We start from the raw sequence: 72,089 nt of genomic DNA on the forward strand, positions 1-72,089 counted from the left end.
TTAAAACTTTTACTGAAAATACCAATAAATCATTTTTGCGATTTGGACTACAGCTTAGAAATGGAAAAATGACCAGCAACTAGAGGGGATTCAGATGATTATGCTGAGAAATATTTTTAATCTCAGAAAGGTAACTGCAGTCCGCAATAAGATTGGAGCTTAAACATGCATCTATCCCTAGACATTTCACATTTACTCTAATATATTGACACTGAGGCATCACCATTATTCGCAAACATTACAATAGTCTTTGTTTTGGGATGACTGTCTAAGTCTTCTGGCAAGATTTTCAATATAGGATTAAGAAAACTCTTACTGGATATCATAGTTGAAAGGTGCTTAAAAAATCAATTTCGAGAAATATGTATTTTTAAAATTGTTTGTGATAATATTACTTTTACAAACAATTTGTTGGATCTCCCTAAATTACTATGATATATATGGATGAAAATGTTAGCTATTTGAACTACAAACTGTTACTTACATGAATTTATTCAACCAATGAGAATAACATGGTTGTGGTTTAGATTTCTTTTTGGGCCCTATAAAGTATTTAATTGAAGGTGGGATTGCCCAAAAGAATCTATAACATGTATATTATGCGATCTGGAGAATGATAATTTGAATCATATAGTATGAACCTATCTTGTGTTAGTTGGTTGGCATAAGATCTACGTAAGAAAGACTTTTAATGATAATAAATTGGGGTGCATAAAAGAACCAAATAAATTATGCCTGTGTGGTGATTTCAATATTATATTTCTATCCCTTGTCAAAATAATTAGATCTGGCTTATCAAATATTGGGAAACACAAACAGGTTGAAGTAAATGAATAGTTTTTATTGAAACAATGCATTTAGGCCTAGATGTACGAACAATTTGCGACTCGCAAATCGGTCGCAAATAGGTTAGTGACCTAAGAAGTAGTGTTTTGTCATGTTTGAGTGTCATTCTTTAACCAAAAATAGCAATGCGACTGATTTGTGAATCAGTATTTTTTGTGACCAATATTTGCGATTCGCAATGCCGAATCGACATTTGTAACTCGCAAACCTTATGTTCGCGATGGTCGCAATTAGCGACTAGTCGCAAAAATGTCCATTTGCACATGCAGTTTTGCACAAATTTGTTTTAGGTGGTAACTGTGCAAACTATAATAGTTGGTCTAGAATGCACTAGGGATTTCCACAATGCTGCTCTCTATGTGATAACGAGGAGGGTGCACCTACTGGCTGCTCAGCAGAGGAGGAGAAAGGGCATCTAGAACCAGGTGTACCATTTTCCAACAGACAGAGAAGGAAATCTTTGAAAAATACAGACTTAGTAGTGCAGTGATATTACATTTAATTGAATTGCTGAAACCACATCTTGAAAACAGTATGCTGCACAGCAGTTCCATCCCCACCTATGCGCAGGTGTTGTGCTCACTACACCTTTTGGCCTTGGGCAGCAACCAGGGCGTGATTGCTGTTGCTGGTGGGGTGTCACAAAATGTACTGTCATGTTTCTTGCAGAGATTTCTAGATGATGCTATGCTCTTAAACATCAACATGTACTCATCGCTACTCAGGAATGCAGAGGAAATCCAAAGCCCAAAATGTAACTTTTACAGGATGGCCAAATTCTCCCATGTCATATGGTATGTAGATGGAAGAAATGTTTCTATTTGTCCTCCAGTCTATATAGAATACCTGTTTCACATTACCTCGATTTATACATTGTATATGATGCACATAATGTAATTACTGATAGAGTGGCTAAATACCCAGGGAGCACCCATTATTCATACACCTTGAGGCACACTGGAATACACCAACGCTTGGAAAGAGGGGAGTTTGAGGATGGCTATTGATTAGGTAATGTGATGATGCATATTGACACATATGAATGTGACCAGCGAATCTCAGGTTTTGCCAATGCTAACACTTATGTGTTGTGTTCCAGGTGACAGTGCGTATGCTTTAAGTGCTTGAATACTGACCTCATACCTAGCCTCAGCAAACCAAAGCAAAAGGTGTACAAAATTGATCATCGATGCACCAGAGCGGTAATCAAATCAACATTGGCATGCTGAAATCAAATTTCAGTGTCTTCACAAGAGTGGAGATGCACAACAGTAAGCTCCTGAGACAACCTGCAAAATTGTGGCAACCTGTGCTATGTTGCACAACATTGCAACCTGGAGGGGATACCAATCACTTTGGAGGTCACTGATTCTGAAGATGAGGGTTCTGAACCACTTCTTCCACAGTCTCAAGACTAGAGTCCAGCAGTGAATGGGAGATGCTGATTGGATAACATTGAAACAAATTACTTCTCAAGGTATGTTCTATGTGACACTATACTCACTGAGATGATGAAAGCAGAGTTGATGCAGCAAACTAAAGCAACCATTAATGTCAGGCTACTATATCCATTGTTTAAGTTTAAAAACTGTATGATAACCAAGCGGTCAGTAAAGTTCAAACAAATGTTGGTTACATCACCAAAATAACAACAACTATGCCAACATGTGATGTGACGCACCTGCTCTAGTAGCTCTTGGACCTGAAACGCTTGTCTCTAGATGCTGATCATTTGGGCTGGATTTGTCGTCTCTGGGACGCGTATCACGGAGCCTCCAGATGTGATTCTCTGGTATTGAAATTCTTGTGCTGAGATGAACCTTTTATTCTGTTGCTCACACCCATGATATAGATTGCGATATATGACTATACTAATGTTGGGTACGAACTTTGAATATAACATGCCTAAACGCATTATGTAGATCGCTGTGTACTGCTAGTCATTCCCTGGAAACCCCCTTAAGGGGAGGCCTTTGGGGATTGTACCTATACCCCGTCACTAGACGACTCAAGGCTGATTATGACATTTGATTTATTTTGCCCTGAAGAAGTTCTTTTGTTAAGAACAAAAGGCGTTGGCTGATGTCTGACTGCATGGTGTACTGTAAGAAAAAAAGAAACATAAAGGACTTCCTTATTTGATTTTGGACTTTTTTGCTGGTGCACCTTCCATCATTTTAGAAATTTCTTAACTGGATCCCAGTGGAGCCCTTCTGTGGCGGACTCCGGAAGAGTAGTGCACAGGACTCTTATATGTATTGAACAGGATTGAAGGTGCTGAACTAAAGGTCAGCCGTAGTTGCATACTTTGGGAAGAAACTATGCCAACATGAAAATAATAATATGATGTGCCCCTCATTGCCTTCTGCATCTACGTCCGTCATAGCCAGTCTTGTTCTCCAGCAGGAGTCAGCTGTTGCTGCGTTGCTGGACATGTGCATCACTGGCAGAGATGCTGCTAACACTGGAGATGTCTTCCCTATCGTGAGGGGCATCTCCAACACCACCTGCTATCTGTGTATTTCTTAGCACTTCGATTGCATACATGATCTGCCCTCTGCATCACCACTAAAGTGTCCCATCTCCACCTGCAGGGTAACTGTTCTCCTGGATAGGGAGGAAGTGACATTAGCCAAATGACTAATGGAACAGGTCAATCTGTCCATTCTAGCTGCAGCGCTACAGTCTCAACACCTTTGACAGGCACGGTTTGCCCCTTTGTGCTGTCATAATTCCTGACCTGTTTTCAGGGTAGGCTGCTCCCTCATTGCACAGCACCACCTATGTGTCCGTATCCCAGCCGCCGCTGCTGCTGTAAGTTCGCCGCTGCTGTTGCCCTCATTGTTGTGCTTGTATTTTACTGTATTTTTGCTATTTGCCCTCAATTCCTGATTTCTCACTGTTCACTGGTTACTTCTGTGACTGTTGCCCTTAATTCTCTATTTCTCATTGTTGTGCTTGTATTTTACTGTATTTTGCTTATTTTTTCCTCTGTTGTCTGTTGCCCTTATTTCTTGATTCTCGCCTTTCCCGCCGTTTTTCCCGCCGCTGCCTACCCTGCGGTCCCATCCCCCTGAGTGCCCATTTGCCGCCCCCGCTCTTGCCTCCCAGCTGCTCCTCCCTCCCACCTCCCCATATGGTGGCCGCTACGCAGTGAGGAGAGCGACTCTTGACCCTGTTTTCAGGGTAGGCCGCTCCCCACAACGCACAACACCACCTGTGTGTCCGTGTCCCAGCCTCCGCTGCTGCTGTAAGTTTGCAGTTGCTGTTGCCCTCATTGTTGTGCTTGTATTTTATTGTATTTTTGCTATTTGCCCTTAATTCCTGATTTCTCCTGTTCACTGGTTACGTATGTGACTGTTGCTCTTAGTTCTCTATTTCTCATTGTTGTGCTTGTATTTTACTGTATTTTGCTTATTTTTCCCTCTGTTGTCTGTTGCCCATATTTCTTGATTCTCGTCTTTCCCGCCGTTTTTCCCACCGCTGTCTCCCCTGCTGCCCGCCCCCTTAGTGCCCATTCACTGCCCCGCTCCCACCTCCCAGCTGCTCCTCCCTCCCACCTCCCCTTATATGGCGGCCACTGCTCGGCCGCGCCATTGGCGTGCCAAAGGCTAGCCCGTCTGGACCTGGAACGCGCCCAGCGCCAGAACCCCTGGCCCCGTGAACGCCAAGACACCCCGTCTCCGTTACAATGCCTGCACCCTCCTCGCACTCAACACCGTACGATCGCACACCTGCTTCCGGGCAGCCCCGAAGCGCACCCAAGGACCCTTCACCTGCCGGAACCGCAGTTTCACCAGCATCCAATCCACAACTCCACCCACCGCGAAAGAACTCAACCACCTCAGCTGCATTCTCCTCAACACCCGCTCCGCCCGCAAACACGCAGTTGAACTATAGGACATACTGGACTGCACCTCCCTAGACATCGCCTTCCTGACGGAGACCTGGCTGAACCCCTCCTCACCACCCGACATCGCAATAGCCATCCCTGACGGCTAAAAGATCACCCGCTGGGATCGCACCAACGGAACAGGAGGAGGAATCGCCATCGTCCACAGGAACACTCTCAGAATCTCGACCAGCATCAACGACACACTCAGCAACACCGAACACCTGCACTTCCAGATCCACACCGACCCCAGCACCACCCCCAGAGGAACCCTCATCTACAGACCCCCCGGACCCTGGCCACAGTTCAGTGACTCCATTGCCGACCTCGTCAGTACACACACCCTCGCCTTCAGACTACATCCTCCTCGGGGACCTGAACTTCCACCTCGAGAACAACAAAAACACCAACTCCACCACCTTGATCGACAACCTCGCCAACCTCGGACTCAGACAGCTTGTCACAACACTCACCTACTCTGCAGGCCACACGCTTGACGCAATCTTCTCCGCAAACTCCCACGTCGCCTTCAGCCACACCACTGTACTCCACTGGAGCAACCATCGCTGCATCCACTTCACCTTTCGGAAACCCACCATGCACCACTGCACCCAACAGATCCCTCGCCGCTGCTGGAGCAAAGTCACCGAAGACCAGCTTACCACCACTCTCGTCCAGAGCCCACCCACCGATCCCAACCACCCCGAAACCACTGCCCACAACCTCAGACAGTGGATCGAAGACTGCGCCAACACTCTCGCCCCGATCAAGAAACCTTCCAACAGACACACAAGCAAGAAAGCCAGCAGGTTCACCGAGGACCTACAGGCCTCCAAGCCGCCTGCCGAAAACTTGAGAAGAAATGGCACCACGAACAGACACCGGACAGCCACGCAGCCCACAAGAACGCCACCCATAGACACCATCAGCTCATTAGATCCGCCAAAAAGACCTTCTTCAAAGACCTACTAGACAACAATGCACACAACAGCAAAGAGCTCTTCAACATCGTGAAGGAACTCTCCAACCCCAGCTCCAACTCCAACGACATCCCACCTTCACAAGACCTGTGTGACTCCCTTGCCACCTTCTAACATCGCAAGATCACAGACATCCACAACAGTTTCATTGTCTTCGACCACCCTGACAGTCACTGAGACCTTCGGCCCCACGACCACCATCAGCACCGACCCCCTGCTCTCCTGGACCAACATAAACTACGACGACACAATCAAAATCATGAACACCATTCACTCCGGCTCTCCATCAGACCCATGCCCACACCACATCTTCAACAAAGCCAGCACCACCATCGCACCCCATCTCCGAAAAGCCATCAACATCTCCTTCCTGGAGAGCTGGAAGCACGCCGAGATCAACGCCTTACCCAAGACACCCAAGGCCGACCCTAAGGACCCTCAAGAACTTCCGACCCATCTCCCTTCTCCCGTTCCCGGCAAAAGTCTTCGAGAAGACCGTCAACAAACAACTGACCTGCTACCTTGAGGAGAACTGCATCCTGGACCCATCCCAGTCCGGGTTCCGCAGCAACCACAGCAGCGAAACTGTCCTCATCACCGCCACCGACGACATCAAGGCCCTGCTGGACAATGGCGTGCCAGCAGCCCTCATCCTCCCGGACCTATCAGCCACCTTCAACACAGTCTGCCACCGCACCCTACGTGCACGCCTCCACTACGCTGGGATCCGGGACAAGGCTCTGGACTGGACCACCTCCTTCCTCTCCGGCAGAACCCAGAGCATCCGCTTATCCCTTTCCGCTCCAAAACAACCGAGATCACCTGCGGCGTACCCCAAGGCTCGTCCCTCAGCCCGACACTGTTCAACATCTATATGGCACCGCTCGCCCACGTTGCCCGACTGCACGACCTCAACATTATCTCCTACGCCGATGTCACCCAACTGATCCTCTCCCTCACCAAAGACCCTCTCACCGCCAAAACCAACCTCCACGAAGGAATGAAAGCCGTCGCCGAGTGGATGAAGAACAGCCGCCTGAAGCTAAACTCGGACAAGACAGAAGTCCTCATCCTCGGCTCCACCCCCTCAGCCTGGGATGACTCCTGGTGGCCGACCGCACTGGGAACAGCACCGACACACACCCACCGACCACGCATGCAACCTGGGGTTCATCCTCAACGCCACCCTTTCCATGACAAAGCAGATCAACGCCGTCTCGTCCTCCTGCTTCAACACCCTCCGCATGCTCTGCAAGATCTACAGGTGGAACCCCACCGAAACAAGAAGAACGGTCACCCAGGCCCTCGTCAGCAGCAGGCTGGACTACAGAAACACCCTCTACGCAGGAACCCCGGCCAAACTCCTGAAACGACTACAACGCATTCAGAACGCCTCAGCACGCCTGATCCTCGACATCCCTCGCCGCAGCTACATCACACCCCACCTGAGAGACCTGCACTGGCTTCCCATCAAAAAGAGGATCACTTTCAAGCTCCTCACCCATGCACACAAGGCACTCCACAACACCGGAACAGCATACCTCAACAGACGTCTCACCTTCTACATCCCCAACCGCCAACTCCGATCCACAGACCTCGCCCTCGCCACCGTCCCCCGCTTCCGAAGAGCAACCTCCGGCGGCAGATTGTTCTCCCACCTCGCCGTCAAGACCTGGAACACTCTCCCCACCCTCGTACGGCAGACCCAGGACCTATTAACCTTCAGAAGACTACTCTAGACCTGGCATTTCTAGCAGTAGCAGCACCCCCGCCACCCTAGCGCCTAGAGACCCTAACGGGTGAGTAGTGCGCTTTACAAATGTTCTGATTGATTGATTGATTGTATGGCGATGGTGAGGCTGACCATATTGGTGTTCATGGTTGCCAATTGTTTCCCAGTTTTGTCAAATCCTAATAAAATGCATTGCTGCATGTTCCGCATCTTCCTGTTCATGAGTTTCATCTGTGTGTGTTGCAGACACTGAATTTGGATCATGGATGCCTCAAGGCCTTCAAACAACTATGCAGTGGCTTCAGGATCTACTGCATGATATGCCTCATGGTGCCGACTGTGCCTATGCCCTGGAACACGCTCAAGTTGTTACCTCACACATAGGTGCTGGATGGGACTGGTAGGCAGAGTGACTTTGTTGTCCTCTATTAAAGGTGCCTGTGGTGACAATAAGGCGGTGCTACATTAGGCTGGAGTTGTGCTTGAGTGACTGGTAATGGGAATGAGTTCCTTAGCTGCCATAACAAACAAAGGATGGTTGGGAAGAATTGCACTGAGTTACGTACAGTAACAGTGACTAAATCAGAATGCTCAAGGATATAAGTAATGGCCATCCACCATCACCATGTGTGCAGACAAAAGCCCACACATATAGTAAAAAACAAAGAATTAATATCCTGAGCAATAGTTGTCCAAATTATTAAGAAAAGTCCACGTGAGTATTTGCCACAAGGTTCTTCTTATCTTCGTTATTATTTCATGGCAAAGTTCAACAAAACTTCTAGCCAAAACGTGTTTCCTCTTTATGTGGTGTAAATCACATTCTTCTTCAGGGCTAGAACATTTAACACAAGAAAAAAGCCCAAATTACAACTCCAACAAAATCTTCGTAATACAAGTATCCCCCAGGAACAGACCAAAACCGAATATTATGTGCAGGAAGCAGTGAGCAGAGACCCATAACCAAGGGTGTCATCACCGTGTTCTGAAGAGAAAGTAAGCTAACATAAAATGGTATATGTGAAAACTACTCCAAACCATCACCTCATAGTGTACAGAATAGAGAGAAAAAGAAATGTATTAAACACATGAAGATCCTAAAAAAACAGGTGAATAGTGAATACAAGACAAAAGATTGCGGATATAGTAAGGTGAAAAAAATAGAAAAGGAGAAATGAGAGCCTATTTAAAAATTCCCCATCAGGGAATAATAGCAAGCCACTCACCAATTGCAAATTAGCTCGGTCTAAATATTAATTAAGTATAGTTGGCCAAATAATGTACTCCAGCAGCGTCAGAGCCCGCAATGGTTCATGGTCTACTCTAAACCATAAAACTAGAATCAGAAAAAAGGGGGCAAATGTTAATATTAGGTGATCACTCTTAGGTATACATATGCAACTTTTGTCTTGTATTCACTATTCACCTATTTTTTTAATATCTTCTCGTGTTTAATACATTTCTCTTTCTCCCTATTCTGTACACTATGTGGTAATAGTTTGGAGTCGTTTTCACATATACCATTTTATGTTAGCATCGGTTTACTTACTTTCTCTTCAGAACACGGTGAAGACACCCTTAGCTGCCATGTTTGAGTCCTCCACTCCCTCCACATTGGTGTCATCACTATGTTCCTCATGGAGATCTGTGAGAAAGAATGACATTTTGTTTACTCACTGATACAATGAGACATCAATGTGTATGTTTTGATAACAGTACCCCCATAAATGTATTCGTGTGACTCCTGGGCTTAGTGTTTGACTACATGTCCCATAATACACTACAACAGTACTTTTTTTGTCTAACTTGATGAACTACTGTCAGATGTATGCTTCAGTCCCATGTGGACTTGGTCATAGATGTAAGGTCCGAGTTGTGACAATAGTAAAAACTTCACGCGTACTTTGTGAGGTTCCAGGTGCTGAAGTGTCTATCTTCCTGATTCCCACAACAGCTTCAGGCTCCAGGGTTTCCAGTGCAGTTGGTGGGGGTACAGTTGGGGTCCACCTCCTGCTGCCCGGGACTTCGAGAGTGGTGTTGCCACCTTTACTTTCATACACGACCTGAGGTCATACCACCTCTTACGGATCTCGTCAAAGGAATGGTGAGTGACCCCAACACATTCTTTTTTTTGTTGCATTTCCTCCCAGATCTTTTTCTTTTGAGAGTGCAGGAATGACATGGATGTCCTTCCGAACAGTACCTCCTGTTTGCCACATCACTTTTCAGTAAGAATCTCCAACTTTTTCTCTGAGAACTTCATTTTTCTTTTTGTGTCTGCTGCATCCTTTTCCCCCACTTTGGATGGATATTGGTGCTGAAGGACCTTCTTTATGGGTTTTGATAGCTGTGCTGAAAATGGCAGCTGCACTCCACCTCCACTCCAAATCCACACAGGCTTGTATCCAGGCAGGTACTGTGAGGCACTTCCTGGCTCAGAGGTGATTACCATGACTAGGAAGTGTTTTTTATCTGTTTGTGGTTGCGTTTGCAGTTTGCGACTGCAGTCGCAATTTTGGAAGTCGCTAATAGCAATTTCCAAATTTGTGACACGACTGAGTAGCGAATCGCAATTTGTAGCCTCAAATTGTACATACATAAAGAATTGAGATTTCCAAATTGCGATTCGCAGCGATTTGCAATTATGAAATTGCAATTCTTTACGTTTGTACATCTAGCCTTAGTATCATACTTTCCTTGTATTTAAGATGGAAAGTTTTTTTTATCTGTGATGTCCGTGTAGTGATTAATATTGTTTTGACCATATATACAAAGGACAATGATGAGTCCATTTTTTTTACTTATTGTAGCTTTGGACATAAGTGCTGCTACAATAACTTGAACTTAACCTCCTCAGTCATCAATTTGCCTCCTTAGCTTTCTCATGCCCTTTACAGAGCGCCGATTAAGGAAAACAACAGCAAACACAGATCTTCAAGTTCAAGCATTGTAACATATGAAACCGAGATGTGAACATACCCTGCCATCAGTGAATACCCAAAAACTGTGGCACAGCTGAAGAATTTTTTTAGAAAGACTATATCTAATAAAAACAACTTAGTAAGCGATTAAATCATGAGATTTACAAGGATTTTACTACCAGATACTTACCATTACCCATCTCAATAGCCCTAATGTTACCAATGTATGTCCTGTATACCTGCCTGCTGAAACATGGGCGTTAACTCACTGAGTTATCACAATAAGTGATTCCTTTCATGACATGGGTGGCCGACGTGGTGAGTGGCTCAATGATGCCCATCCCTACCACTGTTTACTCACGAGAAAGGCATTTATGGACTGGAGTGCATGAGTGACAGTTATTTGTGAAAGGGATTTTTTTAAATGCAACAAACGCCATTCAAAGATGCCAGCTGCATATGATGGTGCATAGGCAGGCTGCCATCTTGAAATGGTGAAAAACATTTTAAAATGGCTGCCAACCAACGTGGCGAAAAATTAGCAATGGGGACAGGGCAAAAGGCCTGGGGGAGAGTGGGAATGTGGGGTAAAATGAAGGTTAAAAGGGGATGAGGGCAGGGATGGAGCAAGGGAGGGAACCTACCCCCTCCCATGTACTCTCAAGAAGCAATGTCTGGTGGTTAAGATGGAAGGATACACCAACTTCAAAACACAGTGAAACCAAAATACTCCTGGGTGGGACAAACAGAAGAATAAGGAGCAAAACCATCAAATCAGGAGCAGGGAAGTGAGATAGAAAACACAGCCATCCAACCATAGGCAAGGGGCTGACCAAAAGCCTTAACTAAGTATATAAAATGTATTGGAAAAAATAGGTGTCCAAAAAGCAGCTAAAGAAGTCGTGACCTAAAAAACCCCAACTCAATAAAGAAAGTGCAAAAAGGATTGTTTTTTCATTTAAAATACACATATATTAGATAAAGAACTGAATGTATTGTATTGAATTGTAATTGTATTTATTTAACGCTTACTACTCCAGACAAATCGTTGACGCGCTTAATGGCAGGTAGCATGTTACTCTGTAGTCCAAAGTTAGTGGCTAATCCAATGGTTTTTAATTATTGTTATTGTAGATTTTTTAGTTATTGGGTTAATCTTGAGCTCTAAGGAAACTAAAAAATTGCCGCCATTTTCAAGTTTCTGACGGGGTGGCTCTCCCTGATATTAGGGGTTTTTAGTAAAGGAGTTCTTCTGATTTAGCACTTCCTTCATCTTACAGGTTCCTGGAGGGTATATGTCTACAGGAAAAAAATAGAACATTGCTATTTTGATGAGGGTTCAGTTCATTTGGCCAGCGAGATTTCAGGTCAGTATTTCAGCTTTTGAAGCATTCAGCATGAGGTGATTCCATGCCATCCATTTATCTATGGCTATGAGGCAGGTGTTACATTTTGATCTTCCTCTGTCCTTGGGCTTTTCCAGTTTGAGAATTATCTGTGTCATTTGCATAATTGTGGCAGGTGAGATTGAAACTGTTAAAAAGATTTTGTAGTAGTTTGATGTGTATGTTATAGAGCAGATGTGAGATGATAGATGATTGTGGAACTCCTGGGAAAGGCAGTGTGTAAATCGCATATGATTTATTGTTTAGGTTAAAGGATATGCAGTTGAGGGTGATACCAGCTATAATAACTTATTTCAGTCTAAGAGATAATGTGTCATGGTGTATTGTGTCAAAAGTTTCTGAAAGGTCCAGGATTCGTAATACAGTGAAGCCTTTTTAATGTGTTTAGGTCATCTCAAATTGCGATTAGGACAGTTTTGGTCCCTCTACCTGAGTGGAATTATGTTTGCCAGGTTGAGAGTAGATTATTTTCTTTTAGAAAATCAGACAATATTGATTAGTTCCAGATTGTAGAAAATTGCATCCAGTATATGACCCGCAATGTGTGTGGGTCCAGAGATTATCTGTTGTAAAATGTATGTATGTAGACTTGATATGATAGAATTTAGCTGGGGCATATTTGGTTTTCAAACCAGATTTTAAGTCACCAAGTTCAGATAGGGTGGACAGTGTTGTTCATAGATCTGAGACTGTGCAAGAAAGTGTCAGTAAAAGCTCTGTTGTTGGATTGAGGCCTGTAAATAAGAGAAAGGGGCATGTGAAAGTGGAGCCGGGTTGCATTCTAGCAAGAAGGGCTTCATAGCCTGGTATAGTTAGTTACCTCTTCAAACTTGGTGATTGTTATGGTGTTCCTAAATACAATGGATAGTCCACCTCTTTTTTTCCTTCATGGTTAAGTGTAATGGTTTGATAACCCCAGTAGGGTAAGCCTAATGCAGTGCTGGGGACATGTCTTCTTTTCCCAACCAGGTTCATTGATGATTAGTATGTCTGGCTCTGCATCTGCCAGTAGGTCAAATATGTTGTATTTATTTTTTCTCATTGAACAGGCATTCAAAAGCAAAACATTGGGATGTTATAGCTTTCTTTTGTGGAAGTGAGGGTATGGGTGTTGATTAATGTAGGGCCCTACGCTCTTTATGGATAAGTGGTTACTATTGGTTAAGATTTCCTCTTTGAGGATATGGAACGGTGATGAGGTAGTAAGTACTTCTGGAGTAAGGTTGCTAAGATTGTTGCATTCTTCAATTTGCTGTCCTGCTGAAATAGTTTTGTTAGAGGTTTGATATGTTTTTTATTTGATGGAGCATCTGAGTCAGATTGTGTTTGTGAGATAGTCGTGGATGTTTTTGTGATGGGTTAAAACAGAGTTGATTTCTGTTGTAATGTAGTATGGGTGACATGAAGGTTGTGATTGGTGGTGCTTGGCTTTCTTTTTTTGTGTGTTGAAAGTGGAAGGGGTATGAGTGATCGGTGGTGGGGTAGTTTGGTGGGTAGTTTTAGTGCACTAGATTAAGCGATTAATGAGAGTTGTTGATGGGTGCATATGAGTTGGTTTGTTTGGTACTGACTAGTTTTGAGTCATGCTGAGAGCTAGGGAGATTATGAAGGTGGGGTTTGCTAGAGGAAGTCTTTTCTGGTGGTTAAGTTGGTTATGTTGTTAGATGAGGGTTGTGTTTGAATGGTAGTACATGTGGAAAGTCTTTGTGAGTGGAAGATTGTGTTTAAGTGGTGAAAGGATGTTAAGAGTTGAGGTAGTATTGTATATCAGTTTTGTTATAGTAGATGTTAGTGGAAAATGGAGGGTGGGATTATATGAGTTATGATAGGGAGCTGTGAGTTGAGGTATTTTAGCATATGTAAAATGAATATGGAGTGAGTGTTGGTGTCTAGGGGTGGGGTTAGCATGATGTACTTGGGGTAAGATTGGTGTAGATAGGGATAGGAAGAGGGAGCAGATAATGGGAGTAGAATGGGGTTAATTGGGAGGATGGAGAGGTGGTAGTGATGTATTCATTTTAGAAATGTGGTGTAGATGTGTAGGGAATGAGTGATGTAGGCCAGTAGGACAGAAGATATGGAATTGAGATTTGCAGAAAGGAGTAGGTGGGAAAACAGGAAGACATTTTGGATAGGTAAGATGTGATCATAGATACATATCTGTTTGAAAAAGTGATCAGATGTTATATTGTGTTGTAAAGTTGTGTAGAGATTATGAAAGTTGTACAGGAAGTGGAGGAGTATATGATTATCTTAGGTATGTGAAGAAGTTATATCTCCTTATCTGTTGTGAATGGGTTTTCGGGCAGAGTTTCTGTCTGCAGGCCCTTTCCAGGCCCAAACAGGCAGCACCCTTCATCTGTTTCCCTTCACCAGGACACCCAGACTGGACGACCTAAACCCTAAGTTTAAATAGCCACGGTGATCAGGTGGCCTGGGCCAATGGAAACCCTAGCCCTAGGAACTAATAGGAACCAAGCCCTAAACCCTACTGATAATAAAAATCCAATCCCTGTGGACCAATGGCGGCATATACCCTAAACCCTGCAGCCAATAGAATCTCTATCCCTATAGATCAGGTGATCTCAAACTTAAGGGGCTGTTCAAGGTGGAAGCGAAGAAGTAAGGTGAGATTCAGGTAACTTGGGGCCCAGACCAATCACTTAGTCTGCAAATGGTGTATTGAGGATGCGTTTGCCGGTACTTGGAAAACGGATTGCTTCAGGATTGAAGATAGGATGTATCAGGGTCCCCACGTTTTGAGGAAGAGAAGAAAGCCTTACATAGTCGAGGATAGAAGTTGACAAACGGGAATATACTAATTACTGACATGGTCGCTACCCGGCTTATTATTCCACCTGGCTTGATTGTGATTCATTCAGGAATAATCAGAAAATATTGCATTTTGATTTGGATTTTATTTGAACGATTTAAGAAGTCACTTCTTTTATATACATGAGAAAGAGATATTGCATATAATAACTTGGATTTGGGCTTTAAGAAAGCCCAGGAGGGCGAAACATGTGTCGGCTGCTGCTGCTCCCTAATTTGCAATGAAATGGAATAAAATTAATCCAAGTGACCTGTAAGACCTGACACCATTGGCGTATGTCTCCCTTCCATTTTTCGCTGTTGTCTCCTCTGGTTTTGCTGGTATTAGACGTTCGGGGCGCTGTGCCACTGCCATCCAGTGCCACAACGCGAATACTCCCTATGGTAAATTGACTATATGAATTGGTATTCCCATAATTGGCTCATTTGGTTTACCTGTTAGTCCCTAGTAGAGTGCACCGTGCGTGCCCAGGGCTGGTGGAGCAAATGCTGCTGGTGGGCCTGCAGCGCTGATTGTGCCAACCCAGGGAAATGGCTTGTAAAGTGTGTCTCAGACCTGCCATTGCAGAGTCTGCGTGCAGTCCAGGACTGCCATGTTGACTGTGAAGTGAACCCGCTTCCCAGTCTCTAAACCTTCCCTTGGCATCATGTGAGTCACTCCTATGGCAGGGTGCATTGTATGTGAAAGGTAGGACATGTCTTGGTATGTGTAACATGTCCTAATAGTGAATTACAGCCATTTTCGTTTTTCACTATTGCAAGGCTACCTGTTCTCCATAGGCCAGAATGGGCAGTTCGATTATTACACCTTATAATCTTAACTGACTCAGGGAACATGGTAGAAAGTCGAGTTTAGTATGCCTGAACTCAGAATGATAAAATACATCTTTTAGTGAAGTTGGTTTTAAAATTCTGTGTTTGAAAATACCACTTTTAGAAAGCAGGTATTTTCTTGCCTAAGCCTTCCAGTGTGCTCTGCTGTTCTGTGTATCGGCTGTCTGATTTTGGAGGGACAAGGCAGGCTGAGATAGACCCAGATTGATTAGAGAGATCTGCATTTGGAGTAGGGGAGGGATGATCCTTTTGATCTGAGCAGGGCTGTGCCTGGCAAGGTGAATGCTGGCTCCACCTCCCACTGGGCGTCTGATGTCAGACCCCCTCTTTCTGAAAGGAAGGATGCAGCCTTGTAAACAAAGTCCTCCAGGACAGAGCAGAACCGGTTGTGGCTGGGTTCAGTGACTTGTGACTGTTTAGAACAAAGACTTTTGGGGTATAAATATCTGTGCTGAAACCCCTACAATTTATATTACTTCTGGATGTCAAGACGAACCTCTGTCCGTGCAACCAAGGAATCTGCAGGAGTTGGACTGCCTGTGTGCCAGTGTGCTGTTTCTGGGGTTGTACAAAAGGGGGTGGTGATGGACGGAGCATCTGAACCAATCAAACACTCACACCCAGTCAACAGATCTGGTTTTAATCCATCACCGTTCTTTAGCCCACTCTGCCACCCCAGTTCAGACATGGCCATATGCAAATCAGTCTGACCCTGTGCCTCATGGGAACAGTCTAGCCCGAACTGCCAAGCCATGCCTTCCCTGGACCGGAATCAAGCTTCCTTGGACCGGTTTCTGGCATTACAGCCGTCTTCAGCCAGGCTTGCTTGAATCCAGTGGCAAAGTGAGCAAGGGACTCACGTCTGAGCATATCCTACCAACTTATGGCGAACAAAGTGGTACAAAAAGGGGTGGTGATCGACGGAGCGTCTGAACCAATCAAACACTCACACCCAGTCAACAGATCTGGGTTTAATCCATAACCGTTCTTTAGCCCACTCTGCCACCCCAGTTCAGACATGGTCATATGAAAATCAGTCTGACCCTGTGCCTCATGGGAACAGTCCAGCCCGAACTGCCAAGCCATGCCTTCCCTGGACCGGAATTAAGCTTCCTAGGACCGGTTTCTGGCATTACAGCCGTCTTCAGGCAGGCATGCTTGAATCCAGTGGCAAAGTGAGCAAGGGACTCACGTCTGAGCATACCCTGCCAACTTATGGCGAAAAAGCGGTACAAAAGGGGGTGGTGATGGACGGAGCATCTGAACCAATCAAACACTCACACCCAGTCAACAGATCTGTGTTTAATCTATCACCGTTCTTTAGCCCACTCTGCCAACCCAGTTCAGACATGGCCATATGCAAATCAGTCTGACCCTGTGCCTTATGGGAACAGTCCAGCCCGAACTGCCAAGCCATGCCTTCCCTGGACCGGAATCAAGCTTCCTAGGACCGGTTTCTGGCATTACCGCCGTCTTCGGCCAGGCTTGCTTGAATCCAGTGGCAAAGTGTGCAAGGGACTCCCGTCTGAGCATGTTCCCATGAGGCACAGGGTCAGACTGATTTGCATATGGCCATGTCAAAACTGGGGTGGTAGAGTGGGCTAAAGAACGGTGATGGATTAAACCCAGATCTGTTGACTGGGTGTGTGTGTTTGATTGGTTCAGATGCTCCGTCCATCACCACCCCCCTTTTGTACCACTTTGTTCGCCATAAGTTGGCAGGGTATGCTCAGACGTGAGTCCCTTGCTCACTTTGCCACTGGATTCAAGCAAGCCGGGCTGAAGACGGCAGAAATGCCAGAAACCGGTCCACGGAAGCTTGTTTCCGGTCCAGGGAAGGCATGGCTTGGCAGTTCGGGCTGGACTGTTCCCATGAGGCACAGGGTCAGACTGATTTGCATATGGCCATGTCTGAACTGGGGAGGCAGAGTGGGCTAAAGAACGGTGATGGATTAAACCCAGATCAGTTGACTGGGTGTGAGTGTTTGATTGGTTCAGATGCTCCGTCCATCACCACCACCGGTTTCTGGGGTTGGCCTGCAGTGGTTACCAGTGGACTTGGATGAAGAGGGGAAAGGCCTTGAAGAGAACTTTCACAGATCTTGCTGAAGCAATCACCCAAGGGCTTGAATTGAGCTTGCTTACTGTTCAAGTCTTAGGCACATTAAACTTCACCATCAGCCTTCTGAATCCTCCCAGCGAGGACTTTTATTTGCAGGTGATGCTCCTGTTGAGAATTCCAAGGCCTCTAGTTCTACTGCAGAGAATGCGGTCTGAAATCACCGCTAACGCACCTTTGCGAACCGCTGCAGCTGAGAGCGCCATCGAGAATCATCGCGCTGCTGCCGCTGAGTACTCGCAACATCAAGATCATTGCATCGCATCAAAAGCATTGCATCCCAGCGATCGGAGCATAACGACATCGCAGCACGGACGCATCGCGGCCGCCATTTCCATCACATCGCACCAATATCGCCGCTTCCGAGCGGAGCGTAATTTCTTCGCATCGTAACCTGCTCGCAGCACGCATCAGCAGACCTTCGCATCGTCTCCTCCCGAGCGGCAAGGATTCATCGCATCGACGGCCTCCTGTGCAGAAGTTCATCGCATCGCCTTCCCTCGCATCAGCACATCGGCGCATCGTCTCCTCCCTCGGGGCAAGGAATCTACGCATCACCGGCCTTGCGTGGAAAGAATCGACACTACGGCTTCATTGCAACATTTTACTTATTTGCATTGCCATCCGGGTACTTTGTGAGTCGAAAGGTCGCAGAGACCACTGCTTTGAACTGCACTCTTTTTGCACACTTCGAACTATTTTTGCAGCATTCTAAGAGTATTTCCATTTTACAATATTGTGGCTTTTTGTCGTTTTGGGTCTTGTGATAAGTCTATATAAAGATACTTATTTTTATAACTACTTTTGTGGTGTCCCTTTGTAGTGTTCTTCACTGTGTTACTGTGTATGGTCATAAATGCTTCAAACACTGCCTCTGAGATAAGCCTGTCTGCTCGTCCTAAGTTACCACAGGGTTGAGCAGGGGTTATCAAAGGGTGTAGCCCCCTTACTCTGACTTAGGAAGAAGGGTCCCTACTTCGACAGTGGCCAGCCATTGCCAACTAGAGACCCCCATTTCTAGCATGACCTAATTCAACAACTTTGTGAAATTGTTCTAAAAATCAATTGGACTGATTAAACCACAGATCGTTAACTGTGGATGGTAGTTACGACCAATTGGTGTGCTTCTTTGTTTTTGTTGGATATTGTTCTAGGCTGTTCGCAATCCTAGTGGCTTTATACCCTTGTGGGTGGGTATTGTGATACTATGAGAGCACCCATATATAATGCGGCTTGAAGTATATTGGTGAAACATATTGAACACTGGTGCTAATCGGTGTGCAGTTCATCTAGCATACCCACAACTTTTGGAAGCTCTCTCCTCAGAATCTACTTGGTTACAGACTAGGCCATTGCACACTTTGCAGTGTCTTTTCTACACTACAGGTAAGGCCCAAATGTACCCACCTTAATATGCTAGCATGTGCTTTAACCGCTTCCGTGCGGCGCCGTAGCCGCGCCCTGTGCTGGACATTCCAGAACAGGGCGCGGTCGTGACGGAACCGTTCTGTCATCAGCACAGCTCAGCCGTAACTGATGACGGAACGGTTCCGTCACCAGCATCGAAGGGGTTAAAAACCTTCTCTAAAACACCCCAAAAACTAGTGCTAAGCAGCACTGGCGTAAGAAAACATGAGGGGGCCTCCCTGCAAGATACGTGGAGGTGCCCCTCCGGGCTCAATCAACTCTCTGGCCAGAGTTGTGTGCTGAGGGGGCCCCGTTGGAGCTTGGGGACCCCCGACCGCGGGAGGTGCGGGGGCCTGTGTTACGCCCCTGCAAAGCATACTCCGTAACACCATTTACCACAGAAAAAAACGAGTAAGCAGATTCTAACCACTGAAGCTTTTATTTTGATTAACTTTTTTTCCATTTTTCCCCCTTTTTAACCCTTCAGTAAAGTTTTAATAAAAAAAGAAGCCCTATTCGAGCGCACTCCCACGTAACAGATTTAAATTTGAAATTGAACAGCCAAAGCTTCCTGCTCTTGCCAACTTTGCCCTGGCCTTCCTCTGGGCTGCTCAGAGCTGGCAGAAGCTGAGTGAGGGGTGGGGGGTGTCATCCAATGAAGATCAATAAGTGATGATAGCAATATGCTACAGAAATGCGAACAGTGATTGTTTGCAAACTTTGCAAAGTGCCTTCCACTGCGCCGCGATATGTACACACTTTTTAAACGGATACATTTTCAGACCACGCTAAGAAAGAGTGGAAAGCTTTTTAATGTTCTGTATTAATATTTCCTGGAAATTTGATAACTTTTTAGGTTTCGCCTGAACAAGCATTGTCAAAGCCAATAGGTTTTGCCTATGCAAATGTTTTTTACATATTGAAGAGCAGTTGAGTTGGCTTAAAATAAAAAAAAGCGCTATGACACAGACAATGCTGCCCGCCTCATAGCGCTTTTTATTTAAAAAAAATAAGCCACTTTGCAGACCAGCTCAACTGCTGTGCAACATATAAATAAAAAACATTGTCAAAGCCAATAGATTTTGCATAGGTGAAACATATGGGCCTCATTTATGAAAAGTGACGCATCGCTGCGTGAAAACAGTGATGCGTCACTTTTTACTGCGCCCTCCTTACGACACCAATGATGCGTCATATTTACAGTATGACGCATCATGGCGCAAGGAGTTACAGATACGTCAGTATTTCTAGCGTATCTGTATGGCGCAAAAGTGACGCATTGCTGGAGTGTGTCACAAAAGTGACGCAACCCCAGCAATGTGTCCTTTCACATGGGGCAAGCCCCATGTGACAGGGTCTGCGTCAGTCTTACGCCTGCTGTGAGGCAGGCATAAGAAATTGACGCATTTGTGTCCTAGAAGTGGCGCAGTGAAATCTTATAGATTTCACTGCGTCACTTCTATGACCCTTTCTTGAGTCAGAACGCCCCCCCCCCTGCATACATTATACCTGGCATAGGTATAATGTGGCGCTGGGGTTTACAAAGTGACGCATCTACCTAGATGTGTCACTTTGTAAATATGGTGCAATACGGCACATTTCTTACGCTGCTGGTGCGTCACAAAAGGTGACGCACCGGCGGCGTAAAAGTGACGCACGGCCTCATAAATGAAGCCCTATATGCTTTGCCAAGGCTTGTGTATGTTTCAGCCTGACCTCAGGAAACTTCTCAGGCAGCAGTGCGCCCAATCATTACATAGATATATGTGTAGCGCACACTACAAATTAAACGGATTCATTGCTACTCATTTCATCGACCTGGGAAGGATGAAAGACTGTGATTTGAGCCTTCGAGTTGACGTTTGCCAACAGATAGATGTATGCAAAGGCTCTTATTCCACTCTGATGTCTCTCCAGCTTCACCATGGCTGGGATCTCACGAAGAATTGTTGCGCGCCTTTTCCGCGTACTTTACTTTCTCTATACAATTATCAACGCACAGTTAGTTTCTGCAGTCTCCCAGCCCTCCCCCTCCCCACTTCAGCTCAAGTACAGAATCTCTTCTTTCAGCTGCAGCCCCTGCTCCGGTCGCAGGGAAGCCCGTTCAGCTGGCAGAGACTTTTGTGTCCAGGGCTCTTAATTGGCGCTAATCCCTTCGGGAAGCTGTTTTGGTGGCCTGACCTGGCACCCCCGAGGACACCTGGGTGTGAACAACTAAAAGGCCCATTCAGGAGCCCGCGAAAAACATTCCAACACAGTTTTTAATTTTCAGGAATGACGGGGAGGCGGGGGCAATGGGAGGGGGAGAGAAAGGGTAGATTAAAGAGGTGCTCGTCGTAGCAAACCTCACTTTCCTGCATTTCGAGGACCTAGGACAAAGGGAAAGTAGGCCTACAAATCTCAAACCAGCCTAGGACGTGGCAGAAAGAGAGGAGCCGAAGGTGTGGTGGAAAGGAGAAGGCGAGCAGAGGTGAACGGGGGTCATACAGAGATAGGAGGTGGAGTGAGCTAGAGAGAGTGGAGGCAGAGGAAAAGATGGGAAAGGTCGGGGAAACAAGACAGACACCAATGACAGTTTATACAAACAGAGAGTGCGACCAAAACACCGAACTCCAGATGCTTCAGGCACTATTGCATTTGCTCACCAGTTATAGGACTGTCTTCCGCGCGTGCATCTTGGTGGACTTACTAGGTGCATACTTTCGAACATTATTTGGCACAATCTGGCATGCAGCCATCTCTCAAAAATCTTTTGACAGTGGGTTAGGGGGAAAGTGTGCACAGCGACCAGTGGTCAAAGCGGAGGAAAAAAAATAGGGGTACTGTGGGCAGAGAATCAGAAGGCAGGAAAAACCCGAGGACTGGATCAGTGGGCTGAGTCAGAGGTGTGACCAGAATGCGCAAAAGATCCAATTTTTTTGTATTTACTTGACATTTCACTGACCAGTTACAGCTTATTATGTTATTTAATTCAACCAATGGATACACATGATTATTTAACCTCTTGCGAGCTCATGACGAGGTCAGCTCGTCATGAGCCACGGCGCTCCGGTGCTCATGACGAGCTGAGCTCGTCATGACCGCGCCCGTTACTTGGAACGCTCGCACGCTGGGCTGATTCCTCTGCTGTGCTAAACGTTCCATTGGAACGGGCGCGGTCATGACGAGCTCAGCTCGTCATGAGCACCGGAGCGCCGTGGCTCATGACGAGCTCACCTCGTCATGAGCATGGGGGCGTTGTATGCGTCCCCCACCCCCCCACCTCCCAGCACAGCGGGGGAATCCCGCCAGCGGCGAAGGGGTTAAAGCTTAATATGAGTTATTGACATTAAAATACATATACAAAGTGGGATAAGTTTTCAATCACAGAATATCCCACATACGCTTAAAGGTGAAGGCACAAGCTATTTGTCTCCCAGCCATGGTGTTTCTGTCATCAGCACTTCTCCCTTTTCCACAAGAGCATTTCAAACTTAAATGGCAAAATATCCTAGTTTGCAAATGTTTTCTATATAATTATGGCTCTGCCATATTTGGCACATAATACATCATCTGCTGCAAAATCTGACAATTGACTAATAAATTGTTTGTAGCTGAAACGGATCAAAAGTTACCAAAAAACAAAAAAAAACAAGGACAAGTCAGAGTGCAAACCTTAAAACATCCACACAACAAGCACAGTACTAGGAACGTCAGGCCTAACGTGGCAGCAGAAACCCATTAAGTATCTAGGCATCCTTTTTGAGAGAGACCTAAGAACGACATTAGAACACAATGAGCAAGCAACAATCCAGAAGATTAAGGACAAAGTGGATGGGTGGTCCCCCAAATTCACAACATGGTGGGGAAGGGTAGAAGCCATTAAAATGATGCTCACACCGATGGTGAACTATACGCTAACCATGCTCCCACTAACCAACACAGAAGACTTCCACAAAAGGGTAGACAAGATACTAAACAACTTCTTATGGAGAGGGAAGAAGCCCAGAATAAGCCTACACAAGCTCAGACTATCAAAAGAGCAGGGCGGTCTAAACATGACAAACTTCAAACGATTTCATGAGGCGTGTATAGCCAGACAGGGACTGCATTGGCTGGATCCAAGACAGGACTACACCCCAGCGTGGCTATCACTGGAACAAGGGCTACTAAAAGGCATGAAGCCCATCACCCTCCTCACCGCCACCCGACACCCAGCAATTAAAGACAACCCCGTCCTGAGGAACACAAAAATAGCTCTCCTGAAGGTAGACAAACTATTGAACACGAGCATCAGGGGGGGTCCTTTTGAATCCATCTGGCACAATCCCACCCTAAAATACAGGGGTAAGGTTCTAGACATGCACGGATGGTACAGCCAAGGCATCTCCATAGCCAAAGACCTCCAGAACCAGGGCGCGGACATAACCTTTGACACCCTAAAGGGGAAACACAACCTACACAGCATAGAACTTTACAACTTCCTGAAAATTAAAGTCGCAATAAGGAAGGCAAACCTCAACAGCCAGACACCATCGATAATACAACTCGCTGCCAGCCTGAACACACTAGGTCACCAGGTAGCACATCTATACAAGACCCTCCGCCCCAAAAACACCAAACTTAATGATAAGGTCACAAACTTCTGGGGGGGGCAGCAGGGAAGGAACTAAGTGAGGTTGAGAGAGCTGAGCTATGGAGATCCACAACTAGGAAAAAGATAACGGCAACACTAAATCAGACGAAATTTTGGCTAGTGCACAAGGCATACTGGACACCGGCCCGACTGGCCACCCTGGGTATCCGAGACAGCGATGTATGCTGGAACTGCAACAAGGAGAGGGGAGACTTAGAACACCTCCTGCTCAAGTGCCCCAAAATAAAGGACTTCTGGGGAAGAATCAGAATACTCATCCACGAGATCACAGGTATAGACATACAAATAGATTTCGCAAGCCTAGCCCTAGGCTTCACATCTCAGGCCATCACAACGACAGAGGATCGTGACCTCATTGACCTTTTGCTGACGGCCGCAGTTAAAATAGTCCTAAGTAACTGGAAGGACACATCGAAAGCGGCACCCCAGGCATGGCTCAACTGGGTCATGTTCCTAAGGGGGGCAGATAACATCACAGCGAAACACTCACCGAGAACGCACAAGCAGTCAAACATGTGGGGGCCTTTATACCTCTACCTATCATCACATAAACCGCCGTAGGTGCAGAACAAAGACATAACCGAGGGCCCACTCTGCAATCTATGCGTTAACAAAAAGCCCTGCACACCTCTCATCTCCTACTCCTATCTCTTTACTGTTCCCTTAGGGCCCGGGGCGAGGGGCAGGATACAGGCGAACATAGATAAGCGAACGGCGTGACACAACGTCAAGCAGGACTTGGAACATGTACGATGGAATCCGAACTTTTAAATACTGATCTATCGAACAACCTCAAGAATACGGACTACCGCCCCCCCCCCCCCACCTCTCCCTTTCACCTTCCCTTTTCTTCCTCTTTTTCTTCCTCCACTCATGTATAATCCTTGCTCCATGTAAATATATATTTTTTATATACAATAAAGAATTTAGGAAATTAAAAAAAAAGTTACCAAAAAAATGTGGCTTATGTTGCTGTGAACTGGGAGGCCAATTGCAAAGATTGACTAATCACCTCTCTCACTGCTGCATTTGAATGTTACACTGGTACTAATGAGGCAACATTTTTTCAGAGCATGTGTAAAAATATCAAAATATTAAAGTATCAGAAAATATATTGCATTACCCTGCAGCCTTTTTTTCCTGCATAATTTAGTCAACGCTGCGGCATAATTTTGACCTCCATTGCTACATGATTCCAATCGCCCCAAAGCAGGCAGCACATGTTAAAAGTGCTTGTGCATGAAGCAGAGAGACTGAAGTTTGCGAACTTAGGAGCATATGTACAAGTGAAGTGGCGGTGTGAAGTATTAGCCGTCATGGTTTAACGCCTCACTCCGATACTTCAGAAATGCAAGACTGCACCATATTTACAACAATATAGTGCAGCCTTCTGTTTCCCCCTGCGCGGGCGCTACACTTAGCTGTGTAGCACCAAAGCAAGCACCCTTGCACCATAGTGCAAGGGTGTCTGCATACAGGGGAGGATTGTTTATGTGTAGAAAGGTGTCCCTTCCTGCATATAAACAATCCTAAAATGCCATTTTGTCACTTTTATGTGTGCTACTTCATGCAGCACACATGAAAGTCACAAAATGGAATTTTTATTTACAAATTGTTTCTGTACAGGAAGGGGGGCATTCCTGAACGTAAACAATCCATGGCATGTTGCTTTTTCCATGTGTGCTGCACAAGGCAGCACACATGGAAAAAACAAAAACGAGGAGAAATAATGCATTCCTCCTTGTTTCTCCAAGTTAACACCAGGTTTTCCCTGGTCTTAATTTTCGCGCTGCCTCCTATGCACACTGCACTTATACATAGGGGGCAGCATCAAGAGATCAATGGGTGTTGCGGTGGAACGCCCACGCAACACCCAATGTCCACCCCTTTCACGTTAACCATTGTGAGAAAGGGGGCCTTATTTACAAGGCGGCGTTAAGCCACGTTAAGTGGCTTAACGCTGCCTTTTAAATAAGGCGATGCCCCTATCGCCATCACAACGTCGAAAAAAGTGACGTTGTGGTGGCGATAGGGGCTTGTCCATATACCCCTTAGTTAGGTGGGCATGCAAATCCTGCATTGTCTATCCGTGGTGAGTTGCAGCTACTACTGCTGTAACAAGGCCAAAGGAGGTACCAATGAGTGATGCAGTTTGCCTTTAGCTCTGGTGGTGCCTTGTTAAACAATGTTTGTTGGTGCCCCTCAAAGACCACCTCCATCATGGATTCCCTCACCACTACCCTTTAACAGTGCCCCTCAAGCCTCCATAACCACACTCTCTCTGTTTGATTTACAGCACCACTGAAACCAGTGTAGGGTGTCAGAGCTCTTTACATCACACGCATTACACAGAGACAGTCAATCATATGTGTGTAAATCACTGTATAGGAATTTTTACATAAGACAAAGGACTACAAGGTGTAGGAGTCACATGGCAACCATACTAGAAGGCTGTATAGTTTAATGGTGATTGGTCTGGAGAAGAACAAACTCAGAATTTAAAACATAATACCAAGTTTGGGGGTTCTCTTTAATAATCAGAATTGATTTATATCCAAATTAACACTTTTTGCAACATTAAGATAATCAAAGACTGGGGGGGAATATAACGCTCTAATTTATAGCTTGCAGTTTGGATGCAGCTCTTAGATGGCAGTTAATAGCTCACTGTTCTATGTTAATATTTTAACTCATAAAATGTAAGTAACAAAAGGATCTCTCAGACAAAAGCAGTAAACCACTGACCAATTTATATTATGTGCACTTTGTGATCTGCATGATACATGTCCGTTGCAGCAGGCACATTAACCCTTTGCACTACCTTTCGACGAGTCAAAACTTGCACTAGATAAAACTCTGACCTTTCTCTAGAAGAACAGTATTCACTGGAGTTATCATGGTATTTCTATTGTTGCCAAAAATTGCTGGAGGCCTGGAAGGAGGCAGCAAGTGCTTTTAAAACCATAATATACTTGCAAGCACAACTCCGCCACCCGAAGTCAGTGCCCGGGGCGATCACACCTTTCGCACCTCCCTAGAGCCAGCCCTTCTCAAGGGTCCTATGACTTCAGTGACAGAGTCACTGTTGGTCTGGGGGTGTGCTGCTTCATAGGCCTGCCCAGAAGACTGGAGGTGAACTTCAGTATGGATTGTAGTGCACAGGCCTTCAAGGTTAACCTACACTTGCCACTGCTAGGATCCACCTGCTGGTGGTAAGACACCACAGTTTCTAATGTCTTGCGGGGCTTTCTAAGGTCTAGCATGGGCATGAGCTCCCTCTGAAGAGTGGTCTAGGGGACTGGTCATGAAGGCTGAACCTTGTTCCCCAGTTCCAAATTCGGCAACTCTGGCCATAGTGCCACATCCTCTCCCCCACTGAACACCAAACTGCCTCACTGAGAGAAACTCGCAATGCCTTCAACTACAACCCAATTGTGCCCCGATATAAACACCTGGATGCGACTCAATTCAAATTGCGCACTGGACAAGAGCAATATGCTGCCTGAAGAAAAAAGCTACAACATCCTGGAAAAAGCAAACACTCATAGGGAATGCAAAATTAAGTAAAGCATGTAAAATGTAAGTAGAAACAACATGGTTACCTTAAATAATTTATATACTCATTATTCAGAAATCAAATAGTGATTTTGTCTGAAAAGTAAAGGGCATGACTACAGAGCCCGGAGGGACCCATTTTAATGTGCATTGATTCTATCCTTACAGAACATGAGCAGTATGGTTTAAAAAGACCACACCCCTGAACACGTTAACCAGGAATTGTAGTACCTCCTTGAATGGTGCACTTCCCCATCTGGGGAAAACAATGTTGTTCAAAGAAAGATGAGAAAACGAAAGTAGCTCTTCACTGGCATACTCTATAAAGTGGCCCTAATATGTTTAGGTGTGAAGAAGAAAACCAATCTGGCTATTTTGCAACAACTTTGCCTTGCTTTATTTATTTATTTATTTATTTTTCAGATTTTGAACCTTTTATTTCTCTCCATCCAGCGGCTCCACTTTGGAATAGAAAAATGTCAGAAAAAGATGACCTTTCCAGCAAAAGTGTTTTTCTTTTTTGGATCCATTTCACAGGGGAACAAATAAACGAACAGAGGAAAGAGAGGGTGAGAACTGTAGCTTGAAGTCACAGTTTTCAGTAAGTGTGGAGGAGCGAGTTAGAAAGAGAGGGAATAAGAGGGAGAAGGGGGGCATCGGACAGCAGCAAAGCAGAAGTGGACACTGTCCTTGTCTTCTCTGGGCATGAAGGAAAAGACAGAGTCCTTTTCCTTCTCTGCTCACCCGCCCCGCCTTATCTGTAGGCTATTTTTGCCGTCTTGGGACACATGATTTAACAAGCATTGGCATAGCCTATAGGTCTCGCTTTTGGGACCTTATAAATATTTAGTTATGCAGCACAATATCCTTAGTGCAACAACATCAACTGTTTCATGGTTAAACACTTATAAGGTCCCAAAGGCGAGACCTATTCGCTATGCCAATGCTTGTTTTTTCTGCCATTGAGTTTTGAAGCAACAGTCAAAGCTTAGTAGATGGTGAGAGAAGTTTTTTCCAAGAGAAGTTGACTGATAGTTGAGTAAAAACAAAGGGAAGGATAGCTAAAGTAGAAAGAAGATGAGAACCAATAAACATTGAAACGCCAGAGAAGTAACCAAAGATCACAGAATCACCAGGAAAGGAAGTCAACCGCTTAGGGAATTGACTACACAGTTAAAGAATGAACGGGAGAAGAGGGAGAACGATTGTGGGAAATGGAAAATACCCCCTTTAGATTTGGCTGCAAACGCCAACACAAGCGTTCTCATAAAGAGTACCGCAGAGTGCAATCTCTGCCTGATGAGGGACCATGATATAAAGAACTGCGGAGTGTGTGCTGAGTTCAGGCCGAATACCTTCAGGGCAAGCGAGAAGCTGCTGCTGGCTCATGCAGTGTGGTAGATGAAATGGGCGAAATAAAACCTCAACAGCATCCTCGGGAAACGTCGAAAAAACAATCTGGGGCAGAGACTTTGAATTCAAAGCAGCACAATACTACTTTGGCAACAAAACACTCAGCGACTTGTTATAAGGAAAGCTCACTAATGCAAAGTATGGTGAATCTATAATAAAATAAGCCTTACATCACATCTATGTTAAACAAGCATTGGCTGCGCAGCCGCGAAAGTGAAACTGATCGCGATCAAGTGCGGCGAGCGATGCGCTTAATAAGCATGACAAGGAAAGCCATATGGCGCCTCTACTCGTAAGCGTGCGCCTGCGTGCATAACCGCAAGCTCTAGGCCGCAGTGGTAGCATTTTCTTAAGCCCTTACTAAAAGTCTCTCCAGAGGAGCGCATGCGTTGCCTCAGGCGAGACCTAATAAAAAGAAGTAGGGGTACGGAATAAATTGAATTTAAGAAGTAGGGGCACACCGTGCCCTGCCGATCCCCCCCACTTTGATCATTGACAGCCCCAAGGATTCCATTCGTCAAGGTAAGGTTGATGATTAAGAGTGCCAGATTACAAGGAAAGGTCAGAAAATCTCCTACTAAGGGGAAGACAGGAGCTCCACTAGTAAAATATTTTTTTGTATGGAGCACTGAATGTCCTCGCACCGATCCAATCTATATTCTGTATGCAATACCAACCACACAGAACATGGGGTGAGAATAACCAAAGGCATATTTCTCCATACAAGAGTGGTACAACTATGTTGCCTCAGTCCATGAATTGGTGAGTGAAGTGGGCGGAACTGTGAAAAATCCATAACCACAGCCTCTGGTATGCCACTGGTCATCCTTTCCTCAATAGAACCATGGGCCATATTTATGAAACCTTTTTTTATTCACAAAGGGTCTGAATCACACTTTAATTTTGCAACCAATTTAGTATTTGGAAGGGGCGTATTTAAGGCTCCCTTCCGAATACCAAATTGGACAGATATGTTGTAATGTTTTGTGACCAAAATCTCGTCAGAAAACATTAGTACTTTCCAGCTACTAACAAGTAGTGGTAAGCCATTGGCAAATGGAAAGCGGTCCCCAAGGGACACCTTCCCCTTTGATAATCTTGAAAAAAAAATTAAGAGTAATTAACGTCCAATGGACCACTGCTTACACTTAAAAATTTGTTAGTTACATTTTGTTTAAATGGATCCCGTTTTCCTTTAAGGAAGACAAGCTGCATCTCAACACAATTGCTTTACTAAAATGCAATCACAGACATAGTGGCCTGCTGACCTCGGTAGGCCACCATCCCTGTGATGGCAGCAGTTCCAAGTGAGTTGCAATTTGTGATCTACCTCATTAATATTCATGATGGAGGTTGAATTGTGACCTACAAGGAATCAGTATTTTGAAAACCAACGTACTAGTACATAGATTGGTTTGCAAAATACACAATGGTCGCAAAAATTCTGGTTGCACATTGTGACCAGTATTTTCAGAGTAGTGCTTTGTATATCTGGCCCTAGTTAGAAAAAAAAAACCATAATGACTGTAAAAACTTTATAGCCTATGGCACTTCAAAATATATAAACCACACACCTCTATCACAATGTCCTAGAAAACGGTAATCTGACATAATATCGAAATTATCATATCGAACTGACATAATATCGAACATTAAATATCGTATACAAAAATATCGTAAATAGTATGTTTATCATAATATCTAAAGTAATTATATCGGAAGACAAAATATCGGAAAAAAAAATATCGGATAATAGTATATAATAGTAAAAAATATGCATATTAAGTTAATATTTTATTGAAATCAGTTAATGTTATTGAAAAAAAAATATTTTAATTTTTTTTATCTTAAAACAATTATAAATACATATATATTTTTAGGAGCGGGTTATTGGGTTTATAGGGGATTAGGGTGGGGAGTGTTTTAAAAATATATGTTTAAATAAAATAATATTTATAAAATATGATATATATTTTTAAATATTAATATAATGATTATAAAATTAAATTTTTTTTTTTAAAAAGTTAAAAAATTTTAGAATTTAGAAAATCGAATTTTTTTACATTTTATACAAATTTGGAAAAATTTTCGATTTTCGAAATGTAAATTTTTTTTTAACAATTTTGGTAACATATGTTTTTTAAGAAATTACGCAATATTGTTTATCTTATAACAATTATAAATACATATATATTTTTAGGAGCGGGTTATTGGGTTTATAGGGGATAAGGGTGGGGAGTGTTTTTAAAATATATGTTTAAATAAAATAATATTTCAAAAATATGATATATTTTTTAAAATATGAATATAATGATTATAATATTTAAATAAACATTTTTAAAAATGTTAAAAATTTTCGAATTTAGAAAATCGAAATTTAAATAAAAAAATTTCTAAATTGAAAATTTTTTCGATTTTCGAAATTCGAAATTTAAATTAAAAAATTAACAATTTTGGAAAATTATATGTATAAAAAAATAATGCAAATTTTTTATTATATAATTTAAATATATATATAATTAATATACAAAATTAAAAAAATGTATAAAATACAAATAAAAAATCCAAAATAGATTTTAGAAATGTAAATAAAATATGTAAAGATATTGAAAAATATATGTATTCATACTATTTCCAAAATATAGATTATATATTTATTAATAAATATATAATCATTAGAAATATAATACAATATATAACACATAAAAAAATCTAAACAAAAATTATACATATATTGTTATAAAAATAATATAACTATTTTACAAATATATGTATTAATAATTATAAATATTGTTACATTTTATTTTATAATTTATAAATTTCGCTTTTTGATATTTGATTTGTTAATTATTATTTTCTACATTTAATATTTAGATTTGTATAAAAATGATAAAATATATATATATATTTTATATAATATTTTAAACAAATCTTATTGTTTTATAGTCTTTTAGTTTTAATTTAAAACTGTTATAATATTAGAAGTTTTTTCATATATAACAATTAAACATTTCCTATATTTATGTCCAGCACCTATTTCATTTTATGTACACTGGAGTGGGAATAGTAAATTATATGTAATTAGTGTCCAGCACCTACTTCTATTTAATGTAGACTGGAGTGGGAATAGTAAATTATATGGTTTTGTTTTTTTAAGGGTTATTTTTTGGGTTCAGGGTCAGTTTTCATTTTTTGGGTAAAGGGGTATTTTTAGGGTTCAGGGTCAGTTTTTTGTTTTTGGGTAAAGGGTTATTTTTAGTGTTCAGGGTCAGTTTTCAGTTTTTGGGTAAATGGGTATTTTTAGTGTTCAGGGTCAGTTTTCAGTTATTGGGTAAAGGGCTATTTTTAGGGTTCAGGGTCAGTTTTCAGTTTGTGGGTAAAGGGGTATTTTTTGGGTTCAGGGTCAGTTTTCAGTTTTTGGATAAAGGGGTATTTTTAGTGTTCAGGGTCAGTTTTCAGTTTTTGGGTAAAGGGGTATTTTTAGGGTTCAGGGTCAGTTTTAAGTTTTTGGGTAAAGGGGTATTTTTTTTGTTCAGGGTCAGTTTTCTGTTTTTGGGTAAAGGGGTATTTTTAGTGCTCAGGGTCAATTTTTAGTTTTTGGGTAGAGGGGTATTTTTAGGGTTCAGGGTCAGTTTTCAGTTTTTGGGTAAAGGGTTATTTTTTGGGTTCAGGGTCAGTTTTCAGTTTTGGGATAAAGGGGTATTTTTAGTGTTCAGGGTCAGTTTTCAGTTTTTGGGTTCAGGGTCAGTTTTCAGTTTTTGGATAAAGGGGTATTTTTAGTGTTTAGGGTCAGTTTTCAGTATTTGGGTCAAGGGGTATTTTTAGGGTTCAGGGTCAGTTTTCAGTTTTTGGCTAAAGGGGTATTTTTAGGGTTCAGGGCCAGTTTTCAGTTTTTGGGTAAAGGGGTATTTTTTGTGTTCAGGGTCAGTTTTCAGTTTCTGGGTAAAGGGGTATTTTTAGGGTTCAGGGTCAGTTTTCAGTTTTTGGGTAAAGGGGTATTTTTTGTGTTCAGGGTCAGTTTTCAGTTTTTGGGTAAAGAGCTATTTTTAGGGTTCAGGGTCGGTTTTCAGTTTTTGGGTAAAGGGATATTTTTAGGATTCAGGGTCAGTTTTCTGTTTTTGGGTAAAGGGCTATTTTTAGGGTTCAGGGTCAGTTTTCAGTTTTTGGATATAGGGGTCTTTTTAGGGTTCAGGGTCAGTTTTTGGGTAAAGGGGTATTTTTAGGGTTCTGGGTCAGTTTTGAGTGGGAATAGTAAATTATATTTAATTAGTGTCCAGCACATACTTCAATTTAATGTAGACTGGAGTGGGAATAGTAAATTATATTTAATTAGTGTCCACCACCTACTTCAATTTAATGTAGACTGGAGTGGGAATAGTAAATTATATTTAATTAGTGTCCAGCACCTACTTCAATTTAATGTAGACTGGAGTGGGAATAGTAAATTATATTTATTTAGTGTCCAGTAACTAATTGATATATATGTGGATTAATTTGGGAAGAGTTGTTGATTTATGTATAATAAAATAATATATATTATATTTTGTGTATGGGGAAAAAACATTTTTATGATATTAATAGTAAAACACACACTTAATAAAATGTTTCAAACAATATAAATTTATTAGGTATTGTATCATTTGCTGAGTAAATTATTTTCAACATATATTATTGACATTTGTGAAATATTTATATTTTTGAAACAAAAACATTATATAAATGTAAAATAATATTTTACATGAGAAAAATAAAACATAGTATTGTTTAATGTCATATCACATTTTTATAGTGTTACATATGTTCTTAGTAAATGCAAATACTGTATTAATATTAATATTTTATATATTAATATTAATTATTTTAACAATGTGTTTCGATACATTTTATTTTTAACATAGGTTTCTTTATATACATTTTGAAAATTGTCATAACAAAAATTTTCAAATTTTTTAAATTAATATTAAACATTTTGTTATTATATTTTTTTTACAGTTTTACTACATATTTCACAATTATTTAATATAAGGAGAAAAAAACATTGTGTTAAATATTGTACTAATTTTGCAAATATTGAAGGTCATTTTACACAGATTAATTCATATATTTGTCATTATGGACTATTTTGTTGCTTTTGGGTCTTTTATTTTGTAACCGGGTTAGGTCGTTTTGTGTCATTTGGATGGAGAGCAGCTCGCGGTTGGGAGAAACTTAACGTCTCTTAAGGTAAGGTTTGTTTTATATGTTTTATGTGTATTTAATGTTATTTTTGAGACTAGTGTGGTGATATTTATTGTTGTTAGATTTAAGTGAGTGGTATTACAGGATTTATTATTGTTTATTTACGTGTGGTAGGTACACGTCGTTTTACCGCTTTTTAGGCTTGTTTGGAGAGTTACTATATAGATGTTTTAAGTATAAGTATTAGGAATATAATGTTAATACTAATGTTAGTAGTTGTTTATGTGTAGTTTTATGTGGGTGGGAATGTATGTTTTATATGTTTCTGTTCTAGGTGTTTGCCATTTCGGAAAGAGCGGTTTTTTTTAAGGAAGTGTTTCTTAGTTTTATTAACTACTGCATTTCTAACACTTCTTCAAACTTTTCGGTTTTCCTGGAGCGTTTATTTTATTTTTGAACAATTTTCGGGATTTTTATGGTTTTCCAATGGATCTTTGTTGGATGGATTAGCGATTTTTGGTACATTTGCAGTTTTGCTTTTTTTTTGGGGAACATTTTACACTACCTGGATTATTTTGGGGGAGAAGGATTTCCTGGATTGTCGACATGCTTGGTGAGTTATTTTTTATTTTTATTTTTTGTGGGTGGGTAATGTATTTATAAATTTGGTTCTGTGTTATAGTAATGCATTGTAAGTAATGTGTGCATATTTATGTCAAAAAATATGAAATATATTGCATACATTTAAGAGTTTTGAAAATAAAGATTTTGATGTTGTTTTAATTGCTTAGGTTCCATTTTTATGTACTTGTTTGGTGGTATTATTTATTTAGAGTAGTGTTTTGGCAATTAAGTTTAGGTATTCAATTCCTTTAGTACTAGGGTATAACTTTACTTGTTGTTCTAGGTATTTGTGCATTTGTTTGGTTTGTTTAGATGTTTTAGGGAGTAGTTCAGTAATGGATTGTTCCATTCTAAACTCCTGGTAGCTTTGTTCTTTTTGAAGGCATTTAATGAATGTTTCTAAACTTGGTTTAGTTCTGCCAGTTGATTTTATAAAGGCATTGTGCCAACCTTCCACTGCGTTATTTGTTTTAGATTCTCCGTTTAAGGTGCTTTTGTAAACGTTCCACCAGGGTATTAGGAATTTAGGATTTCTTCTGTGGCCAGATCTATGGAGTCTGCCTACCCAGGTGTCTTCAAAGTAGTCCAAAAATTGACTCAGTTTTGCTTCATTTTGTTTATAAAAGGGGCTATCTATTAGAATGTTGTAGTGTTCTGCTACGTCTGTTTCTGGGACATAAGCTAGTGCAATGAGTTTTTTTATTTGATATGCAAAAGATGAGTCTGTTGCATATTCTATACTTAAGGTTGTCTTTTGTAGATGCCTCCATATACACTGGTTTAAATGGTAGTAGCAGCCTTGAATGCAGGTATGGGGGTGTAATTTCAATATGCTTGAAAGCATTGCTTGTTCAAAATCTAGGATTATTTTTTCTGGGGAATAGTCATTAGTTTTTTGTTTGATTATATTTAATAATTCCATATATGTGGAATTAGTTTTATTTGGTAGTAGTGCATAAAGAAGAGGTATGTTGCAGTTATTATATAGGCCATGTATGGTGTATAATTGGAAAAATGGTTTGGGACAAATGTTAAAAGTCCTGTCCATCATCCAATATTGAGTTTGCTGAAGTTTTATTAAGTTAAGATTTGTTCCAAAAATTATAAGTCTTTTATCGTTGTTTTCATTGTCGTAAATGATAAATGGTTGTTTGTTTAGAGTTATGGTTTGGTTGGCATTTAAACTTATATCACTATATGTTCTTGGAGGTGTTGTGGTAGTAGGAGTACTTTTTTTTGTTCGTGCTATAGTTCTTTTTAGTGCACGAACATTTGGCATCTGTGTTGTTGCTGTTTTAGGAATTTTGGGAATTTCTTCTTTTAATATGACACTGGTTGGTTTTTGGGAACCTGTGCTTGCTTCTTTTATGTTTTCTAATGCTGTTCTAACTTCTATTTCTGTTATGTTTGGTGGGTGGGTGTGTTCCCTTGTATAAAGTACAGTTGCTTCTCTAGTTGTTGCCCTTCCATAACACTTGTTAGAATAATATTTGCAACATTTCCAATTTACTTTCAACCCATATTGTTTCTCCTGGGTATAAGTGTAACCCATGTAGCAGAGTACTAGCTTTCCTTTCTGGCTGGTCACAAATTCTGCTCCCTCAGTCATTTTGTTGATTGTAAATCTACAAGAGATATATTTATTAGTTATGTAAATGGTCATGTTTGTGTATAAAATTAATTAATTGAACAATACTTTAGTATATACTTACAGTTTGTTCAAATCTGTGAAATATTTTGATATGCTTTATTCTTCGGTTGTTGACTGTGTTTTCTGTTTGTCTCTGATCTGTAAGCTAAAAATAAGAGTAATTTTAATGATTTGCTTTTGTAGATTTTTAGAGTTTCAGGGCCAATTTTTCTATAAAATTGGCTGCTAATAACTTTAGGATATTAAAAAAAATTTGTGAATATACTTACTTTGTTACTTTTAGATAGGACGTTGGAGTAGAGTTGTCTGTTATTTCTTAGTAGAGTATTCTGTAGTAGTATCTGGGAAAAAAAATATTTATTAGAAATGTTAGCATGTCTTTAGGTTTTTAACATTGTATCTGTTACTTTCGTTATTATATATACACACTTATTTTGTAATATCTTTGTGAATTGGTAATTTATTTTATTGTTTTTGACAGTAGAGTTTTCTGTAGTTTTAGGAGGGAAAAAAAGTAGACATCTGTTATTAATTAGAACATGTGCTGTTTTGGGCGTTTTAACTCTTAGGGCCCCATTAGGATGGCGGGTGGACTTTGCCCGCCCGCCATCCTCACGGTACTAGGGACCGGCCGCCATGAGGGCGGGGGTCCCGTTGGCAGCATTAGGATGCGCCCGCCACAGTGGCGGGCGCATCCTGTATTCCCATCATTGTGGCGGGCGGTGCACTCTGCACCGCCCGCCACAATGCTGAAAATGCTTTGCAGCATTTGCATGACGAAAGCGGCAGGCACCGCGCGGTGCCTGCCGCTTTCATTATGCAAATGCAGGGGGGTACCATAGGTACCCCCCTGTGTGCACCCCCCTACTGTGCTTCACTCTGGGGGCCCGCAGGGGGCCCCCAGAGTGAAGTCCGCCTGCCTTTCCGTGGCGGCATTGCCGCCACGGAAAGGCATTGTCAGATGCCTATTCTAATATGGCTGGCGGTGTCTGATAGACACCGCCACCATGTTATCACTTATCCGCCCCGGCCGCCAGGCGACCGGGGCGGAAAACAGGCGGGCGGTGTTTCCCACCGCTGCGGTCCCCTCCGCCATCGTAATATGGCGGGGGGGGAATGCAGGGAAGGATGTCGGGCGGATTGCCTCCGCCAGGGTGGCGGTGGCCACCGCCACCCTGGCGGAGGCAATCCGCCCGACATCCTAATGGGGCCCTAAGTTTTGTATTTGGAGGTACTTACTTTGTAAGTGTTCTTTTTGATTGTATAATGTTGTTGTTTGTTCTTTTGTAGTATAGTCTTATGTAGTCGTTTCTGAAATACAAATTTTCCTATGTTTTAGAAATGTAAACCAGTGTTTCATTTTAAACATGTTACTAGTTAATGAAGATGTTGAATATACTTACTTAGCTTTGTGTATCTTTGGTTCTCTGAGTATTTTTCTCTGTTTGTTGTCTGTCGAATTGTCTGTAGTGGTAGTAAAACATAGAAAGGAGATATGTATAATTAGTTACAAAATGTCCTCATTTATTTGGATTTTAGCTTTTAATTTAGTGAGTCATTATACTTACTTTCTTAGTTGTATCTTTATGTTTGAGTTCTGTATTCTTGTATTTGTTAGGATAGTTATCTGCAGCGTTAGAAGAGAAATAAAAAAGTATAGGATTTTAATAATATGGTTTGTATTTTATTAAAACGATTTAAATGTGTTTTAAATATAGACAATATATTTACAAATTTTAGCGTTTTATTTAATTATAAATCAGTTGTGTGGTATATCTTAGGATACTAATCTGTAGTTAGTTGAGAAATGGAAAAGTGCATATTTAGTAATTAATTTACATTTTAGTAGTAAAATATATTTATATTATTTGATTTACTTACTTGAAAGTCATGAATCAATTCTTCTAATTTTGATGTTCTAGCCGTTGTAGTGCAATTCATCCATAGATGTGTCTCCTTTCGTTTTTTTTTGCATGTGGTTTGTGTTTAATGGATAATTGTTTATATAGAGTATTGTAATTAGCAATTAGTTTGCTATTGGTTAATTTAGTATTTCTGTGTGTTTATTGGTTAGTTAGTAGATTTGAATTTCGGTTAGGATTTTCATGTTGTTAGATAAGGTTAATGTAATTTAATTATGATTACAAGTAAATAAAATAAATATTTTTAAATATTTTGGAAATATAAATAAAAATTATTATATGTTGTTCAAATAAAAAAATTATTTAAAATGTATAAATAAATGAGAGGTGTTTATTTTATAGAAAATTATAATTTTGGCGATAGCAATTATGTTTATATACATATTTAATATTATCGATATATTTTAAATTACGATATTATTGTTGGCGATATTAGTGAAATCGATATTTTAGTACTTGTGTATACATTTTAATGTGATCGATATTTATGGTCTTCGATATGTATGTAGTCGATAATTTAGATATCGGTGTTTATGTATATCGATATTATGTTTCCGATATTTTGGTATATGTATAGTTAAGTATAGGATGTCGATATTAATGCTTCCGATATATTTGTGTCGATATTTTAGTATCTCGATAATATGTCTTTCGATAATATGTCAGTGATCCCTAGAAAACAGCCCAAACTGGCATTGTTGAATTATAGTTTAGGTATGTTACTCTATGTTACACCTGGCATCCTAGGCGTGGGTTCCCCTTGACTTTCTGCCTTCAGACCTTCTATTTTTGCTGACTTCATTTTTGCTGGCATTAGAACTCTGCACACTTTACCACTGCTAATCAGTGTTAATGTGCCAGTGGTCTTTCCCTAGAACATGGTAACATTGACTTATACCCAATTAGCATATTTAATTTACTTATACGTTCAAGTAAAGTGCAATACATGTGCCCCAGGCCTGTAAATTAAATGGTCCCTGTAGGCCTGCAGCACTGATTGCGTCACAGACAAAATTAGCCCTTCGGACATGTCTCAGGCCTGCCTTTGAAGAGCCTGTGTGTGCAGGTTTAACATGCCTTGTCACCCTGGCAAAAGAAACCAGACTCAAACCTTCTTTTTAATACATATAAGTCACCCCTAAGGTAGGCCATAGACAGCCCCGAGGGCAGGGTGTAGTGTACTTAAAAAAGTTGGACATGTACTTTTCAGTTTTACGTGACCTGGCAGTGAAAAACTAACATTAATTGTTCACTACTGCAAGGCCTATCTCTCCCATAGGTTAACATTGGAATTGCCTTATTGCATTTTGAAAGTGTAATTTCCAAATAGAAAGCATTACCTGCTTCACGTTTGGTGTCTTGGAATCTTACTTTAAAATCCTAACTTATGGTGAAGTCAGATTTTAAATTACAATTCTGAAAATGTCACTTTTAGAAAGTTGGCATTTTCTTGTCTTAGCCATTTGGTGCCTGCAGTCTGTCTCTGGTCACATGACTGGGTGTAGTTGGCAGTTGGGCTTTATGTACTCTTCTTAGACAGCCACACACAATGGGATCTTAGGTGTGAGTGGATAGGCCTTTATTGGTAGGATGGCAGGGAGGAGCTGGGCCCAGCCTCACTTACACCTGAACAGGCTATGTCCTGTCCCCACACAATGGGCAGCATACCCTGTGTAGTTAATCTGCAGCCAGGGCAGAGAAGGCAGGGCATGTGTGCACTTCAAAAGCATGCCTCTTCAAGGGCCCAACTATATATAAAAAATTACCTCTGACACCACCACTTCAGTACACTTCTGGACCTGTGAATACTCTTCCAGGAAGAAGGACTGCTTTGCTGCTGAAGGACCGCCACTCTGCTGGACTGCACTCTGAATTGTGCTGGGACTATGGGGCAGTGTGCTCCCAACCCCCTTTCTGTTTAAAAAGCTCCCTTGAGCCAGCAAGCTGGCGAGCTTTGGAGATGCACCTATGTGCCTGTGAGTGGTACTGTTACCTGAGAGGAACTTGGCAGCATTTCCAGCAACCCCAGATGATTTTTCTTTGCTCTCTAATGCTGCTGCTCTCTACTGATAAAGGGCTCAACCCAGAAACACGTGTCTAGAGATATACAGCAATGTCTGCACCAACGTTGGTGAAAAACAACAGATCATTTTGAAGTAAGTGTGAACTGTGTACTGCATTTACCAGGATGCAAAGGGGGGAACTGTGCCGGGACTGTGTGGCAGTGTGCTCCCAACCCCGTTTCTCTTAAATGTTTTTTCCATGTTGTGTTATAAAACTGTATTTTGAATGTTACACATGTACTTGGGAACACAGAACTCCTTGCTGTGCAATAGCTGTTATGGTATTGTGTGTGTAATAGAACACAAAGCTTGCTTGTGTGCAAGAGAGACATGTCCAATGGCTGTTATACTTTTGCGCTGTTGTGCAGTTATCCTATGTGTGTGTTGGAGCATAGGACTTGTTGGAATGTGAGCGTTTGTGGTGCAATTGCTGTTTTACTTCTGTGAATGTTTGTTGCAGAACAGAATTCTCCTGTATGTGACTACTGTGTACAATGGGTTTTATGCTGTTGTTTGTGCATTGGAGGATGGAAGTCGCTAATGTGCTAACGTGAGAGTATGTTGTGCTTTGGCTGTTGTGCTGTTGTGAGCGTTCATTACAGCATGGAACTCACTGGTGTATGAGAGTGTCATGTGCAAAGTCTTATGCTGTTGTGTTGATATCCTGTTGTGTGTGTTGGAGCATGGATCTTACTGGTGTTCATGAGTTTGTGATGGAGTGGCTATTACACTGTTGTGAATGTTTATTAGGGCCCAACATCTGCTGGTGTGAGGAGTATTGTGTGCAATGGTTGTGATGCTGGTGTAAGAATGTGTTGGGGAGACAGAACTCACTTGTGTGCAAGAGTATTGAGTGAACTGGTTGTTATACTGTACTGGGTGCAATGGAGCACAGAACTCGCTAGAGTGAAAAAGAACGTGCTTCAATTGTTGTTATGCTGTTGTGTGCGCAATGGAGCGTGGAACTGGCCAGTGGGCAAAGTATGTGGTACAATTTTCTCTTATGCTGTTTCAAAGTGCGTTGGAGCATGGATCTTGCTTGAGTGCAAGAGTATTGTCTGTAATGGTTATTATTCATGGTACTAATTGAATAGTTTTATTGGTATGATGATTGCTTGTGTTAGGGTTGAGGAAAGAGGACGGTTGACAACATTGTCAGTGTTATGAATGTTACGTAGGTTGGTGGCTGTGTCCTTTAAGAGTCACATGGATGATGATTTCTGGATTGTGACTGCAATGTGCTATTTAATGCTATTTTGATTGTTTGATGGGTACAGTATCCTGTATGTGCTTCTTATGATTGTTGTACATCATTGTTGTCCTTGTAAGAAAAAGGCATGTGCTCTATGCCTTTTTTTTCCTCATAAAAGATGTGTTATATTTATGGCCAATGTTAAAGGTGTCTGTTCCGCCTGGATGAGTGAAGATGCGTCAATAGTGAGTGTGGAGTATGGGTTTTGAGAGTCAGTTGGGTCTGGAGGCTGAATAGCAGTGGCTGCTCCTCTGCTAAGGAGGGGCGTCGCCCTACTGCTTTTAAGCAGTGTGAGAAAAGGAAAATAAAGTGATAATAGCTTGTAGTTATTATCATTTTATTGTTTCCAGCTGCATTGCGGTGGGCAGCTGGATGGGGTTGCTGTGCTCGCAGGGCAGGGGAGGAGTAGTTTGCCCACTTCAAGTGTGCATGAATACTTGGCCGGCCCAAGAGGGCCTGCCAAACATTTTTGCACACTTTCCATGTTCTTCATGCAGGCTGCATTACAGCCTGCGTGAAGAAGATGCCCAGGCCCGACTTCCCTGGCTGAGCGCTGAACCATGGCACTCAGACCAATCACAATGCTGCATTGTAGCATTGTGATTGGTCAGGGGAGCCTGGGTGTGTTTCCTGTTTGAGGTTCGGCCGGAGACCCACTGAAGAGCAACAGAGTAGAGATGCAGGACGCAGCGATGAGATAAGTGACTTTTTTGTTTATTTTTTACATTCCCCTCCCTCCTCAAACCCTCCCTCCCCTGCCCCGTAACCCCGGTCTGTATTGGCTACCACTGCTGAATAGATACATCCTTGCTCCATGTCAGATGTCCTAGCTACTGATTACATACTTCTTTTCCCTGGAGATTACGTGGAATTTGACATAAGAAGCATCCTGTGTGACCTCATGAGCCCTGCCTCATTACCACAAAGGTACTTGGATTACAACAGTCTGCCTTCTGGTGCAGTTAGATTCATCAGCAGTGTCCTGCACCAGATGTATGGCATTACAAGTACAACACATTCTATTTCAACTCGTGCTTTCACCACGCATGTAATACCACATGTTGATCTTTGCAACGTGTCACTTTACATTGTAGACCTTTACCACACATTTTTGTGGTTTGTGATATGTGTGACTGTGCGCATCTGTAATGTGGGTGTGTTGGAAATTACCATCTTTTGTTTGGTATTCTTTTACATATTTGCCTTCTGTAGCTAAAACTATTTTTGTTGGCCCTAGGGCACTGCTAACCAGTAGTAAAGGTCCTGTCCTCTCCGTTTGTAAAAATCATAGAATTTGCCTATGCCTAACTGAAACATTAATTTACTTGTAAGCCCTCAGTATTTGTTACAGCATGTACCAAGAGCCTGTGAATTAAATGCTACTAGTGAGCGCAGCGCTCATTGTGGCACCCACTAAATTAGCACTGTAAAACATATCCATGGGCCTACCATTGCAGCCGGTGTGTGCAGTTTTATACTGCCATTTCAACCTGGCCAAAGGAACCTTTTGCCAGGACTAAACCTTCCTTTTTTATACTTTAAAGTTGCCCCTTAGTGTTGCTCTAGATGCCCATAGGGCAGGGTGCATGGTATTTAGAAAGTAGGATATGTTTAATTGATGTTGTACATGCCATGGCAGTGAAAAATCTCCAAAGTCATTATTAGGTCGAGCCTAGACAACACTTGCACTGTCAGGTTATCTGTTGTATGTACTTTGTGGGGTCTGACTCTTTCATATGGGCTTGGATTTGTCCATTCGGTAGTCTTTTAAAAATCCTGCCTTGCCAGTGGGTAATGGGGCATCTTGTCCTTCCTCTTTTTGAAGTTGTTCACTCCCCTAGAGTGCTTACTCATTGTTTCTCCTGGTCGTCCCTTCATTCATTCTGTACCAGTCACATCATGTTACAGAGCATACTCGCTATTCCATTGGGCATCCTTCGCCTCACCTGACATTGTCAAGACCTATCAGAGACCCCGCTGGCTTGGCTTCATGTTTTGTTGGGCACCTCAAAGCGTTCACACTTCCTCCTGGCTCAGTGCAGTGGTGTGGCTCACTGGTTAGAGGCGGCAGACCCGGAAGCAGAAGTCGGCCCGGGACCAGGGTTCGATTCTCGACGCGGCAGGGTCGTGGACCAGGGTCAGCGGACTCGATAATTCTCACCTCGGTGCCTACTCTAACCAGGGATCACACTCGGCAACTCTGGGCATTAGCTTGCCTCATCTCTACAACGGCCCCCCACATTCGCCAGGGATGCCTGGTTTCACCTTGGAGATACCCAGAAGGGACCATCTCACAGGGATAGCCAGGACGGGTTCCCCAGCGGTCTCCAGCGCCACGACGCCTCAGGGCAGCAGTGCGCTTTACAAGACACATACATTTACATTTATTTACATTTACAGTGTGTAATGGCTCCTCCACCCTCCTGTGCATAGTGCAAACTTGACCGAAGGTATTGGAAAGCTTTACATAAGCACCAGTTACATTATACAAGGACACATTCATTTTTGGTAGGCACAGGGAGATTAGGTGATTTGCCCAGAATCACAGGAGGTTGAGCCATGCAGAGATTCGAACCTGGTTCCACAGCTTCAAAGTCGGCAGTACTGGCAGTTACACCACACACTCTCACATTGAGACGGAGGCACAGAAGCTGAAATATGTGCTGCTTGCAGGGAGTACTAGTTCTCCTCTTACTGCCAAAGCTGGCAGCAATAGGCGCTGTGGAGCATAGAGACTAGGAGCAACTAAGGATAAACTCAGAGATCATCTTTGCCTGGCTACTGGCATGGTGTTCAATAGAGGCACACCCACAACAGCAGCAGTGACCTCTGCCTCTGCCCAGACACTCCGTCCACAGTTTCAAAACAAAAAATGCCATATCATAATAAACAGCAAGGTCCCTTCTGCCATTACCAGTAAACCTGTTGTCACTGTTGAAGCAGTCACTGGAGGTCAGGGTAGTAGTGGTCCCTGTTCAACACTTTCTGTTTACTTGAGTACCGCAGTGTTGTGTAGTTCCTAGGCGTCCCCAGGACCTGCACATTTTGGATGACCTAAACTGAGGGCTTGGTGTCCAAACCACTTCCGGACACCCCCACAGGATATGCCATCCGTTAGACCAGCTAGCTCTACAGTGCCACTACCACCTACAACCACTGAACATGACAATCCTGATTCCTCAGTGATCGTGGAAAACAGTACAGGACTTTTCGCTCAGTCACTCGTGCTAACTTATTCTCAGAAAATACACAGGATGGTGTTTAGGACATTTCAATAAGTATTTATTGGTCCAGCTTCAGTCTTGTGTAAAACATATTTGCTTTGACAATCAGCGGACAGAAGCATGCGAAAGAAATCGCAAGCACTAATATAGTAAACAGTAGATACATTTCCACCATAGTGCTAAGACGATGAAAATATACAATTCAGATAAGACAGTAGCTTTTGCATACTCCTAAAATGCACGCCCTAAAATAATTTGCCTAAATGTACCTAGCCTATATATGTAGGTGTAGCATGTATAAGTGTATATATATATATTTTCATATATCTATATATCTATATCTATATATATCTATATATATATATATATATATATATCGATATATATATATATATATATAGAGAGAGAGAGAAAGAGATATATAGATATATATACCAAATCCACAAATTGCTTTGCAAGCAAACGCGCACTCAGGGGTTAATCTTTGCCATAAAGTATTTATTCCAAGGTAACTCTACGTGTTTCGCCAAACAGTTGGCTTGATCACACGATAACCATACATACGGTACCGGCATATTTAAATAGTAGACAGTGACAAGGCAACATAGTTTTTGTGTGTCACGTGACATTAAAGGTGGCAGCCATTATTGAGTGGTAAACATTTGATCAGCGGCTAACATAAATGCTAAATGCCGCAGTTATACATGATAATTCAGTAATTGTTACTTGTGGTAGAAAAACATACAACAAATTTTAAATTTTGCAAATGCATACAGTAATTAAATTCATACCGTTTCTTATGTCATATGACAGTAATACTGGCGGCCATTGTTAAGTGGTTTAAACTTAAACAAGAGACTGGCACGTATACTGATTAATACAGTATATCACTAAATTACGTAATTCTAGTAATAGTGAAAAACCCACACCCTCCCAATGTACAAGTATTTACAAATTTACAAATTTACATACTCTTATGATTCGGTCAATATTGCTCTCGGTCTAGTGCCCGTTTGCATTGATTATTAAATCTCAATCATGCTTCACAGAAGTCATAAACCACAACTGAATAATAGGTGGAATGCCCCTATGTAGAGGCGGAAACTATGTGGTGGGCTAATAGCATACTTGATCTGAGCCTCAAATTGATCAAAGTGAATTTTTCGCCATTATACTCATAGCTACAGTGCCTTACTGCAAATATCAGTCCGTCATTCTAGTCAAAGTGATCATATGTACGTGGTCACAAGAGTATGAAACTACTACTCCACCATCCAAGTACTTGAGATGTCACACAATACAAAAACGAGGAGTAAGTCCAAGCCTCAAGTTAGGTTAATGTCACTTCCCTCATTGTTATTATGGACATATTCCCTCTAATAAGTGGGATTATATGAAAAAAGTGGTGGGAGGGGGGAAGGCCAGTCCAGTTTATGAAGATTTACCAATCCAGGTATCAACCAATTTTCTACTACCATCGAGAAAAACATACCACCTTGATGTCCTCATATTAACTGTCCATATTGTCCAATTAAAAGTCAGCACCCGATTTAATAAAGTGCAAAAAAGTGAAGTTTCTTATCTTAATCAAGTGAGAATGTGTCTTCTAGGAAAGAAAAGGGTAGGGAACCAGTGAAGTGCACAGAAAAGTGAAGTGCCCCTTCCTTTCCTCCTACAAGAAACATCAAAACAAACAGTTAAAATCAACAGTAGATAAAATTGTTGAAGAAACATATATTACATAATTGCAGTACTGATGATGTAGGCATTTAGCAGAGGAGAAAAGAAAATTAGAACAGAATATAGCAATTCACATCTCTGCTTTTCTCTATCTCACCTATTTTAAGACATCTGGTTCATTCTAGACACCCATGATACTAATCTTCATGTAAATGAGTTGCTAATTCTTCGTCTAGATTATGCCCTCCCTGGAATCTGGTTTTGAGTTCCATAATCCACTTTGAATCTCTTTTTCTAAGAGCTAATTCACGGTTGTCTCCTCTTTTCCCTACGTTGACTTGTTCAACCGCAAAGAATTTATTTATTTATTTTATTTATTTGATTTATATAGCGCATTATAACCCAGGGGTCTCTAAGTGCTTTGTCAGAATAGAAGACATCAAGTGGCGTAGAGGACAACTGTTCATAAAATTTACAAGCCACCCCATGCTTGCTGGAATAACACTGTTGTTAATTTGTTTCGGAAGGACAACAAGTTAGTCTCCTTCCGCAATTCCATTGGCAGTTTATTCCAGGCTGCTGGCAGTAGGTAGGAGAAAGCACGACCACCCACTGTGGCCAGTCTACAGCGTGGTTGAGTGAGGAGGGTGGCATCAGCGGATCGAAGCACTCTAGTTGGCCTATAGGGGATTAGGCGAGATTTCATGTAGATTGGCGCCTTACCGTGAAGGGCTTTGTGAACAATGCACAGCCCTTTAAACATCACCCTTTGCTTAACCGGCAGCCAGTGCAGTTCTTGCATAAGGGGGGATGCATGGGTATTCCTAGGCTTTTTAAAAATGAGCCTAGCAGCGTCGTTCATGACGACCTGCATCTTCTTCAGAAGTTTTTGCGGCAGCCCTATGTATAGCGAATTGCCATAGTCTAGCCTAGCCAGGATCGTGGCGGAGACTGCTCGCCTCAGAGTGGAAAAGGACAACAAAGGTGAAACTTTCCTAAGTTGCCGAAGGAGGCCGACACAGGTCCCCACGACCAACGTAACTTGCTTCTGCATAGACAGCTTGCAATCCACTTGTATGCCTAAGCTCTTGACCACGGCTGCTGGTTCCGGAGGTGACCCCAAGTCTCTTGGCCAGAAATACTCATTCCATGGGTTCCCTGCAATGGTGATTGGCAGTACCTCGGTCTTCTCCGGATTGATCTTTAATGAGTTTCTGGACATCCAATTGGCTGTGTACTTTAAGATATTTTGCAACCTTGCGAGAGCACTCGGACCATCATCTAGTTGGATCACTATCTGGGTAGTTGTACACCTGGCAGTCCATCTGGTTGAGCAGTCTAATCAGAGGTTGAAGGTAGATGTTAAATAGGAGGGGCGACAGGGCAGACCCTTGTGGCACTCCACAGGTGATCGATGTAGTGGTGGAAAGAAGGTCACCCAGCTGCACTCTCTGTGACCTCCCTTGAAGGAAGGAGGAGAGCCAAGCATGTGCCATGCCCTGAATGCCGAAATCCATCATCCGCGACAGTAGTTGTTTGTGACAGACGGTATCAAATGCCGCGGAGAGGTCTAACAGCACCAAGGCACTAGATGTTTTCTTATCTGCCCTGTTCCTCAGTTCGTCCAAAATAGACAGCATAACGAGTTCCGTGCTGTGATTCTCACGGAACCCGGCTTGATTTGGCTCAAACAAGTTGTTGCTTTCCAGATGTTCCGACAGAGTGGTGAGTACGTGTTGTTCCACCACCTTCGCCAGGAACGGCAGCTGAGATATGGGCCTGAAATTTGTCAGGCATTTCACGTCCGCCCCTGTTTTTTTCAGCAGGGGAATCAGCCGGGCCTCCTTAAAGGAAGATGGTACTTGACCTGTTTGTAAGGATGTATTCAACAGGTTCAGCACCTCTTCATCTATGCCGGGCAATGCTAGTTTAAACACTTCTGGTGGGCACGGGTCTGCCAAGGAACCCGATTTAACCCGGCCCAGAAGAGCTGGCAGCCTTCCCTTCGTAATCAAAGGTAGGGTCATTAATGGGGTAGCCACTGACGTTCTGACAAGTAAGTCCTGTGGAGGACAGTCAATCTCAGGGGTCGCATCAATTTCAGCTACCAAATCCAAAACCTTATTAACAAAGAAGTCCTGAAATTTTTGGCAGTCTTCTTGCACGAACTCCGTGGTTTGTTCTTTATTTTCCCTGAGTTCCTTTAGGACTTTAAAAATTTCTTTCTGAGGGTTTCTAGCAGTGGTTATTCTTTCCTCAAAGAACTCCGCTTTCCTGGCTATAATCGCCTGTTTATAGCTGGTAAGTGACTGTGTGTACTGCCTCCGGGAGGTGAAGTCATGATCCTTTCGCCAAGCTCTTTCTAGTTTTCGAAGCCCTCATTTCTTTTCCCTAAGTATTTCGTTGTACCAAGGGGCCCCAAATCCTCTGTTCACTATATTTATCCTGCGCATTGGTGCCACATAATCCACAGTTTTCCTGAGTTTGTCCAGTAATTCCTCACAGAGGACCTCAGAGTTTCCTGTCGGATTGTTGGGAGATGGATAGGTTCGGAGATAGTCTAACATTTTATCTCCATTAATGTTTCTCCACTTTCTAACCTCCTTCCACCCATCCCTGGGCTTCCTTTCTTGTTCGTCTAACAGAAACTCGCCCCTCACCAAATGGTGATCGGACCAAACGCACGGCTGGATAGTCACCGTACCCTGTGCAGGAGATGTCGTCCAAATCAGGTCAAGGGTGTGGCCCTTGACGTGTGTTGGGCCCCTCACTTGTTGGACAAAGTCCAGAGATGTCAGTGCCTCATCAATCTGCAGAGCTTGTCCTTCTTTCAATACTTTCTCCCAGTGATAATTAAAATCACCCATAATGATCACTTTTTCGTATCTTGAGCGTGTGTCCTGGACCAATCTCAGGAACAGGTCGGGGAAATCCGGCAAAGCCCACGGAGGGCGATAGACTAGAAGGATAAATATACAGTCTGCTCCCAACTTCAGCCTAACACCCAGCACCTCAGCACCTCCCATACTTTCGGCTAGGAGTCTTTCACCCTGTAAGCGTGAGTTATAGAGGAGGGCCACCCCACCCCCTCTCTTGGTATCCACTCTGTTTTGGTAAAACGCCGAGAAGTGCGCTGGCAGAGACGCTACGAGATCTGGCATAGAAGAGTCCCCTAACCACGTCTCCGTCACACCCAAAACATCCAGTTCCCCATCCTCCAATATGCTAAAAACCTCCAAGTTGTGTTTCTGAAGGGAACGAGTGTTAAGGAGACCATAATGCAGACCGTGTTCCCTATGCACATGAGACTGTGTCCTAGGTACTTTCAACAGGTCTAGCTGATTGAGTGTGGTGGTGCACTCATGACTAATAGGGATATTGCCTGGATTGAATTCCCATAACTCACCTCTGCTGTATACGCGACGCTAAGCAGGGGTCATGGCCCAGGTCCCATATGGTCACGGATGGGCACAGATGGACTCGGCTCTGGCGTGACTCCGGCGTGCTCACGCTGCGCGCGAACGCTGCGCGTCAGCATGGCCGTCTTAAATAGCTGCCTCTGTGCAGCTAGCGCGCAAACCAAGATGGCGCCGTCAAGCGTCCCGTTATCCCCCCAATGTGTCTGCCACCAGTGCTGAAAAGAATGGGAAAGGGATGAAGGGACCCGCTAAATTGCGGTGTTTTTCCAATTATAGTGCAGGTATTGGATAGTGCAGAGATTTAAAAGCAGGGGAAAATTTAAATTATACTAAATAAAATATCGAAAGAGGTAATTTTAAAAACGTGATTGCCCACCAGCAGTACAGCGCGATCTGCAATCAGCGCTGCTCGCGTTGTTAAGTCTCTTACCTGACCAAAGATTGCTTCCCTGTTTGCCCGCCCTAAATAGCTGCTTCTGTGCAGCTAGCGCGCAAACCAAGATGGCGCCGTCAAGCGTCCCGTTATCCCCCCAATGTGTCTGCCACCAGTGCTGAAAAGAATGGGAAAGGGATGCAGGGACCCGCTAAATTGCGGTGTTTTTCCAATTATAGTGCAGGTATTGGATAGTGCACAGATTTAAAAGCAGGGGAAAATTTAAATTATACTAAATAAAATATCGAGAGAGGTAATTTTAAAAACGTGATTGCCCACCAGCAGTACAGCGCGATCTGCAATCAGCGCTGCTCGCGTTGTTAAGTCTCTTACCTGACCAAAGATTGCTTCCCTGTTTGCCCGCCCTAAATAGCTGCCTCTGTGCAGCTAGCACGCAAACCAAGATGGCGCCGTCAAGCGTCCCGTTATCCCCCCAATGTGTCTGCCACCAGTGCTGAAAAGAATGGGAATGGGATGCAGGGACCCGCTAAATTGCGGTGTTTTTCCAATTATAGTGCAGGTATTGGATAGTGCACAGATTTAAAAGCAGGGGAAAATTTAAATTATACTAAATAAAAAATCGAGAGAGGTCATTTTAAAAACGTGATTGCCCACCAGCAGTACAGCGCGATCTGCAATCAGCGCTGCTCGCGTTGTTAAGTCTCTTACCTAATCTAAGAAGGGTGGTATTGGATTGGTGTACTTCCTGGAAGTGACGTGCAATTGGGTAATGTGTATCTACATTGGTTATAGCCCTTAAGTGTTCCTGTATGCGTTTCTTAACCATAAAAATGGTACTGCCCACATATCTCTGTTTGCATGGACATTCAAGAACGTAGATCACATAGTTGGTGTTACATGTTAGGAATTGTTTAATTGTTCTGTGTTGAGTGTTACCTGGAATGTCTACCTCCTTCACCATGTAGCTAGATCTGAATGCCCTGCAATGTCCACAGAGATAAAATCCTTTGAGGCCTTGTATATGATGTTTCCTTGTATCGGTGATGTCTCCCTTCACTAAGATGTCCCTAAGGTTCTTGCCTCTTCTGCATGTGATCTGCGGTCTTTCATTCAATTTAGGACCAATGATATTGTCAGATTTCAAAATGTTCCAGTTGTTAGCTAGGATATTCCGAATGTTATCTGATCCCTGGTTAAAGGTTGTAATAACCCTGGTGGTTGTATTCTCTGTGTTCATGTTGTGTTTCAGTGTAAGTGTCTCTGATCTGTCGATCCCTGTCACCTTGTTGACCGCTTTTTTCAAGACCCAATCTGGATAGCCCCATTCTTTAAATCTTCCTAGCATTTTCTCTTGTTCTAGGAGAAAACCTTCATGGGTGCTGCAATTCCTTTTTGCCCGCAGTAACTCTCCAAATGGTATACTCCATTTCAATGGGTCTGGATGAGCACTGAGGGCATGTGGGAGGCTATTACCTGCGGTTTCCTTCCTATGGAGATTAGATATTAAGACTCCATTGACAACCTTGAAGAATTTCCAAGTGAAACTAGTCAATGTTAGCCTATGGAAGGAAATTCAAGTTACTGTAAGTATGGTTAGAATTACTTTTCAGTATCAGTAGTGAGCTGAAAGATGCAGCACTGAGGTATCTCCTGATAACAGGTGAGTAAATCGGAATTCGTAGTTTCGCTGATTTTAGAGAAATTTATTAAAGTTCCAAAATTCGTACTTACCAGTAACTTGAATTTCCTTCCATAGGATATCATTGCCTGCTATATAAAATATATATAAATTAAAAATATATAAAAATAAATAAATAAATATTACAATTTCAATATTTTTAAAAACAATTTTTTTCAATTTATATTAAAAATATGTAATGTAATTAAAAAAATAAAATATCTAAAAATAAATACTTTAAAACAATGTAGTAAATCAGTATAAAAAAATATAACAATTAATACATTTAAAAATTATCATTTACAAAACCTTTGAAATTCACTGAAAAAACCATAGGTTTCAGCCACATTATATTTAGGAATTAGCATTTAAAAAACCCCAGAAATTCACTGAAAAAACTATAGGTTTCAGCCACGTTATAGTTAGGAATTAGCATTTAAAAAACTTCAGAAATTCACTGAAAAAAACATCGGTTTCACACAAGTTATAGTTAGCTGGACATTTCACTCATACAAAACCATTGAAATTCACCAGTTATTGTTAGTTCAGCTAACTATTACTCGCGCGTCCGCAATGCGCTGTTGATGACGTCACATATTACATCACTCATGACATGGTCAGTGACATCACTCATGACATCACTGAAGCCTTGCTGCCCCGAACCCACAGTCACACCCTGCAGTCCTTTTCAGACTCAATTGCTGTGTGCATCTCCCTCGCCTACCACTGGTTTTTATCCACGGCGTTCCCGCAGGTGTCCCACATATGGCTGGGCACCTTGGACTTTAATAGTCCACGCCCTCTATGGTCGACAGGCTCCGAAAGCAGCGGTTCTGACGTGCCAAAACAAACAGTCTCCACAAATTCCCCCAGTCAGTAGAATAGGGTGAGTGCGCCTTTGATACACAACTACGCCACAGATTTACGGAGCACTCACTGGATTATTGACATGATTTATTAGTGCAGTTACATTTCGGCATGGTGCCTTCTTCAGTGCAATAAATCATTATGAAGTTAAACACAGCATACTGTCTTTTAAAGGTCCCAATTCGATTTCTATTGCTGGGGTTGTGGCCAATCAGGAGGCGGCAAGTTACAATCGATATTGGGGATGCTAGGAGCAAAGGAGAATTGCATCAATATCCCATAATGCATTTGTTCATCAATTCAATGCTTTCTCAAAAAAAATGTGTTGCATTTAGGGCCATTTCCTATTGCCAATCTTGCTTTGCCGCCCGAACCCACAGTCACTCCCTTCATCCTTTTCAGACTCAATTGCTGTGCGCATCTCCCTCGCCTGCCGCTGGTTTTTATCCACGGCGTTCCCGTATATATATATATATTTCGAATTCATTTGGAATAAAATCTTTTTCGAATCAGTTTACATAAAATGCACAATACTTGAACTTGTTTATCAGTGTATACAATTTAACGCTGTTTTTCCACATAACAACAGTTGCAACTGTTTGCATGCAATAGGAATTTCTGACACATCTATATATTCCATTGATTTCCTTACATAGACACATTTGGTTGTCATGTTAATTTTAGGTTATCGTTCATTAATTTCTATAATTGTATATATCTTGTGGATGAAAGAAATTTATATGTCCCATGTATTGACATTTTTAAGATTGCTTTTACTATTTGTAATCTGACAAACAGTCTTTTCTCAACTCTATTTTTTAGCATTTATCTAAAAATAATGAGACTACGGCGTTACTCTGTATAGTATTTTCATTATGTCAATTATTCGTATTGTTGCACTGTCACTTTAAATTGTCTGCGTCACAGCGAGCAGTTTGTCATGTGATCAAGCCTCCTTGGAGGCGAAACGCGTCATGGCGGCAGCGCTGGCATCCATTGACTAAACCACGCTTTGCACCAGCAACTTTTGGGTCGACTCTTCGTCATTTTGTACTCTACAGTACGTTTCTGTGGCGTATGACGAACTACATAAATATATTTATATATATATATATATAAACACACGTCTGAATGGCATGCTCCAGCCACTTAAAACGGCGGGCTCACGACGGGGTTTGCCAGCCCCACAATCTGCACACACTCCTGGTTAATAATTCCAATTTTTTAAAGAAACCAGAGTCGGAGCCCAAATATAGAACGGTGCTGTCAGATTTAATTAGCAGAAAAAACACACCCAACGCGTTTCGAGATCAGCCGATCTCTTGCTCACGGGTGGAGCTTATCAGTACCATCCTTCTTTTAAAGTAATATGCTCAAGTTTAGAGAAGTACCTCGTGATCATAGACATAGTAAATGCATTTCAGTCGATGCAGTGTTCCATACCTTTTCCAAAAAACGATAAATAAACATTTCATTCATGTTCATACATCAGGAAAGGAAAATATATGTATATACAATGGAAGTCACAATTAATAAACGGTTAGATGCTCAAGGCAAATTAAATAGTCCACAATTCGCTGTAAGTGCCATAGATTTCTCATGCAGTCCTGCAGTTATTAAATTTAGGCAATGTATTGTTATTGTTGTGTTGAATCACACAAACAAACTAATTGTTATAATCAACAATTCCGCCCCAGTGGGCAAAGCCACAATTTCCGTACACCATTATAGCTCCTTCCACAATTCAGCTCCTGCCCGCCTGAACTTTGGCTGCGCTGTGCTGGGAAATCGTACATGAAGAAGAAAAGCGGGCTTTGAATTTAACGAAAGCCGCGCGTCAACACGATCTTGTCCGGTAACAAGGGTCAGACCGGAGTGTTGTTGTATCACCAATAACGTCGATATCCCGCCCCCGAAGTGAGGACAGCAGCAGCCTATCTCAGAGCGATACGGAGGTACACGGTGCAGGCAATCGTATACCGGCTGGTCGATTGTGTCAGTAACTATGGCGGAACATAGAAACAACAGGAGATTGGAGGCAGCGGCGAAGCTTTTTACCGCAACAGAATCCAGTGTTGGTGAGGAAACGCGACCACCTGGTAAGAAAATAGATGAACTAAAACAGCTATGGGATGCTTTATGGAAAAATCTCAAACATGAGCAATCGCGGTGGTGGGAGGCGGCTGCCCTTACAAAATACCTGGAATGCAACAGGATACCGCGAGGGTTGAGAATTTTTGTAATACCTACGTTTCAAAATCCAGACCCTGACTTAATCAGTGAGTGGATGGATAACAACCACGCATGTTCCCTCAACATGTTAAAAATGCTTATTAAAAATGCGGAGAAAGAATGTGCACAGTTGAACACAGAGGGTGAAGCAATAATTATGAAACTGAAAGCCAAATACAGTGAAAGTGAGTTTACCATTGAAATGGAAAAAATGAATAAACGCCTTGACAAAATAGAGGAGGAAATTAAAGAGAAAAAACAGCGAAAATTTCATCGCGACGAAATTGACTACAGTAAAGGCCAAATATTGACTTTTGCCAAAAGGTATGATGTTATCAGAGATGCAGCAAAGAAAACCAAAATACACATGACACCTGGACTGAAGAAGAGTGTGCCGAACCAAACGGAGGCCATCCAGGGGGAATCTGCAAACCTGGATGAAGATAATGAATCCATGGAGAGTGATATTTCTGAGCCAGCTGACGTAATTCCAGCAAAAGATTTAATTTTAAAGGAGGTAGCCCTAATCACCAAGGGACGCCAGACAGGCACCCCGGCAAAAGGTCGTGGAAAAGGAGGCAGAGGCGGACGCGGCAGAGGAAACAGATCATTCGAGGCAGCACAAAGTCCAGTAGGCGCTATAACCAGGGGCCGAGCAGCAAGGAAGTGAACACCATGACCGTGGTAAACCTTTCAAAACGTATTTTAACACCTGTACAACTCGAAGTATTATCTAGAGGGCTTTCATTCTGTCCGACATCCAAATTTAATTTCACTGATGCCCGTATAGATCTGTTTTGCTTTACACGCAAATTAAAGTTAAAGAAATGGTTTGCGACCAAACCACGGCTGAAAAAGGATATAATGGTTGACAAACCCAGTGCCCTAAGTGTAAAGGACGCGGAACTGTTACAATCTGTTCAAATATTGGCAGGCTGTGATGATGTTCATGACAACGCCATTTTTAACTTAGTTGACACTGAGAACTCAGTCGAATTGAGCAGCAACAGTGGGTTTAAACCTAAGTCGGTCTTTGTACCACAAATAACTAACAGTTACATTGACAGCTTTGAACAAGGCGTAATTAAAGAAATGAGAAAGATGGACAGAATGAAGCCCAAACTTAATTGGAATCTTAACAAAAAACAGTTTCTTGCTTTAAAGGAGATGGAGGGTTGGGTGGATGTGGTCATTAAAAACAGTGACAAAGGCGGAAACGTAGTGGTGTGGCCATTGGATATGTACCTTGAAGAGGGTTTAATGCAATTGTCTGATGTAAACAATTATGCAAAAGCGACTAGGGATGAATATAATGTATCCAAAGGTGTGTATGGTGAGAAACTAATTGATTGGAAAGCAAGGGGGTTACTAGAAGATGATGAATACAACTACCTCCATGTAAAGTATCCCAAATTATCTGCACTTTATTTGTTACCTAAGCTTCACAAAAGTCTTCAGACACCCCCAGGTAGACCAATTGTTTCTTCCGTGGGGAGCCTCTATGAAAATACGTCAAGGTACATAGACCATTTCTTGCAGCCTTATGTCACTAGTTTACCCTCATATGTGAGGGATTCATCAGATTTTCTGCGGATTATAAGGGACATCACATGGAAATCTGAATACTGGCTGGTGAGCTTTGATGTCGCCAGTTTGTATACCAGCATCCCTCAAGAACTCGGTATAGAAGCATGTAAATACTATCTTAAGGATCGATCTGTCTCCTACTTATCACACACTAACATGCTTCTGGAGATGATGTGGGAATGCTTAACCAACAATTTCTTCATCTTCAACAAATAATTGTTTAAACAAACCAGGGGGGTGGCGATGGGTACTTGCTTTGCCCCCAGCCTGGCATGTCTTTATCTGGGCTGGTGGGAGGAGTTGGTGGTGAATAAGATCTCCCACTTCAGTACCCACGTCATCCTCTGGAAACGATACATTGATGACATTTTCTGTGTTTGGAACGGCACTCTCCAACAGGTACATGAATTTGAATCTATTTTGAATCAAAATTCACTCAATTTGAGATTCACCAGTGTCATCAGCAACAAACAATTAGAATTCCTGGATATAAAATTGGAGGCAAATGGGGGAACGTTAAAAAGTTCTTTATTTCGAAAATTGACCGCTGGAAATAGTCTTCTCCATGCGGGGAGCTGTCATGCGCCAAATCAAATACGCAGTATACAAGCAGGAGGGTAAGTTGATTAGAGCCAAGAGAAACTGCAGCACAGCGGAGAGCTTTTCAAAGGAAAGTAAAGTAATGGTGGAACGGTTCTCAGAGAGGGGCTACAGCCGTAAAGTCATTAATCAAGCTTTAACTAGGGTCCAGAATATGGACAGAAATAGCCTGCTTGTCCCTAAACAACAAGAAACGGAAGATAAAATACGTTTCATTACAACATATAATAACCAATCTTGGAAACTGCGCAAATGCCTAGGAAAATACTGGGATACACTTAAACTTGACAATGACATTAATGAAGTCATTCATGACATTCCCTCACTGACCTTTAGGAAGGCGAAATCCCTGAAAGATGTATTGAGTACCACATTGGTAAAGGATAATCAAAGAACCGACACAATACAGGGATTCTTTCCGTGTCGCAGATGCAAAGCGTGCAAATACAGCAGCAATTGTAAAACAATACAATTGTCCAAGGAACGCTGTGCACATAAGATCACTAAACATCTCAGTTGCACGACAGAATATGTGATTTATCCATTGGAATGTCCTTGCAAAATTTTTTACATAGGATGCACGACAAAACAAGCAAAGTTAAGAATCTTAGAGCATCAGAGAGCAATTAGGAATGTGAACCAACAATACCCTGTAGCCAGGCATTTTGCTGATGTACACAAGAAAAATTCTAACCTAATGAAATTCTGTGTCCTGGATAGTGTAGAAAGCAATGAGAGGGGAGGGAACAGGTGGTTGGAGTTGAGAAAATTGGAATCAAAGTACATTATCATGTACAATACAATGCAACCCATAGGCCATAATTTGGGGGAAGAGTTAGCAATCCACCTCCATAATTAATATGAATTCTGTTGATGCATCAAGTAGTCGCTTCCTTTTGGTAACTGAATTCTGGTTTTAATTGATGGTTTTAATTGTACACGGATCTATAAGTTAATCACTGGTACTACAGCGGTGTTCCTTTCTTTTCCTTTGCAGGAATTGGACTAATGTTGGACTATGCCCACTTGGGCTGAATTGTGGAAGGAGCTATAATGGTGTACGGAAATTGTGGCTTTGCCCACTGGGGCGTAATTGTTGATTATAACAATTAGTTTGTTTGTGTGATTCAACACAACAATAACAATAAGTTGCCTAAATTTAATAACTGCAGGACTGCATGAGAAATCTATGGCACTTACAGCGAATTGTGGACTATTTAATTTGCCTTGAGCATCTAACCGTTTATTAATTGTGACTTCCATTGTATATACATATATTTTCCTTTCCTGATGTATGAACATGAATGAAATGTTTATTTATCGTTTTTTGGAAAAGGTATGGAACACTGCATCGACTGAAATGCATTTACTATGTCTATGATCACGAGGTACTTCTCTAAACTTGAGCATATTACTTTAAAAGAAGGATGGTACTGATAAGCTCCACCCGTGAGCAAGAGATCGGCTGATCTCGAAACGCGTTGGGTGTGTTTTTTCTGCTAATTAAATCTGACAGCACCGTTCTATATTTGGGCTCCGACTCTGGTTTCTTTAAAAAATTGGAATTATTAACCAGGAGTGTGTGCATATATATATATATATATATATATATATAATTTATTTTTCCAACAAAAGATCACCGCACACCTCAAGTCACTAATTACGAATTATTCAGCACATGACTTCAACCTAGGGAGTTCTTCATCGCTGCCCCTAACTTTGTGTTCCTCCAATTAGATCTTGGTCTGTGCATTCAAAATGTGTGTAGTGCCTAATGCCTTGTCGAGAAGCACTGAAGAAGGCTTGACGCCGAAATTAATTTGCTGAATAAATCCACCTGAAATGTGTACCGTGAGTGCTTTGCATCTTTTGGAGCCTTAATATTTCAACGTGACTTTGCCCACACAACTGCGATGAATGGCACCCGCCGCGAGTTTGGCAGATGATGGGTGAAACTTGGAGCGATCATATATATATAATGACATCACTGATGACATCATCCAGTGAATGTGTGTCTTTCTGAAAAATAAATATTTTTTATATATGTATATCCAAAGGTCGATGGAAGAATAAATGGGTAAATAAGTGTCTAAATGGATGTTATTTTTTGTAAAATTGATTGTATAACAGACTTATTAAGTGTATCTTAGTGAATACATGTATTAGCAAGTAATGTTTAAATATGTAAATATCTGTATCAGTGTCTCACTTTGTGTATAAGTAGCTGCACGGGTTGGTGAGTAGCTAAATGAGTGTCTATATGGGTTATTAGTTGGTTTTTGAGTATCAGTATGAGTGTCTGTATGGTTTGGTGGGGGGTATTACTTAGCGCATAGATGCATGAGTGAGTGAGTCACTGTTTGTATGTGTTTTGAAGACAGCATGTGTGCAGGACTGTATGGGTGGGTGAGTGTATGTATGGGTGTGTTAGTGAGTGAATGACTGTCTCAATAGTATCTTTATGAGTAACTACATATGCTTTAAACTAGTATATTTGAGTATTGATGTATATAAGTGAGTATATGTGAGAGTGGGAGATTGGAAGAGTTCCTGTATAAATAAGTATGTGTTTCTATAAGTGATTGTTTAAGAGAGTAAGTATGTGTACGTTTCTGTAGAAGTAAGTATAGTGGTGTGTGTATAGCTGTATATGCAAGTAAATGGATGTTTGATAGTTGATTTTGCATGTGTGAGTATGTGTGTGAGTAACTCTATGGATGAGTGTCGGAGTGTAACAGGATGTATAGGTGTATGAATACATATGATGAGTGAGTACATGTATGAGTGACTATATAGAACTGTTGGTGAATGAGTGGATGTGTATGTAGATGTTGGAATTACTGAATAGGTTGTGGTAACTGGTTTTGGTATCTCCATTTTATTGAAAATGTTAGTTTCTATTTTTGAATGTGTGTATCAAAGGTTATAGTATGGTGAGAGGAGGTCTGCCACTCATTCACAAGGATGATGGCATCAGTGATGTCAATTAGTGATGTCACTGACCAATGTCATGAATGATGTAATATGTGACGTCATCAGCAGTGCATTGCCGACGCGCAAGTTATAGTTAGCTGAACTAACTATAACGGGAGAATTTCAATGGTTCTGTATGAGTGAAATGACCAACTAACTATAAAATGTCTGAAACCTATGGTTTTTTCAGTGAATTTCTCAGGTTTTTTGAATGCTAATTCCTAATTATAACATCCCTGAAACCTATGGTTTTTTCAGTGAATATATATATATATATTTTTTTTTCTCACAATGTGATCCTTGTCAACTCCTCGCGCTCTGATTACTGGTGCTCTGCATGGGGGCCGGATCCTGGCCCATAAACAACAATTTTACAACAAGGGATGCGACACTCAAGATTTGGATTTTGCTTAGCTCTTTATTTCAGCCTCAAGCTCGGACCAACGCGTTTCAGCCTCAGACAGAATTTGTTCACGGTAAGTGAGCTATTCTCTATGTCTACTATTTATCCCACTTGGCAATTAGGGTGCATTATGGGACTTGTAGTACATTATTTACATTTGTGTACATTCTTAATAAGTGACACTACATTTTTAGAAACAATCAATATGGTTTGACATTGTATGCGTTATGCTTTAAGTATCTTTTGTGATTCCATATTAATGTATTTTGGAAAAAGTTACGCGCTGCAGTGTTTGACGTAGAGAAACCAATTTTAAGGTGAATTAAATGCATTTTTTGAGCATTATAAATTAAATTAAACAGATTTAACAAATGAAGAATTTCTTGTCATTTCATTTGAATTACTGATTTGGGTACAGTACCCATTATCTGAGTTCTGGAGCTTTCTAGTTTTTTGTTATCTCGGGATTAGTGCCCAATATTATGTGAATGTTATTATCAGGTATGGACATTGTGGTCTGAAATTATTTCTTTATGGTCCTTTTAGTCCAAATGTACATGCAGTTCCTCATCGAAGTTCATCCCTCGGGGCATCTTTGTTTTTAGTCTAATTATATAGCGGGATTCAATTTGTCTCAATTTCCACTGTCTGTTGCCTCCTCGTTCGTCAGGGTTTATCACATGTATCCCAAAGTATGTCATTGCTCTCCAGTTGCTGTTTTGACACAATGACATGTGTTTAGCAGTTGCATACGACATATCTTTGTTTTTCACTGCCCTAATATGTTCCAGGATTCTTTTCTTCAGCATGCAAGTTGTACTCCCGATATATTGTGATCCACATTTACACTCCACAACATACACTAAATGTGTGGAGCTGCAGGTTATTTTTTCTTCAATGTTCATTATTTTACCACTTGGTTCCACAATGGTGCTCTTATTTTGACCAATTTTGCATGCTTTGCACACATTACATCTTCTGAAGCCTTTTTGTTGACTTGTAAGCCAATCGTCCTTTTTCTCCACACGTCCTTCCTTGAAGTGGCTGCTTACAAGTTGATCCATAAGTGATGTTGTTCTTCATAGGTCCTGGGCCTATTGTTTTGCCTATGTCAGGATCACCTGTCGATAGGTGCCAATATTTTTGAATTTTACTTTTGATGATGCCACTTTCTTTGCTGTATGTTATTACCAGTCGTGGTGGTCCTTGTGTTGGTTCTTCTATTTGGCTTTTCTTTTTGTCTTGAAGAGTCATTATTCTTGTTTTTTGTGCAGCTCGTTTTTTGCTTTTCTCAAGAGTTCTTTCACTGTAACCCTGTGACCTCAATCTTTCAGTTGTTTCCTGTATTTTTTCCTCGGTATCTGATTCTTTTGAACAGTTTCGCTTCATAAGGATAAATTCTCCGTATGGTATGCTATCTAGTAGTGGTTGCGGGTGGAAACTGGTTCCATGCAATATACTGTTCGTTGATGTACTCTTTCGAAGGAGTCTAGAGTGTAATTGATCATTTTCAATGTATATTTTCAGATCCAGGAAATCAATCTCTTTTTTGTTACAGTTGTGGGTGAATTGTAGCCCGACTTCATTGTCACATAGTCTTGAGAAAAATCTATTAACATCATGCTTGGTCCCATTCCAGATTAAAAACAAATCATCGATGTAGCGAACCCAAAGAATGATCTTCTCTAGCTCTGCTTGATTTGCCGGGTTCCATGCAATAGTTTTTTCCCAGCATCCCATTGTTATATTCGCGTAGTTCGGCGAAAAAGATATGCCCATGGCAGTTCCACATTCCTGTCACGGTTGTAGCTCCTCGGGATCGGAGAGATGCTCTAAAGGGGTCCACCTCCAGACGTCCCTACACTCTGGTGGACCATACACATACAGAGCGCTAAGGCAGTCAGGCGAGGGAAAAAGTAGGAGTTGAAAACCCCTGGGAATCAGGTCCTGTAACAAGAAAAGGACACGTATCAAAACACTCCCTCTCCTACTCTGATTTCTAATACATTGAATAGATACAGAACGGTACCTGATATCTTTCAGGAGGTGACCCCTTCCCATCTCTGGTTCCTTCATAAGACTCAGGAGCATCGGGTTGACGACCACGAAGAGAACGGGAACTACTGACTCCTCAGTTCAGAAATAAAGAAAAACAAAACTCCTCCCACCTGGGGAATCACCAACGTGGTGATCAAAGAATGATTTCCCTAAATGAAAGTAAAGAGCCAATCGGCTGGTTCCGGAATCAAGAACCGACTGTCGGTGTTCAGGGCTATTGAATCATATACCCGAATTATCATAAGAGTTCCAAGAGGGGGCAAATCCAGCGTCTCTTGACTCTAGAATACGAAGAACACCTAGTGCAGAGAGTACACACTCAGTCGAGTGCCTCACATGTGGGTGTTTTGTTCGTGAGAACGCAGAGGGTGCAATCCTGCGTCTCTCACGTCTCACCAACGCACCAGGGTGGCAGCACCGTCCGGTACTGCCGAAAACAAGTGAGAGCTTCCCTGTGAGGGCGCGGAGGGGGCAATCCGGCGTCTCTCGCGCCACACACAACACCAGGATGACAGAACACGCCGGTAGCTGTCAAGAATATCTAAGTTTCAGCATGGGAGCGCGGAGGGGGCAATCCGGCATCTCCCACGCCACCCACTGAAAACAGAGTGCAAGTAGTCTGGCAAGAACGCGGAGGGGGCAATCCTGCGTCTCTCGCGTCTCGCAATAACCCCACAAGGATGGCAGCACCAGCCGGTACTGCCGAAGACACAAGAATCGGTGAGGACGCGGAGGGGGCAATCCGGCGTCTCTCGCGCCTCACTCTCACCACAACCGAAGATGGCAGCCCAGCCGGTACCTGCAGAGGAAGTAACCGTGGTTCAGCCGAACCACGTAACAAATCCTTGCTCCACAACCACGGAGCAAGCAACGGAGAAAACCAAGGAACAGGAAACTCCGCAGACTCCGCAAACTCCGCGGGGACAGGGCGTCCGCAACCACTGCCTCTCGGATGACGAATCACGTGCATCGGTTGTCAGCTCCCATGGTTCTTTATGCTTTCTGTGGCCCGTCCCACTACCCTAGGCCTTCTGGGAGACGTAATTCTTTCAAGTCAGGCAGGCACATCCGTCAGATCCTGACAGCACGCCCCTCTTCCCGGTGCCTCCTAACTCCTGGCTTATGCGGGTTACGGGCGTAGAAAAGTCGGACCAAACGTGGGGCATGTACCTCCGTGCTCGGTTCCCAGGTATCGTCCGCCGACCCATACCCCTTCCAAGAGACAAGAAACCATAGCTTCCTTTGCCGGAACCTGGCGTCCACGATACGACGTACCTCGTATTCAGACTGTCCATCCTGCAGGACTGGCGGCGTCGCCTTACGCCGCGCAGGACCAGCTGGTTTCAGTAAGCTGCAGTGGAACACAGGATGAATTCTCATGGAAGCCGGTAACTGGAGCTTATACGCCACAGGGTTGATTTGGCGGAGGATGGTGTACGGACCGATGAATCGTGGATGAAAGATGCTGCGATATCGGAATCGGATGTTCTTCGTTGATAGCCAAACCTTATCGCCCACTTTATATTGCGGACCCTCCTGTCAGTGCTTGTCGGTCCACCTTTTGTACGTAGTCTTGGCTTGAACCAGGGCCTTCTGAATTTGCCGGTGCATGGACAACAGGGCCTTCACATGTGAGGCCACCGTGGGATGGTTCTGGACTTCTCCGGGTACGGTTAATGGCAGAGTGTTAGCATGAAAACCAGTGTTGGCCTTGAATGGGGTATCCCCTATCGAACTATGCCAGGCATTGTTGTAAGAGAGTTCCGCAAGCCATAGTAAAGAGACCCAGGAATGACTGGCTACCTCCGAATAGCACCCAGATACTGCTTGAGTGTTTGATTGAGTCTTTCTGTTTGACCATCGGACAGTGGGTGGAAGCTGGTGGAAAGAGCATCTTCCACCCGAAGGGCCTTGCACCACATGTGCCAGAATCGTGCTACAAAATGTGGTCCTCTGTCCGAAACAATCACGCGGTGTATACCGTGGATCCGCATGATATTGGTCAACAATAATTGAGCTGTCTGACTGGCCGTTGGCAGGTTTTTACAGGGGATGAAGTGTCCCATTTTGTCAAGCTGTCAACCACTACCATGATTGCGTTGAATCCTTGGTCCATGGGAAAGCCGACTATAAAGTCTAGGCTGATGGTATGCCAAGGACACGATGGGGTGGGTAGTGGCATGAGTTTCCCTCGACTCATGGTATGGTCCCCCTTAGCCCTAGCGCAAGTGTCACATTGTTTGATCCAACCCTCAACGTCGGTGATCATGTTTTCCCACCAAAAATGACGCTTGACCAGGTGTATGGTTTTTGTGTTTCCTGGATGTCCGGCCAATACATCATTGTGGCACCAGTTGAACGCCTTCATGCGCAAACCGTGAGTGGGTAAAAACAGTTTGCCAGCATGCAATGGTATACCATGCTTTAATGTTCGGAGTCTGCTTTGGCCAGCCCATTCCTGCCAGTGTGCCGGGCTCCGATCACTCTGGACTAGTTCGATAAACTGATCCGCCGTTACCGAGCACACCACCTTTTCTGGGGTGATGATGGCTCGTGGTACCTCTTGTGGCGAGACCGATTCCCCCCCCTGTCTGGAGAGTGAATCTGCTTTCCTGTTCTCTGAACCTGGGCGAAAAGTAACAATAAAGTTGTACTCCGCAAAGAACAGCATCTACCGCATTTGTCTGTGGGAGAGTTGACGTGCGGTCTTCATAAATTGTAAGTTCCGGTGGTCGGAGTACACCGTTATTGGGTGTTGCGTTCCCCAGAGGTAGTGTCTCCATTCTTGGAACGCTCTTTTTATGGCTAGCAATTCTTTCTCTGAGATTGTGTAATTTGTCTCAGCAGTATTGAGTTTTTTGGACAAAAAGGAAACAGGGTGTAGTTGTCCTGTTTCCTTATCTCTTTGGGACAACACCGCCCCCACTGCTGCATCAGAAGCATCCGCCTCCACTACAAACGGCAGGTCCAACTGTGTGTGCTTTAGAATGGGAGCAGTAACGAACGCTATCTTCAACTGTTCGAACGCTTCCATGGCTTCGGGAGTCCATCTGAAGGGAACTCCCTTCCTCAGCATTCTGGTTATTGGGGAGGCCAACAGAGAGAACTGGGAGATGAATCGCCGGTAATAATTAGCGAAACCAAGGAAGCACTGTACCTCTCTCACATTGGTCGGTACCGGCCATGCTCGTACTGCTTCTATCTTTCGTTCCGCAATTCGGAAACCTTTTGGCGTCAAAATTACCCCGAGGAACTCAACCATCTCCACACTGAACTCACATTTGCTGAGCTTGCAGTATAGACCATTTTCCAACACTTTCTTCAGTATCAGGATGACATGACTGACGTGTTGTGCCTGTGAAACTGAGTATACCAGAATGTCATCGATGTACACTACGACGAACTGATCTATGTATTCTTTCAGCACGTCGTTGAGGAAGTACTGGAATGCCGCTGGGGCGTTGCACAACCCGAACGGCATTACCAGGTACTCGAAAAGCCCGTATCGGGTTTTAAAAGCTGTCTTCCACTCATCCCCCTTGTGGATTCGGACCAGGTGATAGGCGCCCCGGAGATCCAAACGAGTATAAATCACTGCCTCCCTCACCTGGTCCAATAGAACCGGGATGAGAGGAAGGGGATAGCGGTTCCAAACAGTTTGTTTGTTCAACTGGCGGTAGTCTATGCACGTACGCAGCTCACCGTTGGCTTTCGACGTGAAAAACAAAGGAGATGCCGCTGGCGACCTAGATGGTCTGATGAATCCTATATTGCTGAAATGGGCCAGGTATTCTTGCAGGTGTTTGGTCTCAGGTTCTGACAAGGCGTACACTCTGCAAGACGGAACGACGGCCCCCTCCACTAGGTCAATCCGACAATCGTACTCCCGATGGGGAGGGAGTACTTCTGCCTTGGCTTCGCTAAACACCTCTCTATACCTCTCGTAAGCAGCAGGCAATATGGTGTCTTTTTCTGCTGCCGTGGCTAGCTGCATAACCTGTGCCAAAGCCAATGTGTGAGTGGTTGATGAGTTCATGCAGTTGGTTAAACATGCCTCTGAATCGAAACTCACGGTTTTTGCTCGCCAATCAATGGATGGATTGTGTTGTTCCAGCCACGGTATTCCTAGAATTATTTCATACTGGGGTGCTTCACTGATGTTCAGAAATATGCTCTCAACGTGTTTGACCGTATTGTTCTCTAGAACCAACACCACTTCTTCTGTATGTTCGGTTATGGGACCGGATTTCAAAGGAGTGCCATCTACGGCCAACACCGGCTCCGGCTTTGTATTGGGGACTCGGCCCAAACCCAATCGGCGCACCAGTCCCTCATCTACAAAATTCCCGGTAGCCCCTGAATCGATCATGCTCCACACGGTATGACATCGGTCTTTAGCGTGCAACAAAGTGGATAAGGCTAGGTGAGTGACAGGCGTTTTATCCACAGCAGAGGCCAACGTGGTGAGCCTCCATTCCTTCACCTCTGGTTCTTTTCTGGATGAGTCAGTGTCTGCTGTCTTTGCTGTTTCTACCATGGTAAGGGCCACCTTCTTGCCGGAGGAAAACGGTCTGGGCTTTTTGGGTTTATGGGGACATTCCCTGACATAATGTCCCTTCTTCCCACAATACATACAAAGACCCAGAGCACAGCGGCTTTCTCGTTCCGCCCTGGTTAACGGTGATCGAATAGCTCCCACGTCCATGGGCTCTGGGGTGTTGTCACTGGGTTTAGTGACGGGTTGGGACACCTGTCCCATTCCACCAGAAGTTCGGTCATGTCTCCTGCGATCACCACCTCTCTCTCCCGACCTATGATCTAGGTGCAATGTGAGATTGATCAGATCTACACAGGTAGTCGGTTGGGGATCAATCTGGGCTATAACATCTTTGAGGTCCTCCGATAGGCCCTGGTAATACAAGGCCATCCGTTTTTCCTCTGGCCACGCGGTTTCGGCCACCAGCCGATTGAACGTAGTCATATAGGTGACTAAGTCTTTCCTCCCTTGGCGAAGCTCTAAAAGCTCCCGGTCTGCGCTGAGACTGGTAGCTCTACGATCGAACACCCTCTTGAATTCCTTACGGAACGCGGACCAATCAGACAGTATTGGATCGTCGTTTTTTACATAAGGAACCCCCCAATTGGCTGCATCTCCTGATAAATAGGAAATCGCAAATGCCACCCGGGATAGATTCGAGGGAAACGAGGCAGGGCGGCAAGAAAAATGAAGGGTGATCTGCGTTAGAAAAGCCTGTATTTTCTCTGGATCTCCCGAGTACCTTTCGGGACTGGCCAAAGGGATAGGAGGAGGAACGGTTACCTGTATTGACCGAGCCCCTGCTGCATCTCACGCCACCCACTGAAAACAGAGTGCAAGTAGTCTGGCAAGAACGCGGAGGGGGCAATCCTGCGTCTCTCGCGTCTCGCAATAACCCCACAAGGATGGCAGCACCATCCGGTACTGCAGAAGACACAAGAATCGGTGAGGACGCGGAGGGGGCAATCCGGCGTCTCTCGCGCCTCACTCTCACCACAACCGAAGATGGCAGCCCAGCCGGTACCTGCCGAGGAAGTAACCGTGGTTCAGCCGAACCACGTAACAAATCCTTGCTCCACAACCACGGATCAAGCAATGGAGAAAACCAAGGAACAGGAAACTCCGCAGACTCCGCAAACTCCGCGGGGACAGGGCGTCCGCAACCACTGCCTCTCGGATGACGAATCACGTGCATCGGTTGTCGGCTCCCATGGTTCTTTATGGTTTCTGTGGCCCGTCCCGCTACCCTAGGCCTTCTGGGAGACGTAGTTCTTTCAAGTCAGGCAGGCACATCCGTCAGATCCTGACAATTCCTGCCTGTACAATTGATGGTGAAAGATGAACACATTGTTGGTGAGACATAGCTTGATCATGTTCATGAGCATGTTAGTGTGTTGAAGCTCTTCGATGTTACGTTGTTTCAGAAAATAATGGCATGCTTCTAGCCCGATTTCATTTTTGATTGACGTATATAATGATACGACATCAATTGTGACCAATAGGAAGTCTTTATTCCATGTGATTCCACTGAGTATTCGTAAAAAGTCACCAGTGTCCTTAATATACGAACTCATATTCTGTGCAATGGGTGCCAAAAATAAATCAACATATTGTGAAATTTTTTCATAAAGACTGTCACATGAAGAAACAATAGGTCTGCATGGTGGATCAATGAGTGTTTTGTGTATTTTTGGCAGAAAATAAATAGTTGGAATAACTGGAAAATCATTTGTTAAGAATTTAACTTCATCTTCATTAAGTAATCCTTTGTTCTGCCATTGATGTAGGAGTACATTCAATTGTATTGTCATTTGATTTATGGGATTGGTTTGTAGTTTACTGTAGTTGGTCGAAAAAAATAAATATATGTATATATATATATATATATATATATATATATATATATATATATATATATATATATATATATATATATATATATATATATATATATATATATATATATATATATATATATATATATATATGCACGAAACTCCAGAACGCCACCTCTAATCCCAATTTGGATCAGCGAAGCAAAAGCCAGATCGAATTACAGGTTCTTTATTTCAGTCTCAGCTGGTTGAAAGAGCAATATATATATATATATATAAATATATATATATATATATATATATATATATATATATATATATATTCACTCAAAAAACTATAAGTTTTAGGGGTGTTATAGTTAGCTGGACACTTCACTCATACAAAACCATTGAAATTGCTCCTATATAGTTAGTTGTACTAACTATATTTCGCGCACCCGCAGACCACTGCTGATGATGTCACATATTAGATCATTCATGACATGGTCAGTGACATCACTGATGATATCTCAAATGACATCACTGATGACATCATCCAGTGAATGTGGTTTGCTTTGTTATTTAAATATGCATTATATATATAGCAATTTGCATAGAAGAATGAGTGGATATATATAAATAAATATTTGGTTGGAGGATTTAGTAGCAATGCAATTGACTGTTTACTTGACCAATTTATAATGTCTCACTAAATATAGTGGATAGTGACTAAACTGTGTGAATATCTGTATCACTTTGTCAGTTGTTGTGTAAACTGATTCTACAGTTGGTTACTAGCTATGTGAAAGTCTATATTAGTTATTGATTAATTAATTGAGTATTTGTATGGGAGTGTGAAAGTGTGTGTGGTTCGGTGGGGGGTGTGTGACTGTCCAAAGATGTGTGAATAGTTGATTCAGTAGATATATGAAGTTAAAACTACATGTTCTAACAGTTTGGATGAGTGAATCTCTTTATGGGTGTGGTGATGAGCAAATATATTTCTCAAGGGAACATGTCCAACAAACTAGAAAAATAAAAGGCAGTGTATGTGTCAGTTGTTGTATATAAATAAGTATACATAAGACTCAATGATTGTGTGAGTGACTGTATGGATAACTGTATACTTGTAATAATGATTTTATAATTCACTAAGTATGACTTACTATCTAAATGAATAGATGAAGTGGTGTTTGTATAAGTGTTTTGCTAAGTAAATATGTAGGTATGATCCATTGTTTGCATAAGTGAGTAGGATGACTTCATATGTGAATAGGATGTGTGCTGTTGTTTAATGTCGATATAGGTGTATAAGTATTTTTGATAGTGTCCTATTGTTCATTGACAGCATGTATGAGTGAACCTACAGGTAAGTGATTAGATGTGTGTATACATCTATGAATCACTGAGTGGATTTTTAGATACTTGTATTGCTGTGACAATGGATTCAAATATGATACTCTGTATTTTACAAAGAGTGATGAAACATTTTAATAGTGTATGAAAAGGTGTATGTGATTGTCACGTGGATGATGTCATCAGTGATGTCATCACTGATGTCATTTGAAATGTCATCAGTGATGTCACTGACCATGTCATGAATGATCTAATATGTGACATCATCGGCAGTGGATTGTGGGTGCGCGAAATATAGTTAGTACAACTAACTATATAGGAGCAATTTCAATGGTTTTGTATGAGCGAAATGTCCAGCTAACTATAACACCCCTAAAACTTATAGTTTTTTGAGTGAATTTCAAAGGTTTTTTAAAAGCTAATTCCTAACTATATAAGGCCTGAAACCTATGTTTTTTTCAGTGAATTTCCAAGGTTTTTTAAATGCTAATTCCTTACTATATAAGGCCTGAAACCTATGGTTTTTTCAGTGAATTTGCAAGGTTTTTTAAATGCTAATTCCTAACTATATAAGGCCTGAAACCTATGGTTTTTTCAGTGAATTTGCAAGGTTTTTTAAATGCTAATTCCTAACTATATAAGGCCTGAAACCTATGGTTTTTTAATTGAATTTGCAAGGTTTTTTAAATGCTAATTCCTAACTATATAAGGCCTGAAACCTATGGTTTTTTAATTGAATTTAGAAGGTTTTTTAAATGACAATTTTTAAATGTATTAATTGTTATTTTTTTTATACTGATTTACTACATTTTTGCAGGCAGGTGTTCAGAGGGCACACCCCCTTTTTACAACGTTCTGCAGCGCAACCCCTGGCGCGTTTGCAGAGGCGGAACTCATTCCCCTTGCATACTGGGGGTCCCTGGGGGGCACCTAGCCCACCAGGAGCCTCCAGAATAAGCCTGGGAGCTGCATTACAGAGAGGTGTAATGAGGCCACACCCTTTTTTACACCTCTCTGCAACGCAGCCCCAGGGCGTGTTTGCAGAGGGGGAACTAATTCCCCTTGCATACTGCGGGTCCCTGGGGGCCAACTAGCCCACCTGGAACCTGCAGTATGCGCCAGGGGGCTGCATTGCAGAGAGGTGTAATGAGGCCACACCCTTTTTTACACCTCTCTGCAGCGCAACCCCAGGCGTGTTTGCAGAATAGGAACTAATTCCCCTTGCATACTGGGGGTCCCTGGGGGCCAAGTAGCCCACCAAGAGCCTCCAGTATGCGCCAAGGGGCTGCCTTGCTTTGCCCCGGGGGCGGCGGTACCCGGCGCAGTGTGGGGGGGATTGTGGACTCCCCACACTTCTTTATCACTATGCTGCCGCGATTTGGCCCCCCCGGGGGGTAATTTAAAAAAAAAACAGACCAGGTTTTAAAAAAAAAAAAAATGTGGGGCTTTTTGTCCTTGTGGGACCACCTGGGCAGGCCTAGGGGGTCAGGGTGTATCTACCCTGCCCCCTTTTTGTGTTCTTCACGTTTGTTTTTCTGCTTTCTTGTGCCTCGGTCTATCTACACGCACACATATACACATATATATATGCATATATATGCATTTATATATATGTACATGTGTATATATATATATATACATACATATATAAACATATATAATCTGCATATCTATATAAATACAAATATAAATGCATGCATACATATATGTATACATATGCATGTTATTTACTTGAAAGTTTGATAAACACTATTTTAAAAGCAAAGCTAAAAAGCCACCTCATTACAAACAAAATGGCTTTAACTTAAACGAGGGCGAGATCTATTGCATTTTCAATGCTTTTTTACTTTGGTTCCATCAAGAAGGCATTCAGATGTGTCACACATTTGCCATAAATACTGAATGTTAGCACTCTAGTTGCTCATTATATCACAGTAGTAAAGCTACTGCTCACCAGGGAAGTCTGCTGCTGGTATTCAAAGTACATGTTTCAGTCTGCATGTC

Source organism: Lissotriton helveticus, chromosome 5_1, assembly GCF_964261635.1.
Source record: "Lissotriton helveticus chromosome 5_1, aLisHel1.1, whole genome shotgun sequence".
Lineage (NCBI taxonomy): Eukaryota > Metazoa > Chordata > Amphibia > Caudata > Salamandridae > Lissotriton > Lissotriton helveticus.